General features: G+C 42.7%; 3 protein-coding genes across 5 annotated transcripts in view; 2 read left to right on the top strand and 1 right to left on the bottom strand.

Moving 5' to 3' along the window:
• Positions 1-14,245: 14,245 nt before the first annotated feature.
• Positions 14,246-41,782, top strand: LOC115203602 (D(4) dopamine receptor). 3 transcript variants are annotated; one of them, XM_029768403.1, is made up of 4 exons: positions 14,246-15,316; positions 25,726-25,838; positions 30,988-31,598; positions 40,444-41,782. In XM_029768403.1, exons 1-4 carry the CDS (start codon positions 15,056-15,058, stop codon positions 40,650-40,652), a joined length of 1,194 nt encoding a protein of 397 aa, XP_029624263.1. In that variant the 5' UTR covers positions 14,246-15,055; the 3' UTR covers positions 40,653-41,782. The 3 variants fall into 3 exon arrangements, with proteins under 3 accessions (XP_029624263.1, XP_029624264.1, XP_029624265.1); XM_029768404.1 differs by having other exon boundaries at positions 30,988-31,594; positions 40,444-40,618; XM_029768405.1 differs by lacking the exon at positions 14,246-15,316 and adding an exon at positions 24,398-24,496.
• A 22,825-nt stretch (positions 41,783-64,607) lies between these two features.
• Positions 64,608-69,591, bottom strand: LOC115203601 (NAD-dependent protein deacetylase sirtuin-3-like). Its single transcript, XM_029768402.1, has 7 exons — positions 69,270-69,591; positions 68,872-69,115; positions 68,407-68,639; positions 68,193-68,293; positions 67,808-67,969; positions 67,291-67,503; positions 64,608-65,143 (listed from the first exon to the last, which is right to left on the bottom strand). Exons 1-7 carry the CDS (start codon positions 69,364-69,366, stop codon positions 65,123-65,125), a joined length of 1,071 nt encoding a protein of 356 aa, XP_029624262.1. The 5' UTR covers positions 69,367-69,591; the 3' UTR covers positions 64,608-65,122.
• Positions 69,592-69,826: 235 nt separating this feature from the next.
• LOC115203600 (26S proteasome non-ATPase regulatory subunit 13) overlaps positions 69,827-71,536 on the top strand; it is a 5,969-nt gene continuing 4,259 nt past the window's right edge. The window contains exons 1-5 of the mRNA XM_029768401.1: positions 69,827-70,066; positions 70,758-70,871; positions 71,006-71,061; positions 71,172-71,302; positions 71,497-71,536. The exon at positions 71,497-71,536 is cut by the window's right edge and continues 132 nt beyond it. Of these exons, the coding sequence (XP_029624261.1) occupies positions 69,966-70,066; positions 70,758-70,871; positions 71,006-71,061; positions 71,172-71,302; positions 71,497-71,536 (442 nt within the window). The 5' untranslated portion in view covers positions 69,827-69,965. The remainder of the gene's footprint in view (positions 70,067-70,757; positions 70,872-71,005; positions 71,062-71,171; positions 71,303-71,496) is intronic.

Below are 71,536 nucleotides of genomic sequence, written 5' to 3'. Positions count from 1 at the left end.
TTATCCCTGTGTTTCCTGTCTCTGTGACAGTGTATTTATCCCTGTGTTTCCTGTCTCTCTGGGCCAGTGTATTTATCCCTGTGTTTCCTGTCTCTCTGTGTATTTATCCCTGTGTTTCCTGTCTCTCTGGGCCAGTGTATTTATCCCTGTGTTTCCTGTCTCTCTGTGTATTTATCCCTGTGTTTCCTGTCTCTCTGGGCCAGTGTATTTATCCCTGTGTTTCCTGTCTCTCTGTGCCAGTTCGTCTTATATGTTTCCATGTCAACCAGCGGCTTTCCCCATTTTCCTGCTTTTTGCATTCTCCTTTTTCTAGTCCTCTTGGTTTTGACCCTTGCCTGTTTCTGGACCTTATACCCACCTTCCTGACCATTCTGCCTGCCTTGACCACGAGCCTGTCTGCCACTCTGTACCTCCTGGACTCTGATCTGGTTTTGACCTTTTTGCCTGTCCATGACCATTCTCTTACCTATCCCTTTGGATTAATAAACATTGTAAGACTCCAACCATCTGCCTCCTGTGTCTGCATTTGGGTCTCGCCTAGTGTCATGATATATTTGTGTAATGAGGGAGGGTGTCATGGATTTCGTCGTGTTGAGGAAAGGAGGACCAATATGCAGCAGGATTGTGTTGGCTCATCTTGAACATTTATTAAACTCAAAATGAACATACAAAATAACAAAACGAACTCACGATATACAGACAGTCTTCTCAGGCTCACATACGCTAGACAAGAAACAATCTCCCACAAATGACAAACACAAACACACCCTGATATATGGGACTCTCAATCAAAGGCAAAGAGAAAACACCTGCCTTCAATTGAGAGTCCCAACCCCAATTAATCAACCATAGAAACACACTCACTAGACTCCACATAGAAATACATAAACATAGACCATAAACCAAAAACCCGTAAATACTAAATCAAACGCCCTTTTACCAAAACACCACCCCGAACCACATAAAACAAATACCCTCTGCCACGTCCTGACCAAACTACAATGACAATTAACCCTTATACTGGCCAGGACGTGACAGTACCCCCCCCCCCAAAGGAGCTAACCCCGGAAGCACCTCAAGAAAAACAAAAACCCCAAACAACAACAAAAATCCCCCTAAACTAAAGGGAGGGAAGGGAGGGTGGCTGCCGTCACCGACGGCACTTGTGCTACACCCCCCCTCCCCAACCCACCTATGCAGGTGGTGGTTCAGGCTCCGGCCTATTGTCCTCCAGAGTGCCGACCCCGATCAGCTTCGGACCGTAGGCAGACTCCCCTTGCTCTGGATCCTGGGCAGACCTCCTCCTCTCCACCCTGTATACAGGCTCATTAATTGAACAGTTAATCATTTTAAGTTCTGGATTGTCAGGCTTACTCAGTTCAGGGTTGCTGCTCGACTCCCTTGGTTCTTCGTAATCGGCAGACTCTGGGCCGATGGGCCACTCTGGCTGATCCTGGCCGATGGGGCAGTCTGGCAGCTCCGGGCAGTCTGGCCACTCTGGCAGCTCCGGGCAGTCTGGCCACTCTGGCAGCTCCGGGCAGTCTGGCCACTCTGGCAGCTCCGGGCAGTCTGGCCACTCTGGCATCTCCGGTCAGTCTGGCCGGCTCTGGCATCTCCGGGCAGTCTGGCCGGCTCTGGCATCTCCGGGCAGTCTGGCCGGCTCTGGCATCTCCGGGCAGTCTGGCCGGCTCTGGCATCTCCGGGCAGTCTGGCCGGCTCTGGCGACTCCTGACTGACGGGCGGCTCGGGCGACTCCTGACTGACGGGCGGCTCGGGCGACTCCTGACTGACGGGCGGATCGGGCGACTCCTGACTGACGGGCGGCTCGGGCGACTCCTGACTGACGGGCGGCTCGGGCGACTCCTGACTGACGGGCGGCTCGGGCGACTCCTGACTGACGGGCGGCTCGGGCGACTTCTGACTGACGGGCGGCTCGGGCGACTCCTGACTGACGGGCGGCTCGGGCGACTCCTGATTGACGGGCGGCTCGGGCGACTCCTGACTGACGGGCGGCTCGGGCGACTCCTGACTGACGGGCGGCTCGGGCGACTCTTGACTGACGGGCTGCTCGGGCGACTCTTGACTGGGATGACGCACTTGAAGCCTGGTGCGTGGTGCTGGTACTGGACGTACCAGACTGGGAACACGCACCTCCAGGCTAGTGCGGGGAGCGGGAACAGGACGAGTCGGACTGGGCTGACGCACTTCCGGGTCCGCACGAGAGTCAGGAATTGGAAACACCGGGCTATGAAGGCGCACAGGCGGTCTTGATCTTACCTCCTGCACAACCCGTCCTGGCTGGATGGAACTAGTAGCCCTGTACGAGCGGGGTGCTCGTACAGGGCGGACTGGGCTGTGCAGGGGCCTGATGGTTGCCGTGCGTAGAGCGGGAGTTGGGTAGCCTGGTCCTCGGAGGCGTACCGGCGACCAGATGCGCTGCGCAGGCATCCTCCTACCAGGCTGGATGCCCACTCTAGCACGGCACCTGCGAGGGGCTGGAATAACGCGCACCGGACTGTGCGTGCGTATGGGTAAGATAGTGCGCTCTTCAGCGAAACATGGCGCCCTCCACCTCATACGCTCCTCCATATAACCACGGGTAGCTGGCTTCTGGCTCTTCCTTGGCCTAGCCAAACTACCCGTGTGCCCCCCCCAAAAAAATGATTGGGGGTGCCTCTCGTGCTTCAACGCCAGTCGTGTTCCTCGGAAACGTTCCCGGTCCTTACCAGCCATTCTCCATGGGCCCTCTCCGGCCATAACTTGCTCCCATGTCCATCTCTCCCGTTTGTCCACTTCAAAATCCCTCTGCTCCTTCCTCTGCTGCTTGGTCCTGGTTTGGTGGGAGATTCTGTCACGGATTTCGTCGTGTTGAGGAAAGGAGGACCAATATGCAGCAGGATTGTGTTGGCTCATCTTGAACATTTATTAAACTCAAAATGAACATACAAAATAACAAAACGAACTCACGATATACAGACAGTCTTAACAGGCTCACATACGCTAGACAAGAAACAATCTCCCACAAATGACAAACACACCCTAATATATGGGACTCTCAATCAAAGGCAAAGAGAAAACACCTGCCTTCAATTGAGAGTCCCAACCCCAATTAATCAACCATAGAAACACACTCACTAGACTCCACATAGAAATACATAAACATAGACCATAAACCAAAAACCCGTAAATACTAAATCAAACGCCCTTTTACCAAAACACCACCCTGAACTACATAAAACAAATACCCTCTGCCACGTCCTGACCAAACTACAATGACAATTAACCCTTATACTGGCCAGGACGTGACAGAGGGTGTGGCGAAAGTGAATATCACCTTATATCAAGGTGTGCATAATTATTAGGCAGCTTCATTACCTCAGGTAAAATGGGCCAAAAAAGAGATTTAACTGACACTGAAAAGTAAAAAATTGTAAAATGCCTTTCAGACGGATGCAACACTCTTGAAATAGCTAAACTATTGAGGGGTGAACACCGGACAATCAAACGTTTTGTTGCGAATAGTTAACTGGGGGCGCAAAAAAGAAACGCATGAAGAAAGGGCGCAAATGAACTGCAAAAGACTTGAAAATAATAAAACGTCAAGCTACCAGGAACCCATTATCCTCCAGTGCCACCATTTTCCAGAACTGCAACCTACCTGGAGTGTCCAGAACTGCAACCTACCTGGAGTGTCCAGAACTGCAACCTACCTGGAGTGTCCAGAAATACAACCTACCTGGAGTGTCCAGAAGTACAACCTACCTGGAGTGTCCAGAAATACAACCTACCTGGAGTGTCCAGAAGTACAACCTACCTGGAGTGTCCAGAAGTACAACCTACCTGGAGTGTCCAGAAATACAACCTACCTGGAGTGTCCAGAAGTACAACCTACCTGGAGTGTCCAGAAGTACAACCTACCTGGAGTGTCCAGAAGTACAACCTACCTGGAGTGTCCAGAAGTACAACCTACCTGGAGTGTCCAGAAGTACAACCTACCTGGAGTGTCCAGAAGTACAACCTACCTGGAGTGTCCAGAAGTACAACCTACCTGGAGTGTCCAGAAATACAACCTACCTGGAGTGTCCAGAACTGCAACCTACCTGGAGTGTCCAGAAGTACAACCTACCTGGAGTGTCCAGAAGTACAAGGTGTCAAGTGCTCAGAGACATGGCCAAGGTCAAGCAGGCTGAAACACAACCACCCCTGAATAAAATTCACAAGAAGAAGCAGATTGAGAAACTGACAGACTCCATGGCTATATTGGTCACTGAATATTTTTGAAAGGCCAAAAATGTTATTTAATTGTCATTTTGTGTTACTTATTTGTTACACTTACTCTAACAATGGAGAATAAACAAGTGAGTTGGGAGAAATTATTTTAGTAATTTAGTTGACTAATAATTGTGCACACTAATAGTTGCCTAATAATTGTGCACACATATATTTTCCTGAGAAAGACAAAACTCACTTTTTCTTTGTTAAACATTCAAGTTTGAGATTCTTTAACATTTTGGATTGACTGAGAGCGTTGTGTTTGTTCAACAATAAAACGAATCCTTAGGAATACAATTTGCCTAATAATTGTCCACGCAGTGTATATGCCAGCGGATTGACTTGTTGATCTGTAAAAAACACTAAAGCAACTTTGTTTTTTGCCCTTTCATAACCATCAACAACAAGACGTTTCACACAGAATATAAGTTGTTAGTCCATAAGCTACAGTGATTTCAAGATTTCATACTCAACTGTTTTTCCGAAGGATGAAGTTACTCCTAGAACACTGATCTTAGATCAGTTTTGCATTCCCTCCCTAAGAATGAATTCATGTTTAGGATGAGGGCAAGCTGATCCTAGATCAGTGTTTAGGGCCAACTTCTACTCAGACTGTGTTGCTCTCCTCTCAGAGCTCTGGGCTAAAGGAATGCTGGTTCAGTTAGTAGATTCTGAATAATCTCCAGAGGAATTAGCATTGGGTTACTAGCTGCAATAAACCTACTAGCGTTAATGTGGGTCCTAAATGGCACCCTATTCCCTATACAGTGCACCAAATGGCACCCTATTCCCTATATGGTGCACTACCTTTGACCAGGGCCCATGGGGAAAGGGTTCCATTAAGGATGCCGCCACTGTTGTGTCCCCTGTCACTATGTAGTACACAATCCTACTTCACAAACCAGTGCATGAAATGGGTCAGAACTGAACCAATAGAAGACATGCTATACAGTGGAAGTGTACCATACCTTACGCCAACATGTGCTTAATATTCTGCTAAGAGACAAAAGACCAATTAAAAAAAATATTATGAATGAAAAAAACAGCTTGGTGTTTGTTCTGAATAAAACAATATTAATGTGTTTTGATACTGACCATAATTGGGGAACATTCTGAAGTTTCTGGGCAATCATGCAGATGTACTTTCTGAAGTAGAGATGCTTGTCTCAATACTAACTACTACTCTGTCAGAAAGAAAACCTAACAGAAGTATGAATTGACCTTTTCTGGAAGAGTTGAGGTTCCTTTGACATTGACTCTCATTTACTAAGATATAGAACAGATGGTTTCAGAAGATCCTATATGTTTCAGAAGATGCCATATGTTTCAGGAGATCCTATATGTTTCAGAATATCCTATATGTTTCAGAAGATGCCATATGTTTCAGAAGATGCCATATGTTTCAGAAGATCCTATACGTTTCAGGAGATCCTATATGTTTCAGGAGATCCTATATGTTTCAGGAGATGCTATATGTTTCAGAAGATGCTATATGTTTCAGGAGATCCTATATGTTTCAGAAGATGCCATATGTTTCAGGAGATCCTATAGGTTTCAGGAGATCCTATATGTTTCAGAAGATGCTATATGTTTCAGAAGATGCTATATGTTTCAGGAGATCCTATATGTTTCAGAAGATGCCATATGTTTCAGGAGATCCTATATGTTTCAGAAGATGCCATATGTTTCAGGAGATCCTATATGTTTTAGAAGATCCTATATGTTTCAGAAGATGCCATATGTTTCAGAAGATGCTATATGTTTCAGAAGATGCCATATGTTTCAGGAGATCCTATATGTTTCAGCAGATCCTATATGTTTCAGAAGATCCTATATGTTTCAGCAGATCCTATATGTTTCAGAAGATGCCATATGTTTCAGAAGATGCTATATGTTTCAGGAGATCCTATATCTTTCAGAAGATCCTATATATCCCTTTGATTAGAGAGGAACAGCTCTTAGGATTCTGTGACCTGAGAGTTTGGATTGAACATTTGATCAAAAACTGCCACCCCAGCAGATAAGGTGATTAGATATCAATACGACCTGGAGAGCAGCTTCCTGGTCATCTCTGCTTTCAAGCTTTCTCAGTGTTCCACTCTACATCTCAAATACGTCTATGGCCTGTTTCTCAGACACAGATCAAGCCTAGTCATCAAATAGAAACCTCTTTCAATGGAGAAACGTCCATTGCTTTTTAGTCCTGGACTTAACTTAGTCTGTGTCTGGGAAACCAGCCGGAAAAGTCACAAAGTTCCATATCTCCTTTGTTTCCTTGTTGTCATTTTGCCATGGGGCGGAGAGAAGTTAAGCAATTTAATAACTAACTTCCTGCAATTCTACACATTTTGCCAATACTTGCCATGCTAATGATATCTAAGTGAGAGTGTCTAACGGAATCAATGGGACACTCTCTAGAGACAGCAGGAGCGGTAGAGATACTCTGAATGATCGGCTATGAAAAGCCAACTGACATTTACTCCTGAGGTGCTGACCTGTTGCACCCTCTACAACCACTGTGATTATTATTATTTGACCATGCTGGTCATCAATGAACATTTGAACATCTTGGCCATGTTCTGTTATAATCTCCACCCGGCACAGCCAGAAGATGACTGGCCACCCCTCATAGCCTGGTTCCTCTCTATGTTTCTTCCTAGGTTCTGGCCTTTCTAGGGTGTTTTTCCTAGCCACCCTGCTTCTACACCTGCATTGCTTTCTGTTTGGGGTTTTAGGCTGGGTTTTTGTACAGCACTTTGTGACATCAGCTGATGTAAGAAGGGCTTTATAAATACATTTGATTGATTGAATTTGATTGACACCCCTGGTCAGCGACCCTGGGCACATGCCCTGCGTGCCCAGGTCTGTAATCGGACATGATTACTACAAGTTTAGATAGCTGGCTAGAATAATTTACCAATCTACAATTTTTTTACCTGACATGCCCAAATCATGTGACTGTCAGTGACTGACATAACAAGAGGAAAACTGCTGATGCACAACCACATTTCAAAATCGCACCATGTGGATTCTACTATTCATCCTAGCAACAGGAAGTTGAGACCCCGACTGAGCTCCTTTTTTTGGGGTCGGGGGGCCCCCTAGCGGCCGGGGGCCCTAAGTGACCTCTTATGTTTCTAATGCCTGGAGCCGGCCCTGCTTCTTCTATAGGTGTAAAAACCTAGCTCCCATGACCCTAAACATCTTCTATAGGTGTAACTGTAACCGATGTGAAATGGCTAGCTAGTTAGCGGGGTGTCCGCTAATAGTGTTTCAATCGGTGACGTCACTCGCTCTGAGACCTTTAAGTAGTTGTTCCCCTTGCGCTGCAAGGGTGGGGCTTTTGTGGAACTATGGGTAATGATGCTTCGAGGGTGTCTGTTGTCGATGTGTGCAGAGGGTCCCTGGTTTGAGCCCAGATAGGGGCGAGGAGAGGGACGGAAGTGAAACTGTTACATATAGGTGTAACTACCTAACCTGACGATTCACACTACATTTTGGAGGAGACAGTGGTCTGGATGGTGGGAAGTCTGGAGGAGACAGTGGTCTGGATGGTGGGTATCATGGAGGAGACAGTGGTCTGGATGGTGGGTATCATGGAGGAGACAGTGGTCTGGATGGTGGGTATCATGGAGGAGACAGTGGTCTGGATGGTGGGTATCATGGAGGAGACAGTGGTCTGGATGGTGGGTATCATGGAGGAAACAGTGGTCTGGATGGTGGGTATCATGGAGGAGACAGTGGTCTGGATGGTGGGTATCATGGAGGAGACAGTGGTCTGGATGGTGGGTATCATGGAGGAGGCAGTGGTCTGGATGGTGGGTATCATGGAGGAGACAGTGGTCTGGATGGTGGGAAGTCTGGAGGAGACAGTGGTCTGGATGGTGGGAAGTCTGGAGGAGACAGTGGTCTGGATGGTGGGTATCATGGAGGAGACAGTGGTCTGGATGGTGGGTATCATGAAGGAGACAGTGGTCTGGATGGTGGGTATCATGGAGGAGACAGTGGTCTGGATGGTGGGTATCATGGAGGAGACAGTGGTCTGGATGGTGGGTATCATGGAGGAGGCAGTGGTCTGGATGGTGGGTATCATGGAGGAGACAGTGGTCTGGATGGTGGGAAGTCTGGAGGAGACAGTGGTCTGGATGGTGGGAAGTCTGGAGGAGACAGTGGTCTGGATGGTGGGTATCATGGAGGAGACAGTGGTCTGGATGGTGGGAAGTCTGGAGGAGACAGTGGTCTGGATGGTGGGTATCATGGAGGAGACAGTGGTCTGGATGGTGGGTATCATGGAGGAAACAGTGGTCTGGATGGTGGGTATCATGGAGGAGACAGTGGTCTGGATGGTGGGTATCATGGAGGAGACAGTGGTCTGGATGGTGGGTATCATGGAGGAGGCAGTGGTCTGGATGGTGGGTATCATGGAGGAGACAGTGGTCTGGATGGTGGGAAGTCTGGAGGAGACAGTGGTCTGGATGGTGGGAAGTCTGGAGGAGACAGTGGTCTGGATGGTGGGTATCATGGAGGAGACAGTGGTCTGGATGGTGGGTATCATGAAGGAGACAGTGGTCTGGATGGTGGGTATCATGGAGGAGACAGTGGTCTGGATGGTGGGTATCATGGAGGAGACAGTGGTCTGGATGGTGGGTATCATGAAGGAGACAGTGGTCTGGATGGTGGGAAGTCTGGAGGAGACAGTGGTCTGGATGGTGGGAAGTCTGGAGGAGACAGTGGTCTGGATGGTGGGAAGTCTGGAGGAGACAGTGGTCTGGATGGTGGGTATCATGGAGGAGACAGTGGTCTGGATGGTGGGTATCATGAAGGAGACAGTGGTCTGGATGGTGGGTATCATGGAGGAGACAGTGGTCTGGATGGTGGGTATCATGGAGGAGACAGTGGTCTGGATGGTGGGTATCATGGAGGAGACAGTGGTCTGGATGGTTTGGAACATCACTTGGTTGTTCCTGTTCCTTCACCTCGCAGTCGCCCTCCGCTGCAGACTAGGTCCATACTAAATCCTTTACCTGTCTGTTGCTGACCTGACCAACACTATGCTATGGGTTATATCCCAAATTGAACCCTACTGCCTATATAGTCCACTACTTTTGACCAGGACCAATAAGGCACCATTGTGCACTATATAAGGAGTAATTTGCCATTTGGGACACACTCATGGAGAACATTGTCTGGTTTTGGGAACAGATTGCCCTGTTCAGACCACAGCCAGCCTGAGAGGTGGTAGTTGGGGGGTAAAGAGATCCTTTATAGAACCATTTACCACTGGAGTAATAGTTCCTTCAACCTGATGAGAGGTTGAAACTCAACTTCAGAGAGTCACTGACACAGAAACACGTCATGACTTGAGAACAGCGGGAGAGAAAACTTGTGTGTGTGTGTTAAAATGTTTGAGAGTACGCTGTCGTTCTCATGATCAGTCTAGACACTTTGACAAGGGTATGGATCAGTGAGTGTGACAACAGAAGAGGTGCACCTCCTCCGTATGGCCTTGCTAGAGCCGAGGCAATTTCCCACTGCTCACCTGGGCTCAGGAGGATTATATATAGTAGTATCATTAATAGGAGCTGACCATTCCCCTCTCAACTGGTCATGGAGATGGAGTGAAGGAAAGACATTAGCTGTAATAAAGTCAGCGATGCGTCACAATCACATGGCTCTTGTCTTCCCCTCTCTCTCTCATTGTCTCTCTCAATTCAATTCAATTCAATTCAATTCAATTCAAGGGGCTCTATTGGCGTGGGAAACATATGTTAACATTGCCAAAGCATGTGAAGTAGTTAATATACAAAAGCGAAATAAACAATACAAATTAACAGTAAACATTACACTCACAGAAGTTCCAAAATAACTTCTGTCTCTCTCTGTCTCTCTCTCTTTCTCTCTCTCTGTCTCTCTCTCGGTCTCTCTCTCGGTCTCTCTCTCGGTCTCTCTCTTAATTTCTTAAAGCATTGTTAGTCAAGGGCTTTTAAGTAAGCATTTCACTGTAAGGTCTACACCTGTTGTATTCGGCGCATTTGACAAATAAAATTTGATTTGTCTGCTGTCTCCCTCTCTCTCTCCTCTCCAGAGACAGTCAGCTATGTCTCTCAGTGCATGGCTCGTGTCTGCTGTCTGCCTCTCTCTCTCCTCTCCCGAGACAGTCAGCTATGTCTCTCAGTGCATGGCTCGTGTCTGCTGTCTCCCTCTCTCTCTCCTCTCCCGAGACAGTCAGCTATGTCTCTCAGTGCATGGCTCGTGTCTGCTGTCTCCCTCTCTCTCTCCTCTCCCGAGACAGTCAGCTATGTCTCTCAGTGCATGGCTCGTGTCTGCTGTCTCCCTCTCTCTCTCCTCTCCCGAGACAGTCAGCTATGTCTCTCAGTGCATGGCTCGTGTCTGCTGTCTCCCTCTCTCTCTCCTCTCCCGAGACAGTCAGCTATGTCTCTCAGTGCATGGCTCGTGTCTGCTGTCTCCCTCTCTCTCTCCTCTCCAGAGACAGTCAGCTATGTCTCTCAGTGCATGGCTCGTGTCTGCTGTCTCCCTCTCTCTCCTCTCCCGAGACAGTCAGCTATGTCTCTCAGTGCATGGCTCGTGTCTGCTGTCTCCCTCTCTCTCTCCTCTCCCGAGACAGTCAGCTATGTCTCTCAGTGCATGGCTCGTGTCTGCTGTCTCCCTCTCTCTCTCCTCTCCAGAGACAGTCAGCTATGTCTCTCAGTGCATGGCTCGTGTCTGCTGTCTCCCTCTCTCTCTCCTCTCCAGAGACAGTCAGCTATGTCTCTCAGTGCATGGCTCGTGTCTGCTGTCTCCCTCTCTCTCTCCTCTCCCGAGACAGTCAGCTATGTCTCTCAGTGCATGGCTCGTGTCTGCTGTCTCCCTCTCTCTCTCCTCTCCAGAGACAGTCAGCTATGTCTCTCAGTGCATGGCTCGTGTCTGCTGTCTCCCTCTCTCTCTCCTCTCCCGAGACAGTCAGCTATGTCTCTCAGTGCATGGCTCGTGTCTGCTGTCTCCCTCTCTCTCTCCTCTCCAGAGACAGTCAGCTATGTCTCTCAGTGCATGGCTCGTGTCTGCTGTCTCCCTCTCTCTCTCCTCTCCAGAGACAGTCAGCTTTGTCTCTCAGTTCATGGCTCGTGTCTGCTGTCTCCCTCTCTCTCTCCTCTCCAGAGACAGTCAGCTTTGTCTCTCAGTTCATGGCTCGTGTCTGTTGAAGAACCATCATTTCTCTACTCCTCTTCTTTTCTCTCTCTCGCTGTCTCTCTTTCCTTTCTCTCTTCCTTGTCTTCCCTCTGTTGTCTGTCTGAAGTTAACATCTGCGCTGCATTCCAACAGCATGGTGAGCCTGTCCTACAGTTCCGTCAGGCACCACCAGATGCTCCCTCTCCTCCAACGGTTGTTTTGCTCCGGGCCTCAGCTGAGGAAATGTGTTACATGCTAATTACCAGGATTTTTATTCTAATCAGATTCATGCCATGGGTACAGTACAGCAAGGCAGCAGCACTATAGGCAGTGTCCAAAATGGCACCCTATTCCCTATATAGTACACGGTTTTTGACCAGAGCCCTATGGGGACTAATCAGGGAATAGTATGTTATTTGGAATGCAGCACCTGTCTTTATGTTTAAGACTCAATGAGAAGAACAGGAGAGGGAAAAGTTTTCCGCTTCTGTTACCGGCTGTGTGTGTGTATGTGTATGTGTGTGTGTATGTGTGTGTGTGTGTGTGTGGTGTGGTGTGTGTGTGTGTGTGTGTGTGTGTGTGTGTGTGTGTGTGTGTGTGTGTGTGTGTGTGTGTGTGTGTGTGTGTATGTGTGTGTGTGTGTGTGTGTATGTATGTGTGTGTGTGTGTGTGTGTGTGTGTGTGTGTGTGTGTGTGTGTGTGTGCTTTTTGTTGAGGTGCTGGTGTATTTAGAACTGAGAGATGCGTACCAGATATTTGGCCTCCAATTCACAGATCAGTGGTTTGTTTCTGAAGATCTGCACTTTCTGTGAGGACTTTGAAGGAAGCAGCTGGACCGTGCACTGCAATATTACAGATCCAGAACACTGAAGGTCCAGCAGAATACTACAGATCCAGAACACTGAAGGCCCATCAGAATATTACAGATCCAGAACACTGAAGGCCCAGCAGAATATTACAGATCCAGAACACTGAAAGCCCATCAGAATATTACAGATCCAGAACACTGAAGGCCCATCAGAATATTACAGATCCAGAACACTGAAGGTCCATCAGAATATTACAGATCCAGAACACTGAAGGTCCATCAGAATATTACAGATCCAGAACACTGAAGGCCCAGCAGAATATTACAGATCCAGAACACTGAAAGCCCATCAGAATATTACAGATCCAGAACACTGAAGGCCCATCAGAATATTACAGATCCAGAAGACTGAAGGTCCATCAGAATATTACAGATCCAGAACACTGAAGGTCCATCAGAATATTACAGATCCAGAACACTGAAGGCCCATCAGAATATTACAGATCCAGAACACTGAAGGTCCATCAGAATATTACAGATCCAGAACACTGAAGGCCCATCAGAATATTACAGATCCAGAACACTGAAGGCCCATCAGAATATTACAGATACAGAACACTGAAGGCCCTTCAGAATATTACAGATCCAGAACACTGAAGGTCCATCAGCATATTACAGATACAGAACACTGAAGGCCCATCAGAATATTACAGATCCAGAACACTGAAGGTCCATCAGAATATTACAGATCCAGAACACTGAAGGCCCATCAGAATATTACAGATACAGAACACTGAAGGCCCTTCAGAATATTACAGATCCAGAACACTGAAGGTCCATCAGCATATTACAGATACAGAACACTGAAGGCCCATCAGAATATTACAGATCCAGAACACTGAAGGTCCATCAGAATATTACAGATCCAGAACACTGAAGGTCCATCAGAATATTACAGATACAGAACACTGAAGGCCCATCAGAATATTACAGATACAGAACACTGAAGGTCCATCAGAATATTACAGATCCAGAACACTGAAGGCCCATCAGAATATTACAGATCCAGAACACTGAAGGCCCATCAGAATATTACAGATACAGAACACTGAAGGTCCATCAGAATATTACAGATCCAGAAGACTGAAGGTCCATCAGAATATTACAGATACAGAACACTGAAGGCCCTTCAGAATATTACAGATCCAGAACACTGAAGGTCCATCAGCATATTACAGATACAGAACACTGAAGGCCCATCAGAATATTACAGATCCAGAACACTGAAGGTCCATCAGAATATTACAGATCCAGAACACTGAAGGTCCATCAGAATATTACAGATACAGAACACTGAAGGCCCATCAGAATATTACAGATACAGAACACTGAAGGTCCATCAGAATATTACAGATCCAGAACACTGAAGGCCCATCAGAATATTACAGATCCAGAACACTGAAGGCCCATCAGAATATTACAGATACAGAACACTGAAGGTCCATCAGAATATTACAGATCCAGAAGACTGAAGGTCCATCAGAATATTACAGATACAGAACACTGAAGGCCCATCAGAATATTACAGATCCAGAACACTGAAGGCCCATCAGAATATTAAATTACGAACGGAAAGTAAAGTAGGCTGAACAATAAAGAGAACCAAGCTTTGTTAAAAGCTTCTCTTTTCTTGAAGCTTTTCTTAACTCTCTCTCTCTCTCTCTCTCTCTCACACACACACACACACACAACGAACTTAATAAGATTGCAGTTTGTCTCATTGAAAGAGGCATTTCGATGTATATTCAAGCCAGTAAAGCAGACACGCTCTGTCACTGTAGGAGAACGACTAGCCAAGCCTAAACTAACCAACAGCTGGGACAGAGGCCCACTGATTCTCACTACAACCCAAACACATGTGGAATGTTGAAGAAAACCACACACATGGGAGAAGTACTATTTTCATGGACTGTCACCTTAGAATGACTATCTCTCTGTCTCTGTCTCTCTGAGAGCCCGGCATTCCACTCAACAATGACACGATTCACTGCGTCCAGGCACAATGCATTAGCGCTGCGCGTCGCCAATGGGATTAAATGTCATTGATGAAATTCCTCGTTTAATCGCTTGAGAACTACTCTCGTTTAGCCATCGCCAATTCAATGAAAGCCACAAACTTTCCGTCGCACTTAACGCGCGTATTATTTCTGGAACTGGCGGAAAGGGCCCGGTATCTTCTGGTTTAAAGTGTTGAATCTTCTTTATCGTGCCATGCAACTTGAGGGGCAAGAGTCAACCGTCAGATCTAAGCAGCTTTGGGCTGTTGGATATATAGAACTGTGTCGCTGATTTATCCGTTCAGGTCGCTTACCTACACAACCGCCAGTCTGCTGAAATAGAGCACCTTACCTCTGTTAAACACGCAGGAACAAGCTGCTCTCAACCGCCGGGCTCCAGAAAAAACGTTTCAACTATGATACAATTAGTCTGGGTACTTCTACATATTTGAAGGAGGCACTAGCTGGATTGCTTGAATTTCAGAGTCATTTTCTTGGGAAATAGGAAAAGCGCTTTTTTGTGTCCTCTACTACTCTCCGCTGGTCTGGTGCTGATCTCCTGCAAAAAGCATCAATCCTGGATGGGTCTCACTCAAGAAGAGTAAACTTTGCGATTTTAGCACAGCCCAGACACCGGACCACGCGTGCTGCAGGACGACTGGAAATAATGCATAGATGAAAGCCCGTTCCAGTAACGCCGGTCTCGCACGGAAAGGCGTCGCAGAGGGAATCTGTCAATCTCCGGGCGACAATGTCGGACAACTTCACCGATTTCGATTTCAACAGCACGACGCAGCCGGTGGCTGCTGCCGTGGCCCCAGACTACAACTTCCCTGCTCTTATATTCGGGATATTGCTAATCATTGTGATTATCGGTGGAAATGTGCTTGTGTGTCTTAGTGTTTACATGGAAAAAGCTTTAAAAACTACAACAAACTATTTCATTGTGAGTTTGGCTGTTTCGGACCTACTCTTGGCAGTGCTGGTGCTGCCACTGTTCGTGTACGCAGAGGTAAGTAGCTTAGGTTTGAGCCCTTAGCCTACCTGAGATATTTTGTTTAGTTAATTAATAATACCTGCTTGGCCTATTTCAGATATTTAGTCATGTGGTGGCCGGTTGGTAGGCTATATATATTTTATTTGAAGTTAATTTATTTCACTAGAGGACGACTAGACTTGGTTATGATTATGAATCATATTAGATTATTTATTAGCCTCTAAATTACCATAATTAAAATCATGCATATTATCAGCTGTCTAATAGTTCATTTCCCGGTATTATATCGTGGTAAATAATAGCGGCTTAACCCTCTAATCACCCAAATCAGAGCCATCAGACCAACCCTTTAAGTTCATTACTAAAGAGGGGACAGAACATCCCGTTCCACTCTCTTGTTCATTTCTCAATTACTATCGAACTGAGAAAGGTCAGTCGTGTTATACTAGGCCTACTGCAAAACGTCTTCTGCGTCATTTTCAAACGCTATAGACTACGGCCAGTTGGTTTTTATTAACCTATCAACAACTACAGACTAACAGTGGAATAAGATCAATCAAAGAGGTTAACTCAAAGCTTTCAAATGACAATTACTGACATATTACATAACATTCATTGATAGTGTCTATTGTTGAGAACAGGTATGCATGTCTGTGTGTGTGTCTGTCTGCCTGTCTGTCTGGTCCCGAGTGGCTCAGTTGGTAGAGCATGGTGTTTGCAACGCCAGGGTTGTGGGTTCGATTCCCACAGGGGACCAGTATGGAAGAAAAAAAAAATGTATGAAATGTATGCATTCATTACTGTAAGTTGGGATAAAAGTGTCTGCTAAATGACTAAAATGTAAATGTCTGTGTGTTTATCTCTCTCTCTATTGTGGTTGACTACTGAATAGTCTTTACTTGGAGAATTAAGGGATGCCTGTGAGAGACCAGTGCCTAAGTCTTCCTAAATTGGGATGCCATTATCTCGTTACAGGAGAGTTGTTACAGCTAGGTAATCTACTGAGCCAGCCAGGCACAGTGTTAACATGTTAGCGTTTTGTTATCCATCTTGGTTATTGGTTAACATTACAGCCTTTAGTTTTTGGCTTGTTCACCTGGTGGTGAAGGGCAGTCTGAAAGTTAACTTCATCATACTATTGATAAGCCAAGAGAGGCTGATCAATAGTATGGCCAATAGAAGAAAGAGAGAGAGATAGGGGAGAGTATGGAGACAGACAGAGAGAGAGAGAGAGAGAGAAAGGGGAGAGTATGGAGAGAGAGAGAGAGAGAGAGAGAAAGGGGAGAGTATGGAGACAGACAGAGAGAGAGAGAGAGAGAGAGAGGGGAAAGTATGGAGACAGACAGAGAGAGAGAGAGAGAGAGAGAAAGGGGAGAGTATGGAGACAGAGAGAGAGAGAGAGAGAGAGAGAGAGAAAGGGGAGAGTATGGAGACAGACAGAGAGAGAGAGAGAGAGAGAGAAAGGGGAGAGTATGGAGACAGACAGAGAGAGAGAGAGAGAGAGAGAGAGAGAAAGGGGAGAGTATGGAGACAGACAGAGAGAGAGAGAGAGAGAGAGAGAGAAAGGGGAGAGTATGGAGACAGACAGAGAGAGAGAGAGAGAGAGAAAGGGGAGAGTATGGAGACAGACAGAGAGAGAGAGAGAGAGAGAGAGAAAGGGGAGAGTATGGAGACAGACAGAGAGAGAGAGAGAGAGAAAGGGGAGAGTATGGAGACAGACAGAGAGAGAGAGAGAGAGAGAGAGAAAGGGGAGAGTATGGAGAGAGAGAGAGAGAGAGAGGGGAAAGTATGGAGACAGACAGAGAGAGAGAGAGAGAGAGAGAGGGGGGAGAGTATGGAGACAGACAGAGAGAGAGAGAGAGAGAGAGAAAGGGGAGAGTATGGAGAGAGAGAGAGAGATAGGGGAGAGTATGGAGACAGACAGAGAGAGAGAGAGAGAGAGAGAAAGGGGAGAGTATGGAGAGAGAGAGAGAGCGAGAGAGAGAGAGAGAGAGAGAGAGAGAGGAGAGAGAGAGAGAGAAAGGGGAGAGTATGGAGAGAGAGACAGAGAGAGAGAGAGAGAGAGAAAGGGGAGAGTATGGAGAGAGAGAGAGAGAGAGAGAGAGGGGAAAGTATGGAGACAGACTGAGAGAGAGAGAGAGAGAGAGAGAGAGAAAGGGGAGAGTATAGAGAGAGAGAGAGAGAGAGAGAGAGAAAGGGGAGAGTATAGAGAGAGAGTGAGAGAGAGAGAGAGTGTTGAGCTGAATATCAGGAGTGAGTCAAAGAACTACACTCCCCAGAGTGCACCAGCAGCAGCAAACCGGCTGCTTGTCACCTGATCAATCATTTTCACTTATTTGGAGCACCTGTGAAGGCATGGAGGGGTCAGTCATTCAGAAGAACAAACTTCAGAGGGAAAACTCCAAGTTCACTCACAGGTTCAGTCCAAAGACGCCAATGGTAAAAGGCTTAAATGATTAATTCATATTAGTTATTTTGAATGTTATTTACTAATTTACTAATTTAAGTTCATTAAAATGTTTAATTAAGATGGTAACTTTTTGTTCTGTATTTAAAGGTTTACAACCTAATTTACTGGCTAATTTACTGGCTAATTTACTGGCTAATTTACTGGACAGACCAATCAACTGAAGGCAAACTAAAAATAAAAAAGATTGAGTCAGAAAATTGAGTTGTCCCTGTGTCCTTTGGATGGTGAACAAGAGGAGGACTTGACAGTTGTAAACCACGCGGCGCGGCCTGGCCCTGAGGATAAACGGCTTCAGATCCAGAAATAAGCTGTTGACGCATAGGAAGTCAAGATGGCGGAAGATGTCCTGGAGAAGTCGGTCCAGCAGCTCAAAAAGGAGAGGACCACTGCAAAAAGCAGCTTCACCAGACAAGCCAACTTCATTTCAAGAGGAGCAAGCAGCATGCTTCAAGTGGAGTTGAAGGAGGAATTCGCTAAGCTTTCAGATTGTTTCAGAAAGATGCTCGATGCCAACGATGACTACAGGATTGGACTGGAGGCTGACATGACTGAGGATGAGGAACCAGGTCTTAATGAACAGCAAGAGGCTGACATTGATAGATCTGTAAATGAAGGTGAAACAAAGTTGGCGGAAATAAGAGACATTGTTCAAACAAACCTGTGGTCGAGGTATGGAAGGAGTGAACTTCTTGTGGCAATCCTGGAAGCAGAAAAAGCCAATGATAAAGCGGCTTATGTACCAGTGGAAAGTGCCAATTTAGAGGGCTATGAAGTGTACCTCGCTCTCTCTTGGACAAGAGGATAAAAGAGGCCATCTCAGCAATGTCATCATGGGAGCGATGGATCCCTGTAGAATTAAAAGACGAATTAGATGGAAGAGTCAAGGACGTAAGAGCATTCTACTACAGGCTTGAGTCAAGGAGACCTGAATTTGCCGCTGCACGGACGACCAATGAGCGAGGCACAGGAGTGAAACTACTACCCCAACCGGCAACATCCACACCAATAGTGAGAATCAAGCCAATCTCTCTACCTATCTTCAATGGAAACAGGAGAGAATATCACAGATGGAGGAAAGACTGGGAAAGCCTGCAACAGCAGGGAGAGCCATCCGGATCAACTGAAGTTAAGAAAATTCAACTCCTGGAGAGTGTGGATGACAAAATCTCAAAAGACCTCAGACTTTCAACCTACACCATTGCCGATGACATGTTCAGAGTCCTGGAGAACAGGTATGGCAACAAGTCAACCATCATAGTGGAAATCCTGGAAGAGCTGGAGAAGATGCCACATGTGAAAGGGAACCAACCAAGAAAGGTCATTGATCTCATACAGTCAGTGGAGAAGGCTCTAGCAGATCTCACAGAGTTAGGAAACTCTGGAGCCATAAATAACCCACTGGTAATTAGATTCATTGAAAGCAAGTTGCCTGACTTCATTAAAAGAGACTGGGTTATGTTCATGGTTGAACCCAGAAACGATGTCACTTCAGACAACCACTTTGTCATGCTCTTGAAGTTCCTGAAAAGTCAAGAAGGAATACTGGAGAGACTCGAACGGCTCAGAACTGAGGAGAAGGTGGAAAAATCAGATCGTTTGGACAAGAAGTATGACAGAAAGATTGCCTCAACAAAAACCACAAGGAAAGAAGAGCTTGATGAGGTATGTGGTGTATGTGGTGATAGTGGGCACAAAAACAAGATCTTCTTCTGTAGAAAGTTCAAAAGACTTAAGCTGCCGGAAAAGAAAACTGTATTAGGAAAGCTGGGAGCATGCAGAAAATGTCTCGGATGCCATGATGAAGATGGAGACTGCAGAGACACTTTCCTATGCAGAAACAAAGACTGTAGAAGGGAAGGTGGTGCCCCAGACCACCATTTTTTCCTCTGCCCAAAAGGAGAAGTCAAAAAAGGGGAAGAGAGAAAGAGTGGAAGAGACGGCAAAGGTGAAAGCAAGCTAACGGAGGAACAAGAGAAGATCTTGTCTGAACTTTCCCAGGAAATGGCAGATCGATGCAGAAAGGCTTTCACCAACACCAACAAAACCGCAGTGACACTCGATGCTTCTGGCCAGTCTGAGCTTCTGCAGAGGAATGGGCTCACTGAACTTCCTGTCATCATGATGTTGATGCAAGTCACGGCGAATGCAGGGCAGAAGATTGGGACTTTAATTGACCTTGCTTCAGATACAAACTACATTACCCATAAGGCTGCGGAAAGACTGAGGTTAAGACATGAGAAGATAACTTTAGTTGTTCATGGGGTTGGTGGTATGACCATTAAAGTGAACACACTAAGGTATCTCCTCAAAGTCAGAGTCAAGACACCTAAAGGGACAGAGAGAGCTCATGAAATGGTCTGCTACGGCTTGGATGAAATCGCCAGAGTGCATCAAGTAATTGAACCTGAGAAGTTGAAAAAATTCTTCCCAGAAGTCAAACTTACAGAATTGGAAAGGCCAGAAAAGGTCGAACTTCTCATTAGCCACCGAGAGGGAAGACTCGCTCCCCAGAGGGTAAAAATCATGGGAGACCTCGTCTTGTGGGAGGGTCCATTGGGGAAAACAGTGGGTGGAGCACATCCCGACTTATTTGAAGAAGTGGAGGTTGCACTATATGAGTCCAAAACACACTTTGCTCGCTCCATGAGGACAGCAGCTGTCAAATATCAAGAAATCACAAGTCCAACAACTGACACAGTCCAGCTACAGCAGGAGGATGTGACTCTGACCAAATTTACAGCTGCCAGTAACCGTGAGTTCCTTGAGTGGTGGCACTGGGACAGCATCGGAGCTGCATGTGAGCCAAGATGTGGAGGATGCCGATGTGGAAACTGTCCACCGGGAGGAAAAGAAATGACCCTGGCAGAGGAGAGGGAACTGGAGATCATTAAAGGAGGCCTCACCTACGAGAAGGGGATGCTCACACACCGGCTCCACATTGGGATGCAAAGTATCCTTGGACGGTAGATCCAGCCTCTCTCCCGAATAACAAAAGTGCAGTCCAGGCTTGTTTCTTAAGAATGGAAAAACAACTAAGCAGAGAGCCAGACTGGAAAGTCACATATGCTACCCAAATCCATGAAATGGTCGAGCGAGGCGCAGCCATAAAACTCACCAACAAAATCATGGACGAGTGGAATGGACCAGTGTGGTACGTAAGCCACCTGGTGGCACCAAACCCTCATTCGGTAACAACACCGGTTCGTATTGTATGGAATAGTAGCCAGAAATACAAATGCGTGAGTATGAATGATCTTCTTCTGAAGGGACCAGACGTTCTCAACCATATAAGAGCTGTCTTGCTGAGGTTCAGAGAGGGGACATATGCATCTCTAGGAGACATCAAAAAGATGTACAACTCTGTATGGCTGGAGGAGCGTGAGATGCATCTTCACAGGTTCCTCTGGAGGGACAGCCCAGTTGAAGAGATAAGTGAATATGCAATAACCAGAGTCAACATTGGGGACAGACCTGCTGGTTGCATTGCTCAGTTGGCTATGAGGGAAACAGCACGCCTGCCCAACTTTCTTCACTTGGAGGATGAGCGCAGAGTCATTGAAGAGGACAGTTATGTGGATGACCTCTTAACCTCCCAAAATGACCTGGATAAACTTGACAAAATCACAGCAAATGTAGAAGAGATCTTGAAAGCTGGAGGGTTCTTCCTCAAACCATGGGTCCGGTCAGGGCAAAGTGGGAGGCAAGGAATGGAGGTGGAGGGTCTATCAAAGGCACAAAGTAAAACCTTAATTCTTCCAAATCAAATGAGGGATGAAGACAACAAAGCCTTGGGTATCGGCTACCGAATGGATGAAGACAAGCTCTACATGTTAACCTCATCTTCTTTTTCCTTTTTGAAAAGTTAACTGAGAGTTGGGAAAAATCTTCTCAAGGAGGAGGTGAGAACTGAGACACCTAACCCACTGACTAGGAGGGCCCTCTTAAGCCAAGTAGCTGGACTGTACGACCCAATTGGCTTAGTTACACCTGCCAAACAGAAGGGAGTAATTCTTGTTCGAAAAGCATTCCAAGAGGGAGGGGGTGGGAAACTAACCCAAGAAACCTGGGACCAACCTCTCTCAGAAAGCCTCAGGGAAGAAGCCATCCAGCTTTTTGAAGAATATGTGCAGCTTGGAGAGGTGAAATTCCACAGGAGCCTCACACCAGCTGGCTGGGAAGGGAAACCGTGGGGCATCACATTCTCTGATGGAAGTGATAAAACCTATGGAGCTGTGATGTACTTAAGATGGGAGACAAGTCAAGGCACTAAAGTTCGATTTGTTGAATCAAAAGCCAAGCTGACACCCCTGGATCAGAAGGGAGACGCTGTAAAAGCTGAGATCTGTGGTGCTGTCTTCGCAGCCAGGATCAGGAAGTATGTGGAAAAGCATGCTCGAATGAAGATCGAGAAATGGTTCCATCTACTTGACAGTCAAACGGTCTTGGGAGCCATTCAAAGAGTCAGTTATGGGTACAAAACCTTCTTTGCAAACAGAGTGGGTGAAATCCAGAAGGCTGGACAAGTGCAAGACTGGTGGTGGATCCGTGGGGATCTAAACATAGCTGACATCATAACAAGAGGGGGTGCTCCAAAAGATTTGAAGGAGAATTCTACATGGCAAGAGGGAGCAGAGTTCCTAAAGTGGCCAGTGGAGGAGTGGCCTATAAAATCAACTGGAGAGGTTGCAGCTCATGCCAGGGAGAGTGTAAACAAGCTCCAGAGGAAGGCATTCTCAGGTGCATTGACAAGAGCTGAAGCGAGAAGTAGTCAGCAGAAAGAAGACCTACAAGGCACTCAGGAAAGTCCAAAGAGTGAAACTCAAGAGGGAATACCTGTGGTGAACCCAACTCTTCTTAGAAGGAAGCCCACTGGTTGGGTTAAAGATCTTGTGGAAGTAAGAAGATTCAGTAGCCTGTCCAAACTGGTGAGAGTCGTTGCCTGGGTTTGTCTAGCAGCCAAGCAGTGGCTGAAGAGGAAGGGCCGGGCCCCTAAACAGGCAAAGAGGGAGGTAAGATCACCCAAGCAAGCTGTGCCGACTGTCAAAGAACATGAAGATGCACTCAAAGACCTTTTTCTCGCAGCTCAAGAAGGTACAGATTTTTCAGACACAACTCTAAGCAGACTGACAGTGTACAAAGATGTGAAGTCTGGGCTGCTAGTTTGTGGAGGCAGAATTCAGACATTCAACGAAGATAAGACAGCCGTGCCAGTTTTACCCTTTGAAGCATGGGTGTCTACACTGCTGGCACAAGAATCCCACAAAGCAAACCACGAGGGAGTGGCGGGAACCCTTCTCCGGATGAGGAAGAAAGCCTGGGTAATAAAAGGCCGTAGACTAGCCAAGAAAATGGTTGACAGCTGTGTGGTCTGCAGGAAAAACAAGGCAAAACAGTGTCAACAAATCATGGCTGACCTGCCTCTAGAACGAACAGGCCCAGCTGCACCTTTTGAATTCACCGCCATGGACCTGTTCGGCCCTTATGAAGTGAAAGATGAGGTCAAGAAGAGAACTAGACTCAAAGTATGGGGAATAGTCTTCTGCTGCATGGCTTCCCGAGCCATACACACTGAAGTGGTGAGTGACATGTCATCTGAAGGATTCCTGCTAGCCTATCAAAGGTTCACTTCACTGAGAGGACACCCCAGGAAACTCTGGTCAGACCCTGGCACAAACTTTGTGGGAGCCAAACCCGCACTTCAAAAATTCTTTAACCAACAAAATAAGTCTGAACTTGAAGACACAGCTGCCAAGCATGGTACAGAATGGTCATGGAAGATCCACCCTGCAGACTCTCCCCATAGGAATGGTGCCGCAGAGGCAGCTGTCAAAGTAGTGAAGCGGGCGTTGAGCAACCTTGGTGGATATGGTGGTTTTACATGGGGAGAATTCCAAACTTTTCTCTTCATGGCAGCCAATCTTGCTAATGAGAGACCCATCGATGCAAGAACTCAAAGCAGAGAAGACTGTGTAGAGTACATCACCCCAAATTCTCTGCTTTTAGGACGTACCAATCCAAAGGGAGACCCTGGAGATTTCCAGTTTGATGGCTACCCTTACAAAAGACTTAAACATATTCAAGCAGAGGTAAGCCGTTTCTGGAAGAAGTGGAGCCAATTGGCTGGACCTAATCTGTTCATAAGGAACAAATGGCACACCAAAAAGAGAAATGTTGCTGTTGGAGATGTGGTCTGGTTGGCTGACCAAAACGCGCTAAGAGGACAGTACAAGCTGGCTAGAGTGGTCGGTGTCAATGCTGACAGCAAAGGCATCGTTAGAGATGTGCTTGTGAAGACTTTTCCCAGCTATCCTGTTCACATCACAAAGTCAAACAGCAAAAAATGACCCACAAGAGCAAACGGTGAAAGAACGAAGAGGCTTCAAACCAAAATCCCAGGTACAATTCTTCATAGAGATGTCAGACGCCTTGTCATTCTACTACCCATTGAAGAACAAACAGAGGTGTGAAGGGCTTGTGACCTCTCTGGGTTTGAAACAAACCAGGAGCTCAAGTGGGAGGTGTTGAGCTGAATATCAGGAGTGAGTCAAAGAACTACACTTCCCAGAGTGCACCAGCAGCAGCAAACCGGCTGCTTGTCACCTGATCAATCATTTTCACTTATTTGGAGCACCTGTGAAGGCATGGAGGGGTCAGTCATTCAGAAGAACAAACTTCAGAGGGAAAACTCCAAGTTCACTCACAGGTTCAGTCCAAAGACGCCAATGGTAAAAGGCTTAAATGATTAATTCATATTAGTTATTTAGAATGTTATTTACTAATTTACTAATTTAAGTTCATTAAAATGTTTAATTAAGATGGTAACTTTTTGCTCTGTATTTAAAGGTTTACAACCTAATTTACTGGCTAATTTACTGGACAGACCAATCAACTGAAGGCAAACTAAAAATAAAAAAGATTGAGTCGGAAAATTGAGTTGTCCTTGAGAGAGAGAGAGAGAGAGAGAGAGAGAGAGAACTACACATGTTTTCTGAGATTAACGATTTGACACCTGATCAACCGAACATAATCAATGTCCATACGTTTTCATAGACATGACCTGTGTGTTGTGTTCAGTTCCAGGGTGGTGTGTGGTCCCTGAACATGATGCTGTGTGTTGTGTTCAGTTCCAGGGTGGTGTGTGGTCCCTGAACATGATGCTGTGTGTTGTGTTCAGTTCCAGGGTGGTGTGTAGTCCCTGAACATGATGCTGTGTGTTGTGTTCAGTTCCAGGGTGGTGTGTGGTCCCTGAACATGACCTGTGTGTTGTGTTCAGTTCCAGGGTGGTGTGTGGTCCCTGGACATGATGCTGTGTGTTGTGTTCAGTTCCAGGGTGGTGTGTGGTCCCTGAACATGACCTGTGTGTTGTGTTCAGTTCCAGGGTGGTGTGTGGTCCCTGAACATGATGTTGTGTTCAGTTCCAGGGTGGTGTGTGGTCCCTGAACATGACCTGTGTGTTGTGTTCAGTTCCAGGGTGGTGTGTGGTCCCTGAACATGATGCTGTGTGTTGTGTTCAGTTCCAGGGTGGTGTGTGGTCCCTGAACATGATGTTGTGTTCAGTTCCAGGGTGGTGTGTGGTCCCTGAACATGATGCTGTGTGTTGTGTTCAGTTCCAGGGTGGTGTGTGGTCCCTGGACATGATGCTGTGTGTTGTGTTCAGTTCCAGGGTGGTGTGTGGTCCCTGAACATGATGCTGTGTGTTGTGTTCAGTTCCAGGGTGGTGTGTGGTCCCTGAACATGATGCTGTGTGTTGTGTTCAGTTCCAGGGTGGTGTGTGGTCCCTGAACATGACCTGTGTGTTGTGTTCAGTACCAGGGTGGTGTGTGGTCCCTGAACATGACCTGTGTGTTGTGTTCAGTTCCAGGGTGGTGTGTGGTCCCTGGACATGACCTGTGTGTTGTGTTCAGTTCCAGGGTGGTGTGTGGTCCCTGAACATGATGTTGTGTGTTGTGTTCAGTTCCAGGGTGGTGTGTGGTCCCTGAACATGATGCTGTGTGACGGTCTGATGTCCATGGATGTGATGCTGTGCACAGCCTCCATCTTCAACCTCTGCGCCATCAGCGTCGACAGGTCAGTCAGACACACACACACACACACAGACAAGCACACACACACACAGCGAACCCCAGGTCCCTCTACCATTATGGTTGAAGTCGTCAGGTTTTCAGACAAGGTTCTTATTAGGCGAGAGAGGTTTTTGGATCCAACTCTGTTAAATGATGGAAATGTGATGTTTACTTGGTGCTTTACTTTGAACTGTGTATTTCCTGTCCCAGGCTTCCTAGCTGTGTAATTATCAAGAGTCCCAACTATCCACATAGTGTCCAGGGCTAACAATATCTGAAGCGTTAGCAGAAATACTTCAAAACATTGCGTTGAGTCCATCTAATGATCTGCTTCCTGTAACAGACACACATTCCCCAACTGATGTGTGATGCATTGAAAATGTATAAATAACCATTCATAGCAAGTCAGGACGTGTAGCCTGAATCTCGCTAGCAGACAGACACATCTCCTTACTGAGTCCCTCTACTTCTAATGGTGTTGACCCCTCTACTTCCTGAGTCTCCACTTCTAATGGTGTGAACTCTCTACCTCCTGAGTCTCTACTTCTAATGGTGTTGACCCCTCTACCTCCTGAGTCTCTACTTCTAATGGTGTTGACCCCTCTACCTCCTGAGTCTCTACTTCTAATGGTGTTGACCCCTCTACCTCCTGAGTCTCTACTTCTAATGTTGTTGACCTCTCTGCCTCCTGAGTCTCTACTTCTAATGGTGTTGACCCCTCTACCTCACCTCCCAGTAGCTCAGGGTCTGCTGCTGAGAGATAAATAAACACATTGTGTGAAATGTTGCAAAATAGACAGAAAGATGGAAGGGGACCAAACTAAAAACCATTATTTAGTTGGAGAAAGATAAGCCCCGGCATAGCAATGTCTGAAAGCCACCCACAGTGATTCTAATAGATTTTTAACATTAACATTTTGACCATTTTGAGAGTATAAATATATTTACATAAATGAATAAATTAATTGAATAATGTTTACCCTCAGTCAATAGTGACCTGATGCAAATGCAATTTCATAACAGAAATAGACTGTTGACGCAAGGGAAACGTGTATTCTTGTTTATTAACAGAAAAACGATGTAAATAAACAATAAACAAGCGTACATTTTTCCCTTGCGTGAAATCTATTATTGTTTATTAACAGGAAACCACTGTAAATAAACAATAAACAAGCATACATTTTTCCCTTGCGAGAAATGTATTATTGTTTATTAACAGGAAACCACTGTAAATAAACAATAAACAAGCATACATTTTTCCCTTGCGAGAAATGTATTATTGTTTATTAACAGGAAAACACTGTAAACAATAAACAAGCGTACATTTTTTTCCTTGTGTCAACAGTCTATTTCTGTTATGATCTTCATTTGCATCAGGTCACTATTGACTCGTTGCATCGGGCTGAGAAACAACCAATTCATAACTTTCACTCAAATCCTGCATTTGTATCAATAGAAGTTCTGCACTAAGGTTTAAATGAATCAAAGTGAAGGCATACTGCAGGTAAAGGGTCATACTGCAGGTAAAGGGTCATACTGTAGGTAAAGGGTCATACTGTAGGAAAAGGGTCATACTGTAGGTAAAGGGTCATACTGTAGGTAAAGGGTCATACTGTAGGTAAAGGGTCATACTGTAGGTAAAGGGTCATACTGTAGGAAAAGGGTCATACTGTAGGTAAAGGGTCATACTGTAGGAAAAGGGTCATACTGCAGGTAAAGGGTCATACTGCAGGTAAAGGGTCATACTGCAGGTAAAGGGTCATACTGCAGGTAAAGGGTCATACTGCAGGTAAAGGGTCATACTTTAGGTAAAGGTTCATACAGTAGCTAAAGGTTCATACTGTAGGTGTAGGGTCAAACTTTAGGTAAAGGTTCATACTGTAGGTAAAGGTTCATACTGTAGGTAAAGGTCCTTTGTCTCTAAAGAGTCTCTAGAAGAAGATTTTACTTGTGATGATCGTGATTGGTGTTTTTTTATATATATACTTCTATTTACATTAGTTGAATGTACTACAGTCGCTCTGGATAAGAACCTCTCCTACATGACTAAAATGTTCATTTTAATATAAAACGTCTCTCTCCCTCTGTGCAGCTCCACCTTGCCATCTGGTAGGCTTGGTGGACATGGTCAGTGGTGTAAAGTAACTAAGTACAAATACTTTCAAGTACTACTTAAGTAGTTTTGGGAGGTATCTGTGCTTTACTTTCATATTTTTGACTACTTTTACTTCTCTACATTCCTGAAGAAAATAATGTACTTTTTACTCCATACATTTTCCCTGACACCCAAATGTACTAGTTACATATGGAATGTTCATCCAGGACAGCAATATGGTCACTCACCTTTCAGTATAAAGCGTTGTCATCCCTACTGCCTCTTATCTGGTGGACTCACTAAACACAAATACTGGTTTTGTAAATTATGTCTATTTGTTGGAGTGAGCCCCTTACTGTCTCAAAAAATAAATACAACTTGTGCCGTCTGGTTTGCTTAATATAAGGAATTTGATGTGTAGCGTTTAGTTAGACTTTTTACTTTATAACAATTGAGTACCAGATACTTAGACTTTTACTCAAGTATTGTTTGACTGGGTGACTTTCATTTTGACTTGTCATTTTCTATGTTTACTTTTACTCAGGTATGAGAATGTAGTACTTTTTCCACCACCGGACATGGTTAAAGGTCACTTGTGTGTGGGAAATGGGTCCCTTGTGTCGTGATCACTAAACAGTCTCTCTCCCCCTCCAGGATCATCCCTGTGTCCATCCCTCTGAAAGACCACAGGAACTGTAGTTAGAGGCCCCGTATGATCACTAAAAACCACCTTGTGATTTATTTCTCTCTCTCTCTCTCTCTCTCAATTCAATTTACATTTAAGGGGTTTTATTGGCATGGGAAACATATTGCCAAAGCAAATGAAATAGATAATAAATAAAAGTGAAATAAACAATACAAAATCAACAATAAACATTACACTCACAGAAGTTCCAGAAGAATACAGACATTTCAAATGTCATATTATGTCTATATGCAGTGTTGTAATGATGTGCAAATGGTTAAAGTACAAAAGGGAAAATAAATAAACATAAACATGGGTTGTATTTACAATGGTGTTTGTTCTTCACTAGTTGCCCTTTTCTTGTGGCAACAGGTCACACATCTTGCTGCTGTGATGACACACTGTGGTATTTCACCCAGTAGACATGGGAGTTTATCAAAATTGGGTTTGTTTTCAAATTCTTTGTGAGTCTGTGTAATCTGAGGGAAATATGTGTCTCTAATATGGTCATACATTTGGCAGGAGGTTAGGAAGTGCAGCTCAGTTTCCACCTCATTTTGTGGGCAGTGTGCACATAGCCTGTCTTCTCCTGAGAGCCAGGTCTGCCTACGGCGGCCTTTCTTAATAACAAGACTATGCTCACTGAGTCTGTACATAGTCAAAGCTTTCCTTAATTTTGGGTTAGTCAGTGGTCAGGTATTCTTCCTGACACATGTGCTCCCTCTCCGGCCTCTAGGTCACCAGGCTGCTCGTTATGGCGCACACCTGTCACCATCGTTACGCGCACGTCATCAGACTCACCTGGACTCCATCACCTCCCTGATTACCTTCCCTATGTATGTCCCTCCCTTTGGTTTCTTCCCCAGGTGTTATTGTTTCTGTTCCTGTGTCATGTCTGTGCTTTGTTTGTGTTTCTTGTTTTGTATTTAGTTGCATTTATTTATTAAAACACTCACTCCCTGAACTTGCTTCCTGACTCTCAGCGTACTCGTTACACTTCCACTGTGTACTCTCTGTTTAGGCCATAATAGCGTTCTAGTTTGCTCTGTTTTTTGGTAAATTCTTTCCAATGTGTTGTAATTATCTTTTTGTTTTCTCATGATTTGGTTGGGTCTAATTGTGTTGCTGTCCTGGGGCTCTGTGGGGTCTGTTTGTGTTTGTGTTTTTGCAGAATTCTGCATGCAGAGTCTCAATTTGGTGTTTGTCCCATTTTGTGAATTCTTGGTTGGTGAGCGGACCCCAGACCTCACAACCATAAAGGGCAATGGGTTCTATAACTGATTCAAGTATTTTTAGCCAGATCCTAATTGGTATGTTGAATTTTATGTTCCTTTTGAGGGCATAGAAGGCCCTTCTTGCCATGTCTCTCAAATCGTTCACAGCTTTGTGGAAGTTACCTGTGGCGCTGATGTTTAGACCAAGGTATGTATAGTTTTTTGTGTGCTCTAGGGCAACGGTGTCTAGATGGAATTTGTATTTGTGGTCCTGGCAACTGGACCTTTTTTGGAACACCATTATTTTTGTCTTACTGTCAGGGCCCAGGTCTGGCAGAATCTGTGCAGAAGATCTAGGTGCTGCTGTAGGCCCTCCTTGATTGGGGACAGAAGCACCAGATCATCAGCAAACAGTAGGCATTTGACTTCAGATTCCAGTAGGGTGAGGCCGGGTGCTGCAGACTGTTCTAGTGTCCTCGCCAATTGGTTGATATATATGTTGAAGAGGGTGGGGCTTAAGCTGCATGCCTGTCTTACCACCCGGGCCCTGTGGAAAGAAATGTTAGTTTTTTTGCCAATTTCAACCGCTCACTTGTTGTTTGTGTACATGGATTTTATAATGTCGGATGTTTTTCCCCCACACCACTTTCCATTAATTTGTACAACTCTCATGCCAAATTGAGTCAAGCTTTTTTGAAATCAACAAAATATGAGAGAACTTTGCATGTTTGTTTGTCAATTAGGGTGTGCAGGCTGAATACATGGGCTGTCGTATGGTAATTTGGTAAAAAGCCCATTTGACATTTGCTCAGTACATTGTTTTTGCTGAGGAAATGTATGAGTCTGCTGTTAATGATAATGCAGAGGATTTTCCCAAGGTTGCTGTTGACATATATCCCACGGTAGTTATTGGGGTCAAATTTGTCTCCACTTTTGTGGATGGAGGTGATCAGTCCTTGGTTCCAAATATTGGGGGAGATACCAGAGCTGAGGATGATGTTGAAGACTTTAATAATAGCCTAATTGAGTTTGTGGTCTGTATATTTCATTTCATTTAGGATACCATCAACCCCACAGGCCTTTTTGGGTTGGAGGGTTTGTATTTTGTCCTGTAGTTCATTCAATGTAAATGTAATTCTCTCTCTCTCGCCCCCCCCAGGTTCATTGCGGTGTCAATCCCTCTGAACTACAACAGGAAGCACGTTGACCAGCGTCAGATCATCCTGCTGTCAGGCACCTGGCTCATAGCCCTGGCCGTGGCCTCCCCAGTCATGTTGGGTATCAACAACATCCCACACCGGGATACCACCGAGTGTAAACTGGAAGATGACAACTACGTAGTGTACTCCTCTGTCTGCTCCTTCTTCATCCCCTGCCCCATCATGCTCCTCCTCTACTTCGGCATGTTCCAGGGCCTGAAGAGGTGGGAGGAGGCGCGCAAGGCCAAGCTGAGGAACAGCATCCAGACATGTAGGAAGCTTCAGCATGCAGCCGCAGCCGCCGCCATGCCCACCTCAGGGACCATCCCCGGGCCTCTGCCCATGCCCCTGCCCAGGATCATCGAGAGGGACCTGGCTCAGGCCCGGCTGGGGCTGGAGGATACCGATGACTATCTGCAGCCGGACTGCCCCCCGTTCCCCTCGGCGTACAGGGAGCGGATCAGCTCCGTGCCGTCTATCTCCTACCAGCAGCAGCCGCCGCAGAAGAGGAAGCGAGCCAAGATCAACGGCAGGGAGAGGAAGGCCATGAGGGTTCTTCCTGTTGTGGTGGGTAAGTGCCACAGATTAAAGTTACAGACTTGTCAAAAGTTGTCAAACTCACAAAGGCTCCTCTGACTTGTCAAAACTAATAAATTCCCCTCAAACCTGTCAAACTTACAAAGGTTTCCTTCAAACTTCAAGTCTTAGAGTATGAGTCAGAATCAAGTTCCAAGTCTTTGTGACTGACTCAAGTCCCCATCTCTGCTTCCTCCCTTTCTCTTTTCTACTGAGGGCTGATAGGGTAGGTTCTGACTGGTCGTGATCAGACCTGGGTCAAATACATGTTTTGGGCACATACTGTATAAACCCCTTCTGGCCATACTGTATAAACCCCTTCTGGCCATACTGTATAAACCCCTTCTGGCCATACTGTATAAACCCCTTCTGGCCATACTGTATAAACCCCTTCTGGCCATACTGTATAAACCCCTTCTGGCCATACTGTATAAACCCCTTCTGGCCATACTGTATAAACCCCTTCTGGCCATACTGTATAAACCCCTTCTGGCCATACTGTATAAACCCCTTCTGGCCATACTGTATAAACCCCTTCTGGCCATACTGTATAAACCCCTTCTGGCCATACTGTATAAACCCCTTCTGGCCGACCTCAAAGCACACGTTGCTTTCCCCAAAAGGCTTAAAAAATATATATATATACATTAAAATATATAATTAAAACACACACATTGGGAGCCCTAAAAGCTAGACTCGACAGTCACTATCAGATAGTACTGGGAACCGGTTCTCCAGTTATAATGACAGGCTACATTTATAAAAGGATGAAAGTATTGTGTTTCCAGCTGATGATTTACTGACCTGCTTAATGGATGATAATGTTCATCAAACCAGGACCTGAAAATTGATAGAAATGTTAAATCATGAGATGAAGTGATGAAAAGGATAAAATACCCAGCAGGCCAAGCTGATTGAAATGTCATTATGTTATTTTAACCAGTTTGGCCCACTGGGAGAGTGTTGTGTTTTCAGGCCTCTCTGGAGTCACACTGACCTGGAAATTGATTAAGGAGACCTAACGGTCTAGATGGAAATGATGCAGTGATAAACCGAGGGGGAATTCTCTAGCTCCCATTTCTGAAGTTCTACACTTTTGGCCACAGCATCATCGTTCATGAATAATTTGAGGTGGTTGAGTCATTTTCTCAGTGTCAGGCTGATGAGGTGCATTTTTTATGAAACATGCATTATGTTTGAGTGGTGGATGCTGGTGGCACATCCTTCATCTTCATCGGTGAGAGAAAATAAAATCCTTCTATAAAAAGGTGCTGTGTCCTGCGGCGCTCTCATGGCTTCCTGATCTGTCATAATGAACTGGTTCACACTTTAAAAAGGCTTTCAAAAGAGGTTATTTGGCTGTCCTAGTAGGAGAACCCTTTTGAATAACTTTTTGGGGTTCTGGGTAGAACCCTCTGTGGAAAGGGTTCTACGTGGAACCCAAAGGGTTCTGCTTGGAAAAGGACAACCCAATAACCCTTTTAGGTAGAACTGTAAGTGTGGTGTGCCTACTGCCATGAGCCACTTTTATATTTAAATGATTAATGGGAGAAACAACCTTTCTAATGTACAATGATGAGAGTGCTGCAGTGTTGACAGCAGATACACAGCTTGTTAGGAAAATACAGAATGCTACAGTGTTGACAGCAGATACACAGCTTGTTAGGAAAATACAGAATGCTACAGTGTTGACAGCAGAATCACAGCTTGTTAGGAAAATACAGAATGCTGCAGTGTTGACAGCAGATACACAGCTTGTTAGGAAAATACAGAATGCTGCAGTGTTGACAGCAGATACACAGCTTGTTAGGAAAATACAGAATGCTGCAGTGTTGACAGCAGATACACAGCTTGTTAGGAAAATACAGAATGCTGCAGTGTTGACAGCAGATACACAGCTTGTTAGGAAAATACAGAATGCTGCAGTGTTGACAGCAGATACACAGCTTGTTAGGAAAATACAGAATGCTGCAGTGTTGACAGCAGATACACAGCTTGTTAGGAAAATACAGAATGCTGCAGTGTTGACAGCAGATGCAAAATTATTATGCACTTATTATCAATAATGAAAAGTTAATGATAAGTAATGATAAGCAACTACATGTTGTCGGCAAGCAACACAACTAAATGGTTAAAAACATTTACTAATCAAATCATACCAAAGGTCATCAAACCCAGCCAATAGCTAATATACCTTGGAGGCTGTATTTACTAAACCCAAATTATTAGGAAAGCCCGTGGATATCAGTAGCATCTTATCGGAGAAACTGATAACGAGGAACTACACTTTATCATGTAGGGTCCTGTAGACGTCCCTGTGGTGCAGCCAGGCAACATAACTAAGGTAAAGGTCTGTAGTCATCAGATGCTAGGTCTGACAGAAGGTCTGTAGTCATCAGATGCTAGGTCTAACAGAAGGTCTGTAGTCATCAGATGCTCGGTCTGACAGAAGGTCTGTTAGACAGAAAGTCTGTAGTCGTCAGACACTAGGTCTAACAGAAGGTCTGTAGTCGTCAGACACTAGGTCTGACAGAAGGTCTGTAGTCATCAGATGCTAGGTCTAACAGAAGGTCTGTAGTCATCAGATGCTAAGTCTAACAGAAGGTCTGTTAGACAGAAGGTCTGTAGTCATCAGATGCTTGGTCTAACAGAAGGTCTGTAGTCATCAGATGCTCGGTCTGACAGAAGGTCTGTTAGACAGAAAGTCTGTAGTCGTCAGACACTAGGTCTAACAGAAGGTCTGTAGTCGTCAGACACTAGGTCTAACAGGTCTGTAGTCATCAGATGCTAGATCTAACAGAAGGTCTGTAGTCATCAGATGCTCGGTCTAACAGAAGGTCTGTAGACAGAAGGTCTGTAGTCATCAGATGCTAGGTCTAACAGAAGGTCTGTAGTCATCAGATGCTAGGTCTAACAGAAGGTCTGTAGTCATCAGATGCTAGGTCTAACAGAAGGTCTGTAGTCGCTAGATGCTAGGTCTAACAAAAGGTCTGTTAGACAGAAGGTCTGTAGTCATCAGATGCTAGGTCTAACAAAAGGTCTGTTAGACAGGTCTGTAGTCGTCAGACACTAGGTCTGACAGAAGGTCTGTTAGACAGAAGGTCTGTAGTCGCTAGATGCTAGGTTTGACAGAAGGTCTGTAGTCATCAGATGCTAGATCTAACAGAAGGTCTGTTAGACGGAAGGTCTGTAGTCATCAGATGCTTGGTCTGACAGAAGGTCTGTAGTCGTCAGACGCCAGGTCTAACAGAAGGTCTGTAGTCGTCAGATGCTAGGTCTAACAGAAGGTCTGTAGTCGTCAGATGCTAGGTCTAACAGAAGGTCTGTAGTCGTCAGACGCCAGGTCTAACAGAAGGTCTGTAGTCGTCAGACGCCAGGTCTAACAGAAGGTCTGTAGTCGTCAGACGCCAGGTCTAACAGAAGGTCTGTAGTCGTCAGACGCCAGGTCTAACAGAAGGTCTGTAGTCGTCAGACGCCAGGTCTAACAGAAGGTCTGTAGTCGTCAGACGCCAGGTCTAACAGAAGGTCTGTAGTCGTCAGACGCCAGGTCTAACAGAAGGTCTGTAGTCATCAGATGCTAGGTCTAACAGAAGGTCTGTAGTCGTCAGATGCTAGGTCTAACAGAAGGTCTGTAGTCGTCAGCTGCTATGTTTAACAGAAGGTCTGTAGTCGTCAGACGCCAGGTCTAACAGAAGGTCTGTAGTCGTCAGACGCCAGGTCTAACAGAAGGTCTGTAGTCCTATTAGAAGTGTGACTTTAGTCTGCCGTGTTCTCTACCTGACTAAGTTTAGCTTAAAGCCTTCAATCCAATCATTATGTACCATTTTGGATCGTCTTACCCCTACAACACACATGACCACAGGTTTAAGTATAGAGATGCCTACTGATTCGTTCACGGCTTCAACTAATGAGCAGAAAGAGATGGAAGTGTTGAGGAGAGTTAAATGTCTTCATTAGTCTCCAGTTACACAGCCAGACTGACTGATGTTCCTGTCTTTGGTAATCTATGTGGGAGACCATGTGGGCGGTGACTCATTACACAGATAGTCATTTCACACTACCATGCCCAATCCAAACATAATGTGGATATGTTCAGCAAAGTTCCAGAAACTATGATTGTGATATGCGTAATCAGGTCAGCTGTGTACAGCTTGGTTTGGTTCAGCAGTGTGAAAAGCCCATCTGCGTTTCTAGCAAACAGAGTTTAAAGTAAGAAAAAAAAGGATCGCTGCTGTTCACAGATCAGGGGGTTTTTTTCAGCTGACTTTGAATTGAAGTTGATCTTTAATTTGATCATGTCCCAGGACAGGAAGCAGTTGGTATCAGGTAACACTCAGAGCGTCACATCAATTAGTACTAGCAGGAAACCCAGTTAACCACGCAGGGCCCGCTGCTGTGGACACCACAGGCTGTCCCTCATAACACCAGGCAGGCAGTGAGGGTGGTTCATGTTGAAGACAACACAGACCAACACCACTGTCGGCCGTCTCCACTCAGTAGATCACCGGCTGGGGGGCGATGAATGGTGGCGATTCAACATGTCAAATAGTTGGGAAATGAACAGAAAATGGTGCTGTTCTGTGGTCAGAGACGAGGCTGTGCATGGCCAACGTTGGTGTTGGTCTTGTTCTTTACATTGAGGGTAGATATTAAGATGTCACTGAGGGTAGTGATTCCGACACGGAAAGTTGGGAGCATAAGAGGGGAAAGGAAGGAGAAGCATTTTGCTTATACTCGACAGACAGACAGGCAGACGATCCTTTCCTACTCGACAGACAGACAGACAGACGATCCTCTCCTACTCGACAGACAGACACGATCCTCTCCTACTCGACAGACAGACAGACAGACGATCCTCTCCTACTCGACAGACAGACAGACAGACAGACAGACACGATCCTCTCCTACTCGACAGACAGACAGACACGATCCTCTCCTACTCGACAGACAGACAGACACGATCCTCTCCTACTCGACAGACAGACAGACACGATCCTCTCCTACTCGACAGACAGACAGACACGATCCTCTCCTACTCGACAGACAGACAGACACGATCCTCTCCTACTCGACAGACAGACAGACACGATCCTCTCCTACTCGACAGACAGACAGACACGATCCTCTCCTACTCGACAGACAGACAGACACGATCCTCTCCTACTCGACAGACAGACAGACACGATCCTCTCCTACTCGACAGACAGACAGACACGATCCTCTCCTACTCGACAGACAGACAGACACGATCCTCTCCTACTCGACAGACAGACAGACAGACAGACACGATCCTCTCCTACTCGACAGGCAGGCAGGCAGGCAGGCAGGCAGGCAGGCAGGCAGGCAGGCAGACAGCAGATCCTCTCCTACTCAACGGACGGACAGACAGACAGACACATCTATTTTTCCTCTTTGGCAACAACACTTATTCTATGAAATGGTTCAATAACAGACAATTTTCTGTTTCCAATTTGTAAAAAGCATTTGTTGACTAATTGTTCTCCACATTCGTCAAATGAAATACGCTCTTGGAGGTGAGCTAAATTAAGTTTTCTGGACCAATGTTGATACTTTGATTGCTTTATGGGGAAGCTCAATAAGGAAACTCAATGGAGGAGCACACAATCATATTTTAATTTCTTCCAGGGGTGCTCCGGATTAGTTAGAGACTGGCAAGCCGGGTTCAAATTACCCAGGGGAAATTGGAAACATTTATGAAGGTTAATCTAACGGACATTTTGGGACATTCTAGGGGGGTGCTCATAATCTCTAGGGGGTGCCCAACATATCTTGGGGGGCCTGACATCAAAGTGTTTGACTTGTGGGGGGGGGTCCACATCGATATTAAAATGATCACCCCTCTAACGCCAACCACGTTTATGCATGCAGATGAAGACAGCCTGTCTCTTAAGAGTAAAGTCTCTCCACCTCTCAGAGAGTTGAGGTATAAATTCAGCCTCTCGTCCAATGAACACCCAACCAATGAATCACACGACGCACGGAGACGCACGGAGACACTCCAGACAAATGGCTTCTATCTACTGTCAGTTGTCCCTTGATTAAGTGTCTGTCCAGGGAAGCTCTGATTCACAGCAGTAGGTGTTTGGTTAGTCTTGATTAAGTGTCTGTCCAGGGAAGCTCTGATTCACAGCTGTAGGTGGTTGGTTGGTCTTGATTAAGTGTCTGTCCAGGGAAGCTCTGATTCACAGCAGTAGGTGGTTGGTTGGTCTTGATTAAGTGTCTATCCAGGGAAGCTCTGATTCACAGCTGTAGGTGGTTGGTTGGTCTTGATTAAGTGTCTGTCCAGGGAAGCTCTGATTCACAGCTGTAGAGGGAAACTAAGCTTACTAGGTTGCAGTGTCAGTTCCAGAGGGAGGAAGAGCTTCCCTGTTCAGGAGCTGGTACTACCTAGTGTGTATCCCAAATGGCAGCCTATTCCCTATTAAGTGCACTACTTTTGTCCAGAGGTTTATGACGGCTCTAGTCAAAAGTAGTGCACTACATAGGGAATAGGGTACAGTTTAGGACACAAGCTCTAATCTGTATCGCTACTCCACCCCGACCTCCAAGCGTTTGACTGAGTATTTATAGCAATCCCATCAACATTCCTGCATTATTCACCTCACCAGAGAGGCAGGCAGGTTTCTAATCTACAAGGACATCAGCCATGCTGTTAATTTATCTCACTCTTGTCGCCATATTGTAAACGCTTTTTTTGGAGGGATTCGGCCCAAATGGCACCCTATTCCCTTCATAGCGCACTACTTTTGACCAGGAATAGGGTGCTATTTGGGATTCCCCCCGAGGTAATGTTGACAGGGTCTGGGCAGTGTAAATGAGTGTTACCCAGCCACTGAGGTGTCGTTGTGAATTGATTGCGTGTGAAATAGTTTGGGATGCTAACCCTGTGGCAACATTAAATGATCAACCGCTATACACTTACTGGTTGGAAAAGAATATTAACAATTATTTTCCACAGAATGAGTTTCTCTCTCTCATTAGTGTGTGTCGGTCTTTGTAAAATGTCAACATGCCACTTTATAAAATGGAATGTTTTCTGCTTTAGGGGCAAAAAGAGAATATAAGCTAATTGTAAAAAATGTGTGAAGGTTAAACTGCTGGTTAATATTCCTAGAGTTAAGACTCCATGAAATAGCAATAAGACTGACATGGTAGATTGGCTGTGCTTTACCAATCAGATCAAATGGGGCTGGCAGCGCTACAGTAAAGTCTGGTGGCTGGAGGGAGATTTTACACCACTTTGATTCAGCTTCTGCTTGGTCTTGGTAACAACGGTTATAAAGGGATACAGTATGTAGATAAAGACCTACAGTATGTAGATAAAGACCTACAGTATGTAGATAAAGACCTACAGTATGTAGATAAAGACCTACAGTATGTAGATAAAGACCTACAGTATGCGGATAAAGACCTACAGTATGCGGATAAAGGGCTACAGTATGCGGATAAAGGGCTACAGTATGCGGATAAAGGGCTACAGTATGCGGATAAAGGGCTACAGTATGCGGATAAAGGGCTACAGTATGCGGATAAAGGGCTACAGTATGCGGATAAGGGCTACAGTATGCGGATAAAGGGCTACAGTATGCGGATAAAGGGCTACAGTATGCGGATAAGGGCTACAGTATGCGGATAAAGGGCTACAGTATGCGGATAAAGGGCTACAGTATGCGATAAAGGGCTACAGTATGCGGATAAAGGGCTACAGTATGCGGATAAAGGGCTACAGTATGCGGATAAAGGGCTACAGTATGCGGATAAAGGGCTACAGTATGCGGATAAAGGGCTACAGTATGCGGATAAAGGGCTACAGTATGCGGATAAAGGGCTACAGTATGCGGATAAAGGGCTACAGTATGCGGATAAAGGGCTACAGTATGCGGATAAAGGGCTACAGTATGCGGATAAAGGGCTACAGTATGCGGATAAAGGGCTACAGTATGCGGATAAAGGGCTACAGTATGCGGATAAAGGGCTACAGTATGCGGATAAAGGGCTACAGTATGCGGATAAAGGGCTACAGTATGCGGATAAAGGGCTACAGTATGCGGATAAAGGGCTACAGTATGCGGATAAAGGGCTACAGTATGCGGATAAAGGGCTACAGTATGCGGATAAAGGGCTACAGTATGCGGATAAAGGGCTACAGTATGCGGATAAAGGGCTACAGTATGCGGATAAAGGGCTACAGTATGCGGATAAAGGGCTACAGTATGCGGATAAAGGGCTACAGTATGCGGATAAAGGGCTACAGTATGCGGATAAAGGGCTACAGTATGCGGATAAAGGGCTACAGTATGCGGATAAAGGGCTACAGTATGCGGATAAAGGGCTACAGTATGCGGATAAAGGGCTACAGTATGCGGATAAGGGCTACAGTATGCGGATAAAGGGCTACAGTATGCGGATAAAGGGCTACAGTATGCGGATAAAGGGCTACAGTATGCGGATAAAGGGCTACAGTATGCGGATAAAGGGCTACAGTATGCGGATAAAGGGCTACAGTATGCGGATAAAGGGCTACAGTATGCGGATAAAGGGCTACAGTATGCGGATAAAGGGCTACAGTATGCGGATAAAGGGCTACAGTAGGTAGATAAAGGGCTACAGTAGGTAGATAAAGGGCTACAGTAGGTCGCCCTTTAGTAGATATAGTAGCTATAAGTTGATTGATTTATAATTGATGAGATATTTTCCAGATTCTCAATGCATTTACATAGTAAGGAGGTAAAGTCACCATCTAAATAATCAATCATCCGTGAATCAATTAATGGATCCATTTATCAGAACAGTCCCCTAACCTCTCCTCCTCCCCTCAGGTTGCTTCCTGTTCTGCTGGACCCCGTTCTTCGTCGTCCACACCACGCGGGCCCTGTGTGCTACCTGCTACATCCCACAGGCCCTGATAAGCACCGTCACCTGGCTGGGCTACGTCAACAGCGCCCTCAACCCCATTATCTACACGGTCTTCAACACAGAGTTCAGGAAGTTCTTCAAGAAGTCCCTCCACTCATTCAGCTGCTGCTGACATCAGCCCCACACCGGAGGGACAATGGTAGCTCTGACTGTACTCTCACAGAAGGCGTATACTACTGCACAGGCATGTCAAGGGCCAGGGTCAATTCCAGTCAATTCAGAAGGTACACAAAAAATGTCCAATTATCTTCAATGCTTTTCAGTGAGGAAAATGTGCAATTGGATTTTGGTTTGACTTTCTTAATTGTCTGGGGATGGCCCAGGGCTACATCTGTATGTTTAGCTCTGTGGTGGCTAACCCTCCTCCTGGACAGCTACTTAGTGAGCAGGTTTTTGCTACAACCCTATCCTAAACAAATGACCTTGATTAGCTGATTTAGCAGGGATGGAGTAAAAGCCAGCATACCCTGTAGGTCTCCAGGAGGAGGTTACATGGGCAAGACTGTTTTAATGGAACCTTTATTTAACAAGTCAGTTAAGAACAAATTATTATTTACAATGACGGCCTAGGAACAGTGGGTTAACTGCCTTGTTCAGAACGACAGATTTTTACCTTGTCAGCTCTGGGATTCGATCCAGCAACCTTTAGGTTACTGACCCAACGCTCTAACCACTAGGCTACCTGCCGCCTCAACCCCATAGTCATGCCACCGAGATATGGGTATATGAGTGTTTATCTGGTGGGTGGGGCATTAGTTTGCACATTTGAGACCATACCAATTGTTCTAAAGTGACATCTCTAACCATCCTGGACACCGGGCGATGCCAGACGAGCATGCCCAGTATTCCTTAATATTGTTTATTACAGGTGTGGTATGAGGCTTAACATAACCATTATAACAGTATTACCATAGTGTTATTACAGCCCTGTGAATACACCTTTAATCTGAAGTTATTTAGTTTAAGACAGCATTATGAAGAACAGAAGCTAATCAATGAATGCATTCATACAGTATGTATAATACTAAAGCTATAGCCTGTAACCTCATATACAAATCCATTCAAATGTTGTTTTTTTAAAGTTTGTTGTAATATTGTTTTGCCATTTTACTGAAGCCAATACTTTGACTGTATCTGCCTGTAACAGCAGTGTGTTTGTCGGGTCATTGACAGTGCCTACTGTTTACCATATCCACGTTTTATGTGGTAAGCTTTCCAATAAAAAAGACACTTCTTTGTAAAGCAATGACCTGTTCTCATCAGTATCAGCAATAACACCAGTTTTTCAGTTAAAACTCCTTGTATAGCAATGACCTGTTCTCATCAGTATCAGCAATAACACCAGTATTTCAGTTAAAACTCCTTGTAAAGCAATGACCTTGTCTCATCAGTATCAGCAATAACACCAGTATTTCAGCTAAAACTCCTTGCAGAAACAACAACTTGGGCGGTCGATTATACATATGCACACAAAAAAAGAACTAGGTCTATATATCAGCTTTCCCAGCTAAATAAACTATCTAGCAAAACTTGGCAGAATGTATTTTAAATAGAAATGACTTTCAGTCAGTCAGACAAAGTGGCTGAGGAAAATGAGGAGAATTCTAAAGTGCCTTTTCTCCCAGTTCTGTGGCTAGTAGTTCAGAGAGCAATTTAAACACTCAGGCAGAGAGACAGAGAGGTGGAAACAAGGACAGATGAAACCATGAGAAACTCTGGGAACATCAGAGTTTCAGCTGCGGTTGGTGACATGTTTTACTGAGAGAGAAGAGAGAGAGAGAGAGAGAGAGAGAGAGAGTTGAATTGAGAGAGATAGCATATGTGACCATTTTGATGACGTACATAATGCAAGAGAGAGACGTGATGACACACTATCATGATCGTCACCCAGCACCACCAGCCACCTAGCCATGCTGAGTGGTTTGGAGGCTCTCTCTTCTCTCTCTCATGTACGTTCAAACTGGATCATTTCCTGGATATGATTCAATCAGAGTTCCCCCAGGGCTCTGATAACAATCTGAGAAAGAGGGATACACTGTTATCCCTATCTCCATAACCAGGTGTCCTGGTCCAGGTCTGTCCCAGGCTCTCTCCCTATAACCAGGTGTCCTGGTCCAGGTCTGTCCCAGGCTCTCTCCCTATAACCTGGTGTCCTGGTCCAGGTCTGTCCCAGGCTCTCTCCCTAACCAGGTGTCCTGGTCCAGGTATGTCCCAGGCTCTCTCCCTATAACCAGGTGTCCTGGTCCAGGTCTGTCCCAGGCTCTCTCCCTAACCAGGTGTCCTGGTCCAGGTATGTCCCAGGCTCTCTCCCTATAACCAGGTGTCCTGGTCCAGGTATGTCCCAGGCTCTCTCCCTATAACCAGGTGTCCAGGTCCAGGTCTGTCCCAGGCTCTCTCCCTATAACCAGGTGTCCAGGTCTGTCCCAGGCTCTCTCCCTATAACCAGGTGTCCAGGTCTGTCCCAGGCTCTCTCCCTAACCAGGTGTCTTGGTCCAGGTCTGTCCCAGGCTCTCTCCCTAACCAGGTGTCTTGGTCCAGGTCTGTCCCAGGCTCTCTCCCTAACCAGGTGTCCTGGTCCAGGTCTGTCCCAGGCTCTCTCCCTAACCAGGTGTCCTGGTCCAGGTCTGTCCCAGGCTCTCTCCCTAACCAGGTGTCTTGGTCCAGGTCTTTAGACCCAGTAACAAGATAAAACAAAAAAACGAACAAAATAAAAAACGTCAGCGCTGGTGATGTTGCATAGCCTGGTGGAACCAGCCTGGTCACTGAATTTGTTGCACATGGGGATGTGTGAAACTACTCCTCAGCCTGAACAGACCCCACTTACGCCAGTGAATAGCTGGCTTTTTGCATGGCACCGACTGGTAAGACGTTTCAGGAGGGCGGTCACATGTGCTAGCAAGGCAGAGGTCCCGAGTTCGTTCCAGGTATGGGCTGAATCAGGAGAAAGTGGTACTCGCTAAGCAAACAGCGTGATGTTGTTTACACGGCCGCCATTCTGTTTTACTGGGCTGGTTCTACCAGGCTAGATGTAGCGTGTTTTGTTTACCTTTTGCTTTGACCTACAGGTTCATTTTTAAATAAAAGTTCAAGAGGCCGTTGAGAGTATCAATTTTAAGAGTCTCGATGAAATGTAATTTGATTAAAAATCACATTTTTTGTTGACCCTTGGAAACTGCAGTTCTATTTATTCACTTTATCTCCACGTTACCAGATGGAATGTTACGCTCGTTGATGGAAGGATTGGACCAAGGTTCAGCGTGGTGGGCGTACATCTTTCTTTATTCAATGAACACCGAAACAAAACAAATACAAACGAAATGTAACGTTCAGTAGGGTTACACAGCACAGTACCAAAAACACGATCCCACAAACTAAAGGTGGAAAAAAGGCTGCCTAAGTATGATCCCCAATCAGAGATAATGATAGACAGCTGCCTCTGATTGGGAACCATACCCGACCAACAACGAAATAGAAAACATAGATTGCCCACCCTAGTCACACCCTGACCTAACCACATAGAGAATAAAAGGGATCTCTAAGGTCAGGGCGTGACATGGAAGGCAATCTGTTGAGGTTGAGAGAGCCTTTAAACGTGGAATGGAACGACGGTTGTCATTCAATTTCCACGGTTAGATTAATATACGGTTTGGTCAGCAGTAAAGTGGAGCGGGACGATGATCCAACAGAAGCTAATCCAGATTAAATGAGTAAGGATGAGTGGGCTTCCCTCTGGACTGGACAGCTGAGTGTCACTCATCTCTGATTGACAGGTGAGTGATCATGATGATGGTTGCCATGACGTTGTGACTTGGAAATGGAATGTTGCATTATTCATCTGGGTGAAAGGATTCCTTTTAGTTCCACTTTGTTATTGTCAAGTGTCAGTGGTGCAGAGATGAGGACGGAGTTAGACGCAGGACACAGAACTGAGTAAAATAACGTATTTTACTCAAGGAAAAATACTCATCCAAAATAAATCCACGCAGGGAATACAAAACCCTAACACAAACGACTAACACAAATCCAGGAAACAATCACGCACAAAACATAATGGGAATGAGAGGGTTAAATAGGGAAATAATCAAAACGTAATGGGAACCAGGTGTGAACAATAAAGACATAACAAATGGAAAAAGAAACGTAGATCGGTGGCAGCTAGAAAGCCGGTGACGACGACCGCCGAACGTCGCCCGAACAAGGAGGCACCAACTTCGGCGGAAGTCGTGACAGTTAGGGTGTTAGTGTGTATCCCAAATGTCCCCTATTTATAGTGCACTCCATTTGACCACAGCCCTATGGGCACTCTCAAATAAAATGTTATTTGTCACATGGGCTGAATACAACAGATTTTACTGTGAAATGCTTAATTTCAGAGCCCTCCCTTACGATGCAGAGTAAAAACAAAAGGAATACATTGTAACACAAGAGGAATAAAATAAAATACACAAGAATGGTGCTATATACAGGAAGTACCAGATCACTGTGGAGCTATATACAGGAAGTACCAGTACCAGATCAATGTGGAGCTATATACAGGGAGTACCAGATCACTGTGGAGCTATATACAGGGAGTACCAGTACCAGATCACTGTGGAGCTATATACAGGAAGTACCAGTACCAGATCAATGTGGAGCTATATACAGGGAGTACCAGTACCAGATCACTGTGGAGCTATATACAGGGAGTACCAGATCACTGTGGAGCAATATACAGGGAGTACCAGTACCAGATCACTGTGGAGCTATATACAGGGAGTATCAGTACCAGATCACTGTGGAGCTATATACAGGGAGTACCAGATCAATGTGGAGCTATATACAGGGAGTACCAGTACCAGATCACTGTGGAGCTATATACAGGGAGTACCAGTACCAGATCACTGTGGAGCAATATACAGGGAGTACCAGATCAATGTGGAGCTATATACAGGGAGTACCAGATCAATGTGGAGCTATATACAGGGAGTACCAGTACCAGATCACTGTGGAGCTATATACAGGGAGTACCAGATCAATGTGGAGCTATATACAGGGAGTACCAGATCAATGTGGAGCTATATACAGGGAGTACCAGTACCAGATCACTGTGGAGCTATATACAGGGAGTACCAGTACCAGATCACTGTGGAGCTATATACAGGGAGTACCAGATCACTGTGGAGCTATATACAGGGAGTACCAGATCAATGTGGAGCTATATACAGGGAGTACCAGTACCAGATCACTGTGGAGCTATATACAGGGAGTACCAGATCAATGTGGAGCTATATACAGAGAGTACCAGATCAATGTGGAGCTATATACAGAGAGTACCAGTACCAGATCACTGTGGAGCTATATACAGGGAGTACCAGATCAATGTGGAGCTATATACAGAGAGTACCAGATCAATGTGGAGCTATATACAGGGAATACCAGTACTCTATACAGGGAGTACCAGTACTATGTACAGGGAATACCAGTACAATATACAGGGAGTACAAGTGCTATATACAGGAAGTACCAGTATTATATATAGGGAGAACCAGTACTATATACAGGGAGTACCAGTACTATATACAGGGAGTACCAGTACTATGTACAGGGAGTACCAGTACTATATACCAGTAGCAGATCACTGTATACACTGTACTCCGTCACTGCACCCCTCTACCAGCTTGAACCAGAAAATGGCTGCTCATTGCTTGACTCCAGATGAGCGTAAATGGATGCTAGCCACCGTGCTTCTACATCTGTATTGTTGTTTGTGGTTTTAGGCTGGGTTTCTGTATATCACTTAGTGACATCGGCTGATGCATGTTGGAACCAGAAAGAAGGAGAAGAATCATTCTCGTCGTGCCTGCTTTCTTCCCCCTCGTCCGGACGTAAGACTTTCAAATAGCTTTGAGCCCCTGTACCAGCTGTCTTCTGCCGGGGACTTGGATGTTCCCTCCATGGCTGTCCCTCCAGCTACCTCTCCCTGTCCTAGTCAATCAACTGCCTGAGCACAGCCTGGACCACCTCCGCTGGACCCCCTCCGCTGGACCCCCTCCGCTGGGACCCCCTCCGCTGGACCACCTCCGCTGGACCCCCTCCGCTGGACCCCCCTCCGCTGGGCCATGCTCTCTGGATCAGAGCTCTGTACCTTTGGCTGACGTGGCCTGCACGCAGCCGGCGTCGCAACAGCCCTCTTCTCAGGTGAGCACTGTGGCTCTGGCCTCGCAATCAGCATCGAGACACGGCAGAGGACAGATCATTCTGGCTATTGCGATAGGGAGTTCGATGGTGAGGTATTAATCTGTACCTGGGGTCAAAGACTTTGTGGATATCACCAGGTTGATTCTCGAGGCTGTGAGTCAGTCACCTGGGGCTGATACTGTCATGGTTCATGTGGGGTCAAAGTTCAGGATATCACCAGGTTGATTCTCGAGGCTGTGAGTCAGTCAACGGGGGCTGATACTGTCATGGTTCATGTGGGGTCAAAGTTCAGGATATCACCTGGTTGATTCCCGAGGCTGTGAGTCAGTCACCTGGGGCTGATACTGTCATGGTTCATGTGGGGTCAAAGTTCAGGATATCACCAGGTTGATTCCCGGGGGGGCTGACACTGTAATGGTTCATGTGGGGTCAAAATTCAGGATATCACCAGGTTGATAGTCAGTCAACAGCGCTGACTATCAAGGTTGATCACCAGGCTGTGAGTCAGTCAACAGCGCTGATACTGTCATGGTTCATGTGGGGTCGAATGACATTATGAAGGGCAGTTTAGAGCAGCTGGAGATGGATTTTAAAGAACTGATTGGGTCACTACTTGACACCAACAAACACCCCATAATATCTGGCCCTCTGCCCTCCCTAAAGCGTGGCCTTGAACGGTTCAGCAGACATTTAGCCCTTCATAACTGGCTACGAGACTATTGCAGCTCTGTGGGTGTAACATTAATTGACAATTTTGATACCATCTGGAAACAAAGCTCATATAATGAGGATGGTATCCACCCGAATCTGCAGAGCATAACAGAGCAGAACTGAGTATAACAGATTAGAGTAGAGTAGAGGAGAACAGAGTAGAACAGAACAGAGCAGAGCAGAAGAGATTAGAGTGTAACAGAGTAGAGTAGAGTAGAACAGAGTAGAGTAGAGTAGAACAGAGTAGAGTAGAGTAGAGAACAGAGTAGAACAGAACAGAGTAGAGTAGAACAGAACAGACTTCAACATAACAGAGTAGAGTAGAGGAGAACAGAGTAGAACAGAACAGAGTTGAGTAGAGGAGAACAGAGTAGAACAGAACAAAGTAGAACAGATTAGAGTGGAACAGAGTAGAACAGAACAGAGCAGAACAGAACAGAGTAGAACATAGCAGTCGAACAGAGTAGAGCCTGATTTCCCCTGACATGACTGATCAATACTGATCATCAACATCCAACAACCAGCCCTATAATGAACAGGTTGAATAAGCTCTTCTCCTGTGTGTTAAGTTTTTTCCTCTGCTGCTGCAAGAACACAATATATAAAAAATGCCAAAAGGACAATATTGGAGTCTGTCAACTTTGTATGCAAGCCTACACCCTCTCTTTCATTGAACTGAATATGCGCTCACTGAGGCTGTCCTAATATGGACACCATACATGAAACTACAAGATACTGCTTTAAAGTCCAAACCTCCTCATACAGTATATACTGTCTGTATAATGCGGACCTGTCTCTCTCTCTCATGTGCTTTTACTTTGCTCTCTGCATACGCAGCAAACAATTATCAGTGGCAGAGACAAAGCGTGTTTAGTCCTTTTTGATGCTATGGACTTTAAGATTAAATATACCATCTGAAGCATAGAACCAATCTGTCTGACAGGAAAACAAACACATTCACTCTTCCAGTACATTTGTTTTGACCATTGACCCGTCATCCTTCTGATCCAGATGAAGAAGGGTGTTGACCACTGGCCTGTCATCCTTCCGTTCCAGATGAAGAGGGGCGTTGACCACTGGTCTGTCATCCTTCTGATCCAGATGAAGAGGGGTGTTGACCACTGGCCTGTCATCCTTCTGATCCAGATGAAGCGGGGTGTTGACCACTGGCCTGTCATCCTTCTGATCCAGATGAAGAGGGGTGTTGACCACTGGCCTCTCATCCTTCTGATCCAGATGAAGAGGGGTGTTGACCACTGACCTGTCGTCCTTCTGATCCAGATGAAGAGGGGTGTTGACCACTGGCCTCTCATCCTTCTGATCCAGATGAAGAGGGGTGTTGACCACTGGCGCCTCGTCCTTCTGATCCAGATGAAGAGGGGTGTTGACCACTGGCCTGTCATCCTTCTGATCCAGATGAAGAGGGGTGTTGACCACTGGCCTGTCATCCTTCTGATCCAGATGAGGGGTTTTTACAGTTTCACTTTCCTTCTCACATAAAGTCTCAACTTTCACTTGTATGTATAAGGCACCATTTTGTAATTCGAGTCTATAATTCAATGCTTGAAAGAACTCTGAAATAATATATTTTTACCCTGATAAAGTATTTCAGTACCTTCAACAACAGACAGACAAATACAGTTAAAGTCGGAAGATTACATTCACTTAGGTTGGCGTCATTAAAACTTGTTTTTCAACCACTCCACAAATTTCTTGTTAACAAACTATAGTTTTGGCAAGTCGGTTAGGACATCTACTTTGTGCATGATATAAGTCATTTTTGTTTCCAACAATTGTTTACAAACAGATTATTTCACTAATAATTCACTGTATCACAATTCCAATGGGTCAGAAGTTTACATACATCAAGTTAACTGTGCCTTCAAACAGCTTGGAAAATTCCAGAAAATTATGTCATGGCTTTAGAAGCTTCTGATAAGCTAATTGACATCATTTGAGTCATTTGGAGGTATACCTGTGGATGTATTTCAAGGCCTACCTTCAAACTCAGTGCCTCTTTGCTTGACATCATGGAAAAATTAAAAGAAATCAGCCAAGACCTCAGAAAACAAATTGTAGACCTCCACAAGTCCGGTTCATCCTTGGGAGTAATTTCCAAATGCCTGAAGGTACCACGTTCATCTGTACAAACAATAGTACGCAAGTATAAACACCATGGGACCATGCAGCCGTCATACCACTCAGGAGAAGACGCGTTCTGTCTCCTAGAGATGAACGTACTTTGGTGCGAATAGTGCAAATCAATCCCGAACAACAGCAAAAGACCTTGTGAAGATGCTGGAGGAAACAGGTACAAAAGTATCTATATCCACAGTAAAACAAGTCCTATATCGACATAACCTGAAAGGCCGCTCAGCAAGGAAGAAGCCACTGCTCCAAAACCGCAACTGCACATGGTGACAAAGATCATACTTTTTTCAGAAATGTCCTCTGGTCTAATGAAACAAAAATATAACTTTTTGGCCATAATGACCATCGTTATGTTTGGAGGAAAAAGGGGGAGGCGTGCAAGCCCGAAGAACACCATCCCAAATGTGAAGCACGGGGGAGGCCGCATCATGTTGTGGGGTGCTTTGCTGCAGGAGGGACTGGTGCACTTCACAAAATAGCTGGCATCATGAGGCAGGAAAATTATGTGGATATATTGAAGCAACATCTCAAGACATCAGTCAGGAAGTTTAATCTTGGTCGTAAATGGGTCTTCCAAATGGACAATGACCCCAAGCATACTTCCAAAGTTGTGGCAAATGGCTTAAGGACAACAAAGTCAAGGTATTAGAGTGGCCATCACAAAGCCCTGACCTCAATCCCATAGAAAATTTGTGGGCAGAACTGAAAAACGTGTGCGAGCAAGGAGACCTACAAACCTGACTCTGTTACACCAGCTCTGTCAGGAGGAATGAGCCAAAATTCACCCAACTTATTGTGGGAAGCTTGTGGAAGGCTACCCGAAATGTTTGACCCAAGTGAAACAATTTAAAGGAAATGCTACCAAATACTAATTGAGTGTATGTAAACTTCAGACCCACTGGTAATGTGATTAAAGAAATTAAAGCTGAAATAAATCATTTTCTCTGCTATTATTCTGACATTTCACATTCTTAAAATAAAGTGGTGATCCTAATTGACCTAAGACAGGGAATTAGTACTAGGAGTAAATGTCAGGAATTGTGAAAAACAGAGTTTAAATGCATTTGGCTAAGGTGTATGTAAACTGTATATGCTACTCTATCATATTGGTAGTAGTTTACATCAGGATGCTACTGGGTCAGTTATTACATTATTCTATCATATTGGTAGTAGTCTACTGGGTCAGTTATTACATTATTCTATTGGTCCTAGTTTACTGGGTCAGTTATTACATAATTCTATCATATTGGTAGTAGTTTACTGGGTCAGTTATTACATTATTCTATCATATTGGTAGTAGTTTACTGGGTCAGTTATTACATCATTCTATCATATTGGTAGTAGTCTACTGGGTCAGTTATTACATCATTCTATCATATTGGTAGTAGTTTACTGGGTCAGTTATTACATCATTCTATCGTATTGGTAGTAGTTTACTGGGTCAGTTTTTACATCATTCTATCATATTGGTAGTAGTTTACTGGGTCAGTTATTACATCATTCTATTGGTAGTAGTTTACTGGGTCAGTTATTACATCATTCTATCATATTGGTAGTAGTTTACTGGGTCAGTTATTACATTATTCTATTGGTAGTAGTTTACTGGGTCAGTTATTACATCGTATTGGTAGTAGTTTACTGGGTCAGTTTTTACAATATTCTATCGTATTGGTAGTAGTTTACTGGGTCAGTTATTACATTATTCTATCATATTGGTAGTAGTCTACTGGGTCAGTTATTACATTATTCTATTGGTAGTAGTTTACTGGGTCAGTTATTACATCGTATTGGTAGTAGTTTACTGGGTCAGTTTTTACATTATTCTATCGTATTGGTAGTAGTTTACTGGGTCAGTTATTACATCATTCTATCATATTGGTAGTAGTTTACTGGGTCAGTTATTACATCATTCTATCATATTGGTAGTAGTCTACTGGGTCAGTTATTACATCATTCTATCATATTGGTAGTAGTTTACTGGGTCAGTTATTACATCATTCTATCATATTGGTAGTAGTTTACTGGGTCAGTTATTACATTATTCTATCATATTGGTAGTAGTCTACTGGGTCAGTTATTACATCATTCTATCATATTGGTCGTAGTTTACTGGGTCAGTTATTACATCATTCTATTGGTCGTAGTTTACTGGGTCAGTTATTACATTATTCTATCATATTGGTAGTAGTTTACTGGGTCAGTTATTACATCATTCTATCATATTGGTAGTAGTTTACGTCAGGATGATCCTCCTTCACTGGGTCAGTTATTACATTATTCTATTGGTAGTAGTTTACTGGGTCAGTTATTACATCGTATTGGTAGTAGTTTACTGGGTCAGTTTTTACATTATTCTATCGTATTGGTAGTAGTTTACGTCAGGATGATCCTCCTTCACTGGGTCAGTTATTACATTCTATTGGTAGCAGTTTACTGGGTCAGTTATTACATCGTATTGGTAGTAGTTTACTGGGTCAGTTTTTACATTATTCTATCGTATTGGTAGTAGTTTACGTCAGGATGATCCTCCTTCACTGGGTCAGTTATTACATCATTCTATCATATTGGTAGCAGTTTACTGGGTCAGTTATTACATTATTCTATTATATTGGTAGTAGTTTACTGCGGTCAGTTATTACATTATTCTATCATATTGGTAGTAGTTTACTGGGTCAGTTATTACATCATTCTATCATATTGGTAGTAGTTTACTGGGTCAGTTATTACATCATTCTATCGTATTGGTAGTAGTTTACTGGGTCAGTTATTACATCATTCTATCATATTGGTAGCAGTTTACTGGTCAGTTATTACATCATTCTATCATATTGGTAGTAGTTTACTGGGTCAGTTATTACATCATTCTATCATATTGGTAGCAGTTTACTGGGTCAGTTATTACATCATTCTATCATATTGGTAGTAGTTTACTGGGTCAGTTATTACATTATTCTATCATATTGGTAGTAGTTTACTGGGTCAGTTATTACATCATTCTATCATATTGGTAGTAGTCTACTGGGTCAGTTATTACATTATTCTATTGGTAGTAGTTTACTGGGTCAGTTATTACATCATTCTATCGTATTGGTAGCAGTTTACTGGGTCAGTTATTACATCACTATCATATTGGTAGTAGTTTACTGGGTCAGTTATTACATCATTCTATCATATTGGTAGTAGTCTACTGGGTCAGTTATTACATTATTCTATTGGTAGTAGTTTACTGGGTCAGTTATTACATCGTATTGGTAGTAGTTTACTGGGTCAGTTTTTACATTATTCTATCGTATTGGTAGTAGTTTACTGGGTCAGTTATTACATCATTCTATCATATTGGTAGTAGTTTACTGGGTCAGTTATTACATCATTCTATCATATTGGTAGTAGTTTACTGGGTCAGTTATTACATCATTCTATCATATTGGTAGTAGTTTACTGGGTCAGTTATTACATCATTCTATCATATTGGTAGTAGTTTACGTCAGGATGATCCTCCTTCACTGGGTCAGTTATTACATTATTCTATTGGTAGTAGTTTACTGGGTCAGTTATTACATCGTATTGGTAGTAGTTTACTGGGTCAGTTTTTACATTATTCTATCGTATTGGTAGTAGTTTACGTCAGGATGATCCTCCTTCACTGGGTCAGTTATTACATTCTATTGGTAGCAGTTTACTGGGTCAGTTATTACATCGTATTGGTAGTAGTTTACTGGGTCAGTTTTTACATTATTCTATCGTATTGGTAGTAGTTTACGTCAGGATGATCCTCCTTCACTGGGTCAGTTATTACATCATTCTATCATATTGGTAGCAGTTTACTGGGTCAGTTATTACATTATTCTATTATATTGGTAGTAGTTTACTGCGGTCAGTTATTACATTATTCTATCATATTGGTAGTAGTTTACTGGGTCAGTTATTACATCATTCTATCATATTGGTAGTAGTTTACTGGGTCAGTTATTACATCATTCTATCGTATTGGTAGTAGTTTACTGGGTCAGTTATTACATCATTCTATCATATTGGTAGCAGTTTACTGGTCAGTTATTACATCATTCTATCATATTGGTAGTAGTTTACTGGGTCAGTTATTACATCATTCTATCATATTGGTAGCAGTTTACTGGGTCAGTTATTACATCATTCTATCATATTGGTAGTAGTTTACTGGGTCAGTTATTACATTATTCTATCATATTGGTAGTAGTTTACTGGGTCAGTTATTACATCATTCTATCATATTGGTAGTAGTCTACTGGGTCAGTTATTACATTATTCTATTGGTAGTAGTTTACTGGGTCAGTTATTACATCATTCTATCGTATTGGTAGCAGTTTACTGGGTCAGTTATTACATCACTATCATATTGGTAGTAGTTTACTGGGTCAGTTATTACATCATTCTATCATATTGGTAGTAGTCTACTGGGTCAGTTATTACATTATTCTATTGGTAGTAGTTTACTGGGTCAGTTATTACATCGTATTGGTAGTAGTTTACTGGGTCAGTTTTTACATTATTCTATCGTATTGGTAGTAGTTTACTGGGTCAGTTATTACATCATTCTATCATATTGGTAGTAGTTTACTGGGTCAGTTATTACATCATTCTATCATATTGGTAGTAGTTTACTGGGTCAGTTATTACATCATTCTATCATATTGGTAGTAGTCTACTGGGTCAGTTATTACATCATTCTATCATATTGGTAGTAGTTTACTGGGTCAGTTATTACATTATTCTATTGGTAGTAGTTTACTGGGTCAGTTATTACATTATTCTATTGGTAGTAGTTTACTGGGTCAGTTATTACATCATTCTATCATATTGGTAGCAGTTTACTGGTCAGTTATTACATCATTCTATCATATTGGTAGTAGTTTACTGGGTCAGTTATTACATCATTCTATCATATTGGTAGCAGTTTACTGGGTCAGTTATTACATCATTCTATCATATTGGTAGTAGTTTACTTGGTCAGTTATTACATTATTCTATCATATTGGTAGTAGTTTACTGGGTCAGTTATTACATCATTCTATCATATTGGTAGTAGTCTACTGGGTCAGTTATTACATTATTCTATTGGTAGTAGTTTACTGGGTCAGTTATTACATCATTCTATCGTATTGGTAGCAGTTTACTGGGTCAGTTATTACATCACTATCATATTGGTAGTAGTTTACTGGGTCAGTTATTACATCATTCTATCATATTGGTAGTAGTCTACTGGGTCAGTTATTACATTATTCTATTGGTAGTAGTTTACTGGGTCAGTTATTACATCGTATTGGTAGTAGTTTACTGGGTCAGTTTTTACATTATTCTATCGTATTGGTAGTAGTTTACTGGGTCAGTTATTACATCATTCTATCATATTGGTAGTAGTTTACTGGGTCAGTTATTACATCATTCTATCATATTGGTAGTAGTTTACTGGGTCAGTTATTACATCATTCTATCATATTGGTAGTAGTTTACTGGGTCAGTTATTACATCATTCTATCATATTGGTAGTAGTTTACTGGGTCAGTTATTACATCATTCTATCATATTGGTAGTAGTCTACTGGGTCAGTTATTACATCATTCTATCATATTGGTAGTAGTTTACTGGGTCAGTTATTACATTATTCTATTGGTAGTAGTTTACTGGGTCAGTTATTACATTATTCTATTGGTAGTAGTTTACTGGGTCAGTTATTACATCGTATTGGTAGTAGTTTACTGGGTCAGTTTTTACATTATTCTATCGTATTGGTAGTAGTTTACGTCAGGATGATCCTCCTTCACTGGGTCAGTTATTACATCATTCTATCATATTGGTAGCAGTTTACTGGGTCAGTTATTACATTATTCTATCATATTGGTAGTAGTTTACTGCGGTCAGTTATTACATTATTCTATTGGTAGTAGTTTACTGGGTCAGTTATTACATTATTCTATTGGTAGTAGTTTACTGGGTCAGTTATTACATTATTCTATTGGTAGTAGTCTACTGGGTCAGTTATTACATTATTCTATTGGTAGTAGTTTACTGGGTCAGTTATTACATCATTCTATCATATTGGTAGTATTTTACTGGGTCAGTTTTTACATCATTCTATCATATTGGTAGTAGTTTACTGGGTCAGTTATTACATTATTCTATCATATTGGTAGTAGTTTACTGGGTCAGTTATTATATCATTCTATCATATTGGTAGTAGTTTACTGGGTCAGTTATTACATCATTCTATCGTATTGGTAGTAGTTTACTGGGTCAGTTATTACATCATTCTATCATATTGGTAGCAGTTTACTGGTCAGTTATTACATCATTCTATCATATTGGTAGTAGTTTACTGGGTCAGTTATTACATCATTCTATCATATTGGTAGCAGTTTACTGGGTCAGTTATTACATCATTCTATCATATTGGTAGTAGTTTACTGGGTCAGTTATTACATTATTCTATCATATTGGTAGTAGTTTACTGGGTCAGTTATTACATCATTCTATCATATTGGTAGTAGTCTACTGGGTCAGTTATTACATCACTATCATATTGGTAGTAGTTTACTGGGTCAGTTATTACATCATTCTATCATATTGGTAGTAGTCTACTGGGTCAGTTATTACATTATTCTATTGGTAGTAGTTTACTGGGTCAGTTATTACATCGTATTGGTAGTAGTTTACTGGGTCAGTTTTTACATTATTCTATCGTATTGGTAGTAGTTTACTGGGTCAGTTATTACATCATTCTATCATATTGGTAGTAGTTTACTGGGTCAGTTATTACATCATTCTATCATATTGGTAGTAGTTTACTGGGTCAGTTATTACATCATTCTATCATATTGGTAGTAGTTTACTGGGTCAGTTATTACATCATTCTATCATATTGGTAGTAGTTTACGTCAGGATGATCCTCCTTCACTGGGTCAGTTATTACATTATTCTATTGGTAGTAGTTTACTGGGTCAGTTATTACATCGTATTGGTAGTAGTTTACTGGGTCAGTTTTTACATTATTCTATCGTATTGGTAGTAGTTTACGTCAGGATGATCCTCCTTCACTGGGTCAGTTATTACATTCTATTGGTAGCAGTTTACTGGGTCAGTTATTACATCGTATTGGTAGTAGTTTACTGGGTCAGTTTTTACATTATTCTATCGTATTGGTAGTAGTTTACGTCAGGATGATCCTCCTTCACTGGGTCAGTTATTACATCATTCTATCATATTGGTAGCAGTTTACTGGGTCAGTTATTACATTATTCTATTATATTGGTAGTAGTTTACTGCGGTCAGTTATTACATTATTCTATCATATTGGTAGTAGTTTACTGGGTCAGTTATTACATCATTCTATCATATTGGTAGTAGTTTACTGGGTCAGTTATTACATCATTCTATCGTATTGGTAGTAGTTTACTGGGTCAGTTATTACATCATTCTATCATATTGGTAGCAGTTTACTGGTCAGTTATTACATCATTCTATCATATTGGTAGTAGTTTACTGGGTCAGTTATTACATCATTCTATCATATTGGTAGTAGTTTACTGGGTCAGTTATTACATCATTCTATCATATTGGTAGTAGTTTACTGGGTCAGTTATTACATTATTCTATCATATTGGTAGTAGTTTACTGGGTCAGTTATTACATCATTCTATCATATTGGTAGTAGTCTACTGGGTCAGTTATTACATTATTCTATTGGTAGTAGTTTACTGGGTCAGTTATTACATCATTCTATCGTATTGGTAGCAGTTTACTGGGTCAGTTATTACATCACTATCATATTGGTAGTAGTTTACTGGGTCAGTTATTACATCATTCTATCATATTGGTAGTAGTCTACTGGGTCAGTTATTACATTATTCTATTGGTAGTAGTTTACTGGGTCAGTTATTACATCGTATTGGTAGTAGTTTACTGGGTCAGTTTTTACATTATTCTATCGTATTGGTAGTAGTTTACTGGGTCAGTTATTACATCATTCTATCATATTGGTAGTAGTTTACTGGGTCAGTTATTACATCATTCTATCATATTGGTAGTAGTTTACTGGGTCAGTTATTACATCATTCTATCATATTGGTAGTAGTTTACTGGGTCAGTTATTACATCATTCTATCATATTGGTAGTAGTTTACGTCAGGATGATCCTCCTTCACTGGGTCAGTTATTACATTATTCTATTGGTAGTAGTTTACTGGGTCAGTTATTACATCGTATTGGTAGTAGTTTACTGGGTCAGTTTTTACATTATTCTATCGTATTGGTAGTAGTTTACGTCAGGATGATCCTCCTTCACTGGGTCAGTTATTACATTCTATTGGTAGCAGTTTACTGGGTCAGTTATTACATCGTATTGGTAGTAGTTTACTGGGTCAGTTTTTACATTATTCTATCGTATTGGTAGTAGTTTACGTCAGGATGATCCTCCTTCACTGGGTCAGTTATTACATCATTCTATCATATTGGTAGCAGTTTACTGGGTCAGTTATTACATTATTCTATTATATTGGTAGTAGTTTACTGCGGTCAGTTATTACATTATTCTATCATATTGGTAGTAGTTTACTGGGTCAGTTATTACATCATTCTATCATATTGGTAGTAGTTTACTGGGTCAGTTATTACATCATTCTATCGTATTGGTAGTAGTTTACTGGGTCAGTTATTACATCATTCTATCATATTGGTAGCAGTTTACTGGTCAGTTATTACATCATTCTATCATATTGGTAGTAGTTTACTGGGTCAGTTATTACATCATTCTATCATATTGGTAGCAGTTTACTGGGTCAGTTATTACATCATTCTATCATATTGGTAGTAGTTTACTGGGTCAGTTATTACATCATTCTATCATATTGGTAGTAGTTTACTGGGTCAGTTATTACATCATTCTATCATATTGGTAGTAGTCTACTGGGTCAGTTATTACATTATTCTATTGGTAGTAGTTTACTGGGTCAGTTATTACATCATTCTATCGTATTGGTAGCAGTTTACTGGGTCAGTTATTACATCACTATCATATTGGTAGTAGTTTACTGGGTCAGTTATTACATCATTCTATCATATTGGTAGTAGTCTACTGGGTCAGTTATTACATTATTCTATTGGTAGTAGTTTACTGGGTCAGTTATTACATCGTATTGGTAGTAGTTTACTGGGTCAGTTTTTACATTATTCTATCGTATTGGTAGTAGTTTACTGGGTCAGTTATTACATCATTCTATCATATTGGTAGTAGTTTACTGGGTCAGTTATTACATCATTCTATCATATTGGTAGTAGTTTACTGGGTCAGTTATTACATCATTCTATCATATTGGTAGTAGTTTACTGGGTCAGTTATTACATCATTCTATCATATTGGTAGTAGTTTACTGGGTCAGTTATTACATCATTCTATCATATTGGTAGTAGTCTACTGGGTCAGTTATTACATCATTCTATCATATTGGTAGTAGTTTACTGGGTCAGTTATTACATTATTCTATTGGTAGTAGTTTACTGGGTCAGTTATTACATTATTCTATTGGTAGTAGTTTACTGGGTCAGTTATTACATCATTCTATCATATTGGTAGCAGTTTACTGGTCAGTTATTACATCATTCTATCATATTGGTAGTAGTTTACTGGGTCAGTTATTACATCATTCTATCATATTGGTAGCAGTTTACTGGGTCAGTTATTACATCATTCTATCATATTGGTAGTAGTTTACTGGGTCAGTTATTACATTATTCTATCATATTGGTAGTAGTTTACTGGGTCAGTTATTACATCATTCTATCATATTGGTAGCAGTTTACTGGGTCAGTTATTACATTATTCTATTATATTGGTAGTAGTTTACTGCGGTCAGTTATTACATTATTCTATCATATTGGTAGTAGTTTACTGGGTCAGTTATTACATCATTCTATCATATTGGTAGTAGTTTACTGGGTCAGTTATTACATCATTCTATCGTATTGGTAGTAGTTTACTGGGTCAGTTATTACATCATTCTATCATATTGGTAGCAGTTTACTGGTCAGTTATTACATCATTCTATCATATTGGTAGTAGTTTACTGGGTCAGTTATTACATCATTCTATCATATTGGTAGCAGTTTACTGGGTCAGTTATTACATCATTCTATCATATTGGTAGTAGTTTACTGGGTCAGTTATTACATTATTCTATCATATTGGTAGTAGTTTACTGGGTCAGTTATTACATCATTCTATCATATTGGTAGTAGTCTACTGGGTCAGTTATTACATTATTCTATTGGTAGTAGTTTACTGGGTCAGTTATTACATCATTCTATCGTATTGGTAGCAGTTTACTGGGTCAGTTATTACATCACTATCATATTGGTAGTAGTTTACTGGGTCAGTTATTACATCATTCTATCATATTGGTAGTAGTCTACTGGGTCAGTTATTACATTATTCTATTGGTAGTAGTTTACTGGGTCAGTTATTACATCGTATTGGTAGTAGTTTACTGGGTCAGTTTTTACATTATTCTATCGTATTGGTAGTAGTTTACTGGGTCAGTTATTACATCATTCTATCATATTGGTAGTAGTTTACTGGGTCAGTTATTACATCATTCTATCATATTGGTAGTAGTTTACTGGGTCAGTTATTACATCATTCTATCATATTGGTAGTAGTTTACTGGGTCAGTTATTACATCATTCTATCATATTGGTAGTAGTTTACTGGGTCAGTTATTACATCATTCTATCATATTGGTAGTAGTCTACTGGGTCAGTTATTACATCATTCTATCATATTGGTAGTAGTTTACTGGGTCAGTTATTACATTATTCTATTGGTAGTAGTTTACTGGGTCAGTTATTACATTATTCTATTGGTAGTAGTTTACTGGGTCAGTTATTACATCATTCTATCATATTGGTAGCAGTTTACTGGTCAGTTATTACATCATTCTATCATATTGGTAGTAGTTTACTGGGTCAGTTATTACATCATTCTATCATATTGGTAGCAGTTTACTGGGTCAGTTATTACATCATTCTATCATATTGGTAGTAGTTTACTGGGTCAGTTATTACATTATTCTATCATATTGGTAGTAGTTTACTGGGTCAGTTATTACATCATTCTATCATATTGGTAGTAGTCTACTGGGTCAGTTATTACATTATTCTATTGGTAGTAGTTTACTGGGTCAGTTATTACATCATTCTATCGTATTGGTAGCAGTTTACTGGGTCAGTTATTACATCACTATCATATTGGTAGTAGTTTACTGGGTCAGTTATTACATCATTCTATCATATTGGTAGTAGTCTACTGGGTCAGTTATTACATTATTCTATTGGTAGTAGTTTACTGGGTCAGTTATTACATCGTATTGGTAGTAGTTTACTGGGTCAGTTTTTACATTATTCTATCGTATTGGTAGTAGTTTACTGGGTCAGTTATTACATCATTCTATCATATTGGTAGTAGTTTACTGGGTCAGTTATTACATCATTCTATCATATTGGTAGTAGTTTACTGGGTCAGTTATTACATCATTCTATCATATTGGTAGTAGTTTACTGGGTCAGTTATTACATCATTCTATCATATTGGTAGTAGTTTACTGGGTCAGTTATTACATCATTCTATCATATTGGTAGTAGTCTACTGGGTCAGTTATTACATCATTCTATCATATTGGTAGTAGTTTACTGGGTCAGTTATTACATTATTCTATTGGTAGTAGTTTACTGGGTCAGTTATTACATTATTCTATTGGTAGTAGTTTACTGGGTCAGTTATTACATCGTATTGGTAGTAGTTTACTGGGTCAGTTTTTACATTATTCTATCGTATTGGTAGTAGTTTACGTCAGGATGATCCTCCTTCACTGGGTCAGTTATTACATCATTCTATCATATTGGTAGCAGTTTACTGGGTCAGTTATTACATTATTCTATCATATTGGTAGTAGTTTACTGCGGTCAGTTATTACATTATTCTATTGGTAGTAGTTTACTGGGTCAGTTATTACATTATTCTATTTGTAGTAGTTTACTGGGTCAGTTATTACATTATTCTATTGGTAGTAGTCTACTGGGTCAGTTATTACATTATTCTATTGGTAGTAGTTTACTGGGTCAGTTATTACATCATTCTATCATATTGGTAGTATTTTACTGGGTCAGTTTTTACATCATTCTATCATATTGGTAGTAGTTTACTGGGTCAGTTATTACATTATTCTATCATATTGGTAGTAGTTTACTGGGTCAGTTATTATATCATTCTATCATATTGGTAGTAGTTTACTGGGTCAGTTATTACATCATTCTATCGTATTGGTAGTAGTTTACTGGGTCAGTTATTACATCATTCTATCATATTGGTAGCAGTTTACTGGGTCAGTTATTACATCATTCTATCATATTGGTAGTAGTTTACTGGGTCAGTTATTACATTATTCTATTGGTAGTAGTTTACTGGGTCAGTTATTACATCATTCTATCATATTGGTAGCAGTTTACTGGGTCAGTTATTACATCATTCTATCATATTGGTAGTAGTTTACTGGGTCAGTTATTACATCATTCTATCATATTGGTAGTAGTTTACTGGGTCAGTTATTACATCATTCTATCATATTGGTAGTAGTTTACTGGGTCAGTTATTACATTATTCTATCATATTGGTAGTAGTTTACTGGGTCAGTTATTACATTATTCTATTGGTAGTAGTTTACTGGGTCAGTTATTACATTATTCTATCATATTGGTAGTAGTTTACTGGGTCAGTTATTACATCATTCTATCATATTGGTAGTAGTCTACTGGGTCAGTTATTACATCATTCTATCGTATTGGTAGTAGTTTACTGGGTCAGTTATTACATTATTCTATTGGTAGTAGTTTACTGGGTCAGTTATTACATCATTCTATCATATTGGTAGTAGTTTACTGGGTCAGTTATTACATCATTCTATCATATTGGTAGTAGTTTACTGGGTCAGTTATTACATCATTCTATCATATTGGCAGTAGTTTACTGGGTCAGTTACTACACATATCCTAGTGATTCTGTGTTTCTATATTCAGCTCCATGTCTCTGTCATTTAACCACCCTACCGGAGATGATGGTGGGCCTACCAACACAGAAATACAATTATAACTAACAAAATGGACACACAATCTCTATTGATTACAACAGATTGAGGTCTTCTGTTGGCGTGTGTTTCAGTGAGCAGGGCAACATCAGTACCTTCATTATGTTTGACAATCAATACTGTTAGCAGCCAATAACGTAATGGCTGTAGGCTACAACATAGATTAAACTCAATCTAATGGCTGTGTGCTACAACACAGATTAAACTCATTCTAATGGCTGTGGACTACAACACAGATTAAACTCATTCTAATGGCTGTGGACTACAACACATATTAAACTCATTCTAACGGCTGTGGGCTACAACACAGATTAAACTCATTCTAACGGCTGTGGGCTACAACACAGATTAAACTCATTCTAACGGCTGTGGACTACAACACAGATTAAACTCATTCTAATGGCTGTGGACTACAACACATATTAAACTCATCCTAACGGCTGTGGACTACAACACAGATTAAACTCATTCTAATGACTGGACTACAACACATATTAAACTCATCCTAACGGCTGTGGACTACAACACAGATTAAAGTCATTCTAATGGCTGTGGACTACAAAACATATTAAACTCATTCTAATGGCTGGACTACAACACAGATTAAACTCATTCTAACGGCTGTGGAGCATAACAGAATAACCTCTTAAGGATCCGCTCACTTTTTTCTATTTTCTTCTAAAATGACATACCAAAATCTAACTTCCTGTAGCTCAGGCCCTGAAGCAAGGATATACATATTCTTGGTACCATTTGAAAGGAAACACTTTGAAGTTTGTGGAAATGTGAAAGGAATGTAGGAGAATATAAATCTGATAATACAAAGAAAAAAAAACAACCGTTCTTTTGTATTATTTTTTACCATCATCTTTGAAATGCAAGAGAAAGGCCATGATGTATTATTCCAGCCCAGGTCCAATTTAGATTTTGGCCACTAGATGGCAGCAGTGAATGTGCAAAGTTTTATACTGATCCAATGAACCATTGTATTTCTGTTCAATATTTTGTATCAAGACTGACCAAATGTCAACTTCTGTCAGTAAAATGAATCCACTGTGGTGTGACTAACCTTCTATCTAGAGCTATTTATGAGCTAGTTAAGTTTCTCATTGCCTCGGTCCAATCACCTACTACTATTGAGAGAATCTGACATCGTTTCGTACCCAATGTGCATCTCTTTGATGCAAACCTGTCAGGACAGTATAGAAACAAGTTAAATTATTAATGGTGTTATTTAACATTAGGATGGGGTGTGACAGGTAGTCAAGGCTGTGATGCAGGGTGGAAGCCGTGGAAGTGGGGGGGTTAGCCATAGCCCTGGAAGATCTACCATTGTCCTCATCCTGTGACTTTCAGCAGCATTGTCCATTAGGAAGTTCACAGGTCAATGGATTTGACCTTAAACAAAGTATAACTGCATTGATTGAATTCCATTTAATGAATCAATGACCAGTGGCGGTTCTAGACCATTTCAACTGGCCAAGCTGGGGCCAGTTGTACTGTTAGAGGGGCCAGTTACATTAGACGTTATTGTTGTCATATCGTTTTCTTCACTGCATTGCAGGCATTAGCAGGCAAAACACCATGTTCATAATCATTAGTGTTCCGCGTTGCCACTGTCTAATAACGGATGTAAAAAAAGAACTATAGCAAAAATGAGTTATGTAAAAATGATTTCATACTCCACATTTAGGGGGGCCTCAAGGGGGTCCGCAGGGGCACTGGCCCCCCCTGTCCCCAGAACCACCCCTGTCAATGACCTATTTGAGTTCAAGAGGGCTGAACGGAGTTCACAATACTGTACTTTAGCTCCATCTGGTGGCCACAGACACACACACACACACACACACACACACTAAGAGTTCCAATTGTTGCTCAGCTTTATTAGCAGCATAATCTCTTGTGACTGACAAAACAGAGTAGCTGATTTGGTTTCAAAGTGCCAAGATCATTAGCAGCATCATGGTCTGCAGGTCTGGTCGATGACATTGACAACAAAACCAGCTCTGTACGGATCTTTACGGTAATTATTTACTGCAAAAACTGTACATGAGACAAAATAAAAAGCATAAAAGAATATCTCAAGATATTTACACATTTCACAGAAGACTAATAAATATAATAAATTAACCACCCCAATACATTCCCAATTTGTACTAAACATCTTCCTCCAAAAGCCAGACAGGAAACCATTGCTGCCTCTGTGTTGTGCTGATTGACTGGTGTGTGGATCAAAGTTTGTTGAAGAGAGTTCATTTAATTATAGATTCTCTGCTGAGTAGAGACTCTGCTGTAGTCCTGAGCTATGATGCAAGTGGACTGAGGTGGACTGCAGCAGTGAGGCATTCTGAATGGTATCTTAAAGACACTGACCGTCTCATTCCTCCTTCTCTGTAGCCTGCAAATTAAAAAAGAAACAAAATCCACATAGTGAGGTTGAATTTATATTTTGAAGTGGTCCTTTGTAGCTCAGTGTAACTCCAGGATAGTGCTGCTTGATTCCCAGACCACACGTATGTAAAATGGATGTAAGCATGACTAAGTCACTTTGGATAAAAACATCTGCTCAATGGCATACATTATAATACATCAGGATTCTTGAAAGATGAGGAAATAAACTTTTTTCACAAATATTTTTCTTAATATTACAAATGAAGTCAACACCATCAGACACCTTAAAAGACATTACATTTTTACGTTTATTGTTCAACAAGTGTTTAAATGCCTTGATTGTTTAATTCTAACATTCGATTATTCAAGAGCTGTTCCTAAGCACGACGCAACCCGGAGTGCCTGGACCGAGCCCAGAGGAGCCTTATTGCTATTGTAGACTAGTTACCAATGTAATTAGAGCTGTGAAAATAAATGTTTTGTCATATATATATATATATATATACACACCATGGCTTTCAGCTAATCTGAATTCAGCCAATCTGAATGCTGATTGGCTGACACCGCGTTGTGTCCTGCCTAAGAACAGCCCTTAGTCGTGGTATATTGGCCATATACCACACCCTTATTGCTTAATTATACCATTGGCATTGTTGAATACTTGTTTCTGATTGGCTTGAAGGACATTCTAGAGTGTGCATTATTTCCCTATAACGCATGGTATGATAGAATTCATTGGCTATAGTTAATTCTTACATGTTCTATGTTTGAGCTGCTTTTGAAAGCAAAAGTCCAATTGAAAACATTATTGCCATTGTTGAATTCGATGTTCATAATAGCTAGCTGGGACTGATGGTTTGGTTAGCTAAGCTAGCAAGTCTGTTTGTTTGGTTACCATGGCAACTCCTGAAGCTGTCTAGTAAACTCGCTAGCTACTTCAGTGGATGTTGAACACATTTATACCGGAAAATGAACACATTCCTAGCGGAAAATATGTTAAAATTATAGCTTTGGTATAAAAGGGATAATCAACTCGAGATTCTATACATTCTTTGGAAAATAATGTAACTCTGTGGAAGGTCAGTTCCACTCCATGAACACACCTCTATTTTCCATAGATTGTCCCTTACATTAAAATCTACAAACTTCCATTTGTTTTATTTTATAGCGCTATATAATGCTCCAGGCTAATTTCATTAGCATGTTGATATGTTTTTCTACATTCAGAACATAAAACAAATGTATAAAGCAAACATTATCCCTTAGGTCTAACACAGCAAGTACTTCAATAGTTGAAGTATATGTTTCAGAACGATGTATCTTAAGGGGGTTAGCCATCTGTGACGGAGTTGCCAAGTCACTGATGGAGTCGACAACAAATACTCAAAACAGACTTTTTTTTGCCTCTAAAAATAGAAGTTCAACACAAACGTTTAGTAAAATATAGAAAATAATTCATTAGAAAATTTGCCAATAAATGCATAAATCTATCAGATGTTTTAGACAGAATTGACATATGAAAATCTGAGGAGTTTGTATTATGGAGTTGACAAAAATGTAAAGCCTCCAGCTTTATTCATTCAAGTGGTATACAAAGTAGCAATTTCGTTTTTCCTCAGGTGCTTTATGACTCTAAAACCTCATTAAAATAAACATATTTGAACCAAAATGAATACCCTATCAGGGAGATGGAGTTGACAGTTTATGGTTGTGGCCATAGTGATTTCAATATTGTTAATTAATTCTATCAACATTTGAGAACTTTCCAGACCATGACTGGCCTTGTTGCACTCCATGTAATGAGGACATGAATAAGGGGTCCTTATAGTAGAGCTGTCCCTGCTCATTCCTGATTCATTTAGGACTTCAGACAAATCTGACTGAGTCGACCAAATCTGCAGATACATTTTTTACAGTTTTGAGAGAAATATTATTTAAAGTCAAATGACGCAACAATTATAATTTATTTTAAATATAGAAATACATTATTCCTGCCGGACAAGGATTGTCCAGACTTTGAAGAATCCCTGATATATATTAAGTCTCTGAATGCTCTGAAAATCAGTGAATGCAAAGAACCCAGGGTTTAGGTGTGTTTGTGTGTTAAATGCGTACGTGACACGTGTGTAAATCATATGACTTCTCATAACCAACCTTCTTAGCATTGGCAGCCATGAGAGCCTCCAGCTGGTGGTTCCAGCCCAGGGCATCAGCCAGCATCTGCACCCCACCGACCACATCCCCTAGCTGGGCCACATCGTTGTGTCGCGGGGTCCCCCAAGCGAAGGGCCCCACCAGGTCTCTGTTGATAAGCAGGCGAGGGACAGAGTCCCTCACAGCTCCAGCCAGACTGGCAAAGGGCTCCACCTAGTGTATTGACAAGGAACAACATGCTTTTATAAGTCTCCAGTAAAAAAAAAAATATATATATATATATATATATATATATATATATATATATATATATATATATATATATATATATATATATATATATATATATCTTTTATAGGACCCCTGGACTACTGAGTGAAACCCTGTCCTGCCTGATTGACAGGTGAACAGGAGAATAGCGTATTAACTGGTTTATAACATGTTTATAACCGTGAATAACAGCTTAATAACAGCCAATTAACATGTATAACAACACATTAATAGCAGTGTTCCTCACCTCCAGAGAGGTACCCATGATAATGAGGAGGTCTGCCAGGGGAAAGTCCTTCAGGTAGCTGAAGTAGTGAGGAGGTAGCTCCTCCCCAAAGAAGACAATGTCAGGCTTCACCACGCCCTTACAAGTGGGACACTTAGGGACTGTCCCCTTCATAATATCAGGCTAAACCAGGGACGGAGAAGCAGACAAACACACAGGAGAAATACAGGAAATCAAAAGTAGATATATTTTAACAACAAGCCACTGCATCAAAGTATTCTCTTTCAAACTTAAGAAACTTTCACAAATGACAGTATCAGAGCTAGATGGATTGACCTTCTCAATAGTATGAATAAGTTGTAACAGGGAAATGCTCTGAGAATAGTGTGATAGTTAACCGACTCACACGTAGCTCCTCCCCCTTGTAGTCTCTCAGACACACAGTACAGGTAGCAGTAGCAAACGAGCCGTGTGCCTCCACCAGTTTCTCTGGGGGGATTCCTGCCACTAGAGTCACACACACAGTGAAACACAGTGAGATAGAGGGAGAGAGATGACAGGCTCCTGTGTGTATTATCTGAAATGTTTTTCAATATGGTCATACTAGAGGATCAACTTACGTCTCTCCAGGCCGTCGATATTCTGCGTGTACATTCTGAGGAGCTGGCCCTTGTCATGAAGGAGCCGTACGAAATAGTGTGTGAGGTTGGGTTGGTAGTTGCCTGGGTACAGCTCTTTGGCCAGGGCAAAGAAAGGGTTGGGGTTGTGATGGAAGTAGTTGATCTCGAAGATGGCTTCTGCGTAAGGAAGATTATACTGCTGGAGGTTGTCATAGAGACCACTGCCAGGGGACCTGTCCAAGGAAATTAGGGAGAAAAAGGTTTCCTACAAAGTCTGTGCATTCATTGTTTTCCTGACATGGGTTGACTGAAAATCTCAAACACTTTCCAAATACTTGAGGTTGCATTTGATTGAACTTCTTCATCCACTACAATGCAACCAATGGAATCATCCCAAAAGTGCAAAACCGCACCCTGCCCACAGGTCAAGTGCACCTCAAGCATTTAAAATATACCAGTTGTCACCTGAAGTCTGGGATACCACTAGGCGTGCTGATCCCAGCCCCAGCCATCACTATGATCCTCTTGTACTGTCTGCCTCTGATGTTCTTAGTGAGGTCCTCTAGCGTCTGCTGCTTGGAGCCCTCCACTCCTCCTCTACAGAACAGTCCTCGAAACCCAGGCCACCAGACTGTCCTGTCTTGGCTTGGACGTAGACCGTGGACATCCCTTTGCCTTGGAGCAAGGAATAATGTTCTTTGCTGTTGATCTGAGAAGGTAATGCATGTGGTGAAGTTACTGAGTAACTAGCTACTATCCTCCTCCATCATATTACCTGTAGGTCTATGCAATGTTCACATCAATCTCAAAAGCGAATTTCAAATTACAATTCGTTTCAATTAGATATTTACGCTCTTACTTACGTTTCAGTTTGATGAATCTAGCTGTACTCGATGTAATAGTGTGATACAGACATAACCTGCCCTTGTGGACCAGTGGATAGGACATGAAATAAGTCATAGCTTGCTGCAAGAAATACACCGTATATTTGTAGCTTTTCTAGAGCGGCGTCTTCATTTTGGAAGCAGGCAGTTTAAGCGCATGTTTTTACACAAGAAGAACCATTTCAAAAGTATAACTGTCCTAAGTTTTAGCTACATTTCATAATGCACAACATTCGCTCAAAACAAATGTGAGCCGCTGCAGTTGTCTGTTTTTGCTCTGATTACCTTTGAACTCGTGACGATGGCTGATTATACCGTAAAATATGTACAATTATATTACAGTTTAGAATAAACAATTTAAATATAAATGCTCACTGTCATTATTTTATAAATTGTAAATATCAGTTTGGTTCACTAATATCGAGTAATTAAACCACTTATCGTGATTACATCTAAAAAATATATGGGGTAATAAAAACACGTAAAACACGTATACGCGTATTTGTTAGAAACATTACGGTAGACATTCCTGTGTCAGCGCAGCTCCCATGATTCTTTGCGTCTAATCTTTGCTTGTGGTGCTAGCTGTACAGTTAGCTAGCTAGGTACAGAAATTACAGATAAAAGTTGTCAACACGTTTCTCATTCGGTATCTAAATCAAACCTACCGCGACAATGAAAGATGTTACCGGGTACCTCAAAACGCAACAGAGCATGAGCTCAACTCCGGAGATGGCATCGGAATGGCACACACTAGAGGAGTTTTACAACAAAAAGTAAGGATAGCGTCTGTCTATGTTAGCTAGCTTTTGTATGTCATTCATGCGCTGAGTCATGGAGTTCGCTTGCTAATGCTACAGTAGCTAGTTAAACACCAACTATCAATGAATGACACACAATCCACCAAATGTGAATTGTGTAGAGTGGAATAAAACATATGAAACATGTGACTAACGTTACCGAAAATGTATTGTTATGATAGTCGTCATGGCCACAATCTTCCCTGATGCTATGCGGTTAACGGTTGCTAAAATGCTTCAGTAGACGGAGGCTAGCTAATTAGCCAATGTTAGCTAGTTAACGTTAGTTTTTTTGCGTTTAAGGACTTTTGATTTTGCAATCTTGCAAGGCATAGGTATTCATAGTCTCCGTCTTCCCTTCATCTGGCGGCAGGTAAACTAGTGGTTAGATCGTTGGATTAGTAACCGAAAGGTTGCAAGATCGAATTCCCAAACTGACAAGATAAAAATCTGTCGTTCAGCCCCTCAACAAGACAGTTAACCCACTGTTCCTAGGCCGTCATTGAAAATAAGAATTTGTTCTTAACTGACTTGCCTAGTTAAATAAAGGTAAAATAAATCTGACCAGCTTGCTACTAACCCCATTCAGTGCAGGATTGTTTGTTATTCATCATGTAATGAACATATGACTGATAGTACCTAACCATACCTGTCTTTCCATTGACAGGTTGTGGCATCAGTTGACCCTAAAGCTCACAGACTTTGTAAAAGACCCTTGCTTTGCCACAGGAGATGGTCTCATACAGCTGTACGATAACTTCCTCAGTGACTTTGACCACAGGTAGGACCAACACCAACCTACAGTAAATAACTGCTTCTCTGACAATTGGAATAGTAGCTAGAATTACAACACTGTTTAGTAGTCTAATCTCTGGGTGTTCATTTGTAACCTTTCTTTTGCTCTGTCTTTTCTAGAATCAACCCCCTGTCTCTGGTGGAGATCATCCTGTATGTTGCCAGACAAATGACAGGTAAGAACACAGAACTACAGACTGCACCTTCTTCGCTGAAGTAATTGAACTTGAATCCACTCAGATACCTCATGGGATTTCCACCAGCTCAACCAAGTTCTCATTTTCAGATCCTAAAGATGCTATCACTTTCCTTGAGAAGACTAAGGAGAAGGTGAAGAGCAACGATGAGTCTGTCATTCTGTGCAAGACATCTATTGGAGCCCTTAAACTGGAGATAAATGACCTTCCAGCCACAAAGGTAACACACTGTCTGGGCATACAGTAACTTGTAGGTAAAAACCTGGAAAACGAACATGTCAATGGAGACCTGTCCCAAGAAGGCAGTAATCAAAAACAAACAAAAGCATACAATAGCTTACGGTAGCCAGGTGTATATGTATGTACATTTCAATCCAGTGTATATGTATGCCAACCCTGCCTTCCGTCCTGCAGATATTAATTGAGGAGGTAGAGGAGACGCTGAATAACTTGC

This window comes from Salmo trutta, chromosome 12, assembly GCF_901001165.1.
Source record: "Salmo trutta chromosome 12, fSalTru1.1, whole genome shotgun sequence".
Lineage (NCBI taxonomy): Eukaryota > Metazoa > Chordata > Actinopteri > Salmoniformes > Salmonidae > Salmo > Salmo trutta.
This window is presented reverse-complemented; position numbering and strand designations above follow the sequence as displayed.

Bases quoted from the DNA above. Each gene is read 5' to 3' on its own strand.
- LOC115203602 (XM_029768403.1), top strand. From the start codon at position 15,056: ATGTCGGACAACTTCACCGATTTCGATTTCAACAGCACGACGCAGCCG. The intron at 15,317-25,725 runs GTAAGTAGCTTA...TGTTGTGTTCAG, and splicing joins CACTGTTCGTGTACGCAGAG to TTCCAGGGTGGTGTGTGGTC. The intron at 25,839-30,987 runs GTCAGTCAGACA...CGCCCCCCCCAG, and splicing joins TGCGCCATCAGCGTCGACAG to GTTCATTGCGGTGTCAATCC.
- LOC115203601 (XM_029768402.1), bottom strand. From the start codon at position 69,366: ATGACTTATTTCATGTCCTATCCACTGGTCCACAAGGGCAGGTTATGT. The intron at 68,640-68,871 runs GTGACAACTGGT...TTCCTTGGACAG, and splicing joins AGTGGTATCCCAGACTTCAG to GTCCCCTGGCAGTGGTCTCT. The intron at 67,970-68,192 runs GTGAGTCGGTTA...TCCCTGGTTTAG, and splicing joins ACAAGGGGGAGGAGCTACGT to CCTGATATTATGAAGGGGAC.